This window comes from Coregonus lavaretus, assembly GCF_964263955.1.
Source record: "Coregonus lavaretus genome assembly, chromosome: 18".
Classification (NCBI taxonomy): Eukaryota; Metazoa; Chordata; class Actinopteri; order Salmoniformes; family Salmonidae; genus Coregonus; species Coregonus lavaretus.
Window position 1 is genome coordinate 41401550 of NC_140005.1, and position 62108 is coordinate 41463657.

The 62108-nt window shown below is 44.6% G+C and overlaps 1 protein-coding gene and 1 pseudogene across 3 annotated transcripts; one reads left to right on the top strand and one right to left on the bottom strand.

Moving 5' to 3' along the window:
- Positions 1-3757: 3757 nt before the first annotated feature.
- Positions 3758-16132, bottom strand: LOC311145728 (intron Large complex component GCFC2-like; annotated as a pseudogene). The gene is made up of 18 exons (XR_014615601.1): positions 15847-16132; positions 10915-11010; positions 10532-10720; positions 10063-10302; positions 9074-9177; positions 8823-8939; positions 8491-8674; positions 6848-6971; positions 6616-6679; positions 6416-6501; positions 5985-6184; positions 5621-5765; positions 5379-5500; positions 4993-5069; positions 4788-4854; positions 4371-4518; positions 4057-4190; positions 3758-3944 (listed from the first exon to the last, which is right to left on the bottom strand). The product of XR_014615601.1 is annotated as an intron Large complex component GCFC2-like (transcript).
- Positions 16133-17153: 1021 nt separating this feature from the next.
- Positions 17154-60733, top strand: LOC311145238 (intersectin-2-like). 2 transcript variants are annotated; one of them, XM_084181472.1, is made up of 39 exons: positions 17154-17333; positions 33342-33416; positions 35616-35708; positions 35809-35872; positions 35993-36177; positions 36269-36541; positions 36753-36846; positions 37064-37206; positions 38039-38102; positions 38233-38370; positions 38446-38534; positions 38868-39130; positions 39239-39388; positions 45863-46003; positions 46137-46224; positions 46500-46639; positions 47407-47546; positions 47862-48721; positions 48945-49069; positions 49183-49415; positions 49585-49678; positions 50920-51116; positions 51358-51413; positions 51503-51669; positions 51744-51789; positions 51908-52029; positions 52128-52224; positions 52366-52560; positions 56694-56815; positions 56895-57001; positions 57180-57363; positions 57629-57727; positions 57924-58091; positions 58210-58422; positions 58640-58758; positions 58869-58951; positions 59086-59169; positions 59379-59552; positions 59767-60733. In XM_084181472.1, the coding sequence occupies exons 2-39, from the start codon at positions 33410-33412 to the stop codon at positions 59922-59924; spliced, it is 5775 nt and encodes a 1924-aa protein (XP_084037598.1). In that variant the 5' UTR covers positions 17154-17333; positions 33342-33409; the 3' UTR covers positions 59925-60733. The 2 variants fall into 2 exon arrangements, with proteins under 2 accessions (XP_084037598.1, XP_084037597.1); XM_084181471.1 differs by having other exon boundaries at positions 38233-38534.
- The last annotated feature ends 1375 nt before the right edge of the window (positions 60734-62108 follow it).

A 62108-nucleotide genomic window follows, 5' to 3' on the forward strand; every position in this document is an offset into this window, starting at 1 on the left:
ATGATTTAAGTCACATACAGTGGGGGGGGAAAGTATTTAGTCAGCCACCAATTGTGCAAGTTCTCCCACTTAAAAAGATGAGAGAGGCCTGTAATTTTCATCATAGGTACACGTCAACTATGACAGACAAATTGAGAAAATTTTTTTCCAGAAAATCACATTGTAGGATTTTTAATGAATTTATTTACAAATTATGGTGGAAAATAAGTATTTGGTCACCTACAAACAAGCAAGATTTCTGGCTCTCACAGACCTGTAACTTCTTCTTTAAGAGGCTCCTCTGTCCTCCACTCATTACCTGTATTAATGGCACCTGTTTGAACTTGTTATCAGTATAAAAGACACCTGTCCACAACCTCAAACAGTCACACTCCAAACTCCACTATGGCCAAGACCAAAGAGCTGTCAAAGGACACCAGAAACAAAATTGTAGACCTACACCAGGCTGGGAAGACTGAATCTGCAATAGGTAAGCAGCTTGGTTTGAAGAAATCAACTGTGGGAGCAATTATTAGGAAATGGAAGACATACAAGACCACTGATAATCTCCCTCGATCTGGGGCTCCACGCAAGATCTCACCCCGTGGGGTCAAAATGATCACAAGAACGGTGAGCAAAAATCCCAGAATCACACAGTGAATGATCTGCAGAGAGCTGGGAACAAAGTAACAAAGCCTCCCATCAGTAACACACTACGCCGCCAGGGACTCAAATCCTGCAGTGCCAGACGTGTCCCCCTGCTTAAGCCAGTACATGTCCAGGCCCGTCTGAAGTTTGCTAGAGAAATACCAGCAACAGTGTGTGAAAACCTTGTGAAGACTTACAGAAAACGTTTGACCTGTGTCATTGCCAACAAAGGGTATATAACAAAGTATTGAGAAACTTTTGTTATTGACCAAATACTTATTTTCCACCATAATTTGCAAATAAATTCATAAAAAATCCTACAATGTGATTTTCTGGATTTTTTTCCCCTCATTTTGTCTGTCATAGTTGAAGTGTACCTATGATGAAAATTACAGGCCTCTCTCATCTTTTTAAGTGGGAGAACTTGCACAATTGGTGGCTGACTAAATAAAAAAATTTCCCACAGTTGACAGTGCATGTCAGATCAAAAACCAAGCTAACAGTTCGAAGGAATTGTCCGTAGAACTCAGAGACAGGATTGTGTCGAAGCACAGATCTGGGGAAGGGTACCAAAACATTTCTGCAGTATTGAAGGTCCCCAAGAACACAGTGGCCTCCATCATTCTTAAATGGAGGAAGTTTGGAACCACCAAGACTCTTCCTAGAGCTGGCCGCCCAGCCAAACTGAGCAATCGGGGGAGAAGGGCCTTGGTCAGGGAGGTGACCAAAAACCACAGTCACTCTGACAGAGCTCCAGAGTTCCTCTGTGGAGATGGGAGAACCTTCCAGGAGGACAACCATCTCAGCAGCACTCCACCAATCAGGCCTTTATGGTAGAGTGGCCATAAAAGGCACATGAAAGCCCGCTTGGAGTTTGCCAAAAGGCACATAAAGGACTCTCAGGCCATGAGAAACAAGATTCTCTGGTCTGATGAAACCAAGATTGAACTCTTTGGCCTGAATGCCAAGCGTCACGTCTGGAGGAAACCTGGCACCATCCCTACGGTGAAGCATGGTGGTGGCAGCATCATGCTGTGGAGATGTTTTTCAGCGGCAGGGTCTGGGAGACTAGTCAGGATCGAGGGAAAGATGAACGGAGCAAAGTACAGAGAGATCCTTGATAAAAACCTGCTCCAGAGCACTCAGGACCTCAGGCTGGGGCGAAGGTTCATCTTCCAACAGAACAACGACTCTAAGCACACAGCCAAGACAACAAAGGTGTGGCTTCAGGACAAGTCTATGAATGTCCTTGAGTGGCCCAGCCAGAGCCCGGACTTGAACCCGATCGAACATCTCTGGAGAGACCTGAAAATATCTGTGCAGCGACACTCCCCATCCAACCTGACAGAGCTTGAGAGGATCTGCAGAGAAAAATGGGTGAAACTCCCCAAATACAGCTGTGCCGAGCTTGTAGCGTCATACCCAAGAAGACTCAAGGCTGTAATCACTGCCTAAGGTGTTTCAACAAAGTACTGAGTAAAGGGTCTGAATACTTATGTAAATGTGATATTTCAGTTTTTCTTTTGTTGCTAAAATAAATTTAAAAAACTGTTTTTGCTTTGTCATTATGGGGTATTGTGTGTAGAAACAAAACAATTTGTACGTTCATCTCTAGGAGACAGAACGCATCTCCTTCCTGAGCGGTATGACAGCTGCATTGCCCCATGGTGTTTATACTTGCATCATTCTTAAATGGAAGAAGTTTGGAACCACCAAGACTCTTCCTAAAGCTGGCCGCCCGGCCAAACAGCAATTGGAGTAGAAGGGCCTTGGTCAAGGAGGTGACCAAGAACCCGATGGTAACTCTGACAGAGCTCCAGAGTTGCTCTGTGGAGATGGGAGAACATTCCAGAAGGACAACCATCTCTGCAGCACTCCCCAATCAGGCCTTTATGGTAGAGTGGCCAGACAGAAGCCACTTCTCAGTAAAAGGCACATGAATGCCCGCTTGGAGTTTGCCAAAATGCACCTAAAGGACTCAGACCATGAGAAACAAGATTCTCTTTTCTGATGAAACCAAGATTGAACTCTTTGGCCTGAATGCCAAGCGTCACATCTAGGGGTCTGAATACTTTCCGAATGCACTATACCTGTATCATAAGGCCTTTCTTTGAGAATAACACCCTAACACATTGGTTTCAAATTGGTTTAGACCATTAAGCCTGCAAGCCACATTATGCTGGCTTGCAAAGTGATGTGTAATTCCTATTGGAATCCAGCCAGTGAGGATGTCGAACAATTGGAACTTTTAAATCACCACAACCTGCTTTCAGAATGACTTACGGGGTAGGGATTGATTGAGACTACCTAAATCATATAAACTGGAACAGCCATCTCAGTAACAGGTACAAGTCCAACTACTAAAAGATTGGATTCATTTAGAAAAATGTATGGCTAATGCTACTTCCTGATGTTCAGCCAATCAGGTTGCAGCAGTCTGTTGTTTCCCCGTTTGAACGCAGTGTGCAACATCGTGGTCCTCTGTAGCTCAGCTGGTAGAGCACGGCGCTTGTAACGCCAAGATAGTGGGTTCGATCCCCGGGACCACCCATACAAAAAAAAAATTAAACATGTATGCACGCATGACTGTAAGTCGCTTTGGATAAAAGCGTCTGCTAAATGGCATATTATTATTATTATTGGGAAGTAGCATTAGCCACTCTAGCATGGTGGAGGAAAAATTGTGTTTTATTAAGACCGTATGCGTTTTTCCAGTTTTCTGACCCCAGTGGCTCGCCATTAAAGCTAGTTAAGAAGGAAATTGATGCCCTTGCAGCCTGAATGGAGGATGTTTTATGTACGAGCCGGTTGCTGAGGGACATGAGTGTATAGCCGGCTGCATAGATTCCAGTTGGACGCAGACAAACGACTTAAAAGGAAAAATTGTGCCATCTGCCTGCCATCCGTGATACATTTTGCACGTCAATAAATAAACTCCACGGCCATTACATACTGTAAAATAAGTTGTTTTCTCCTCATATACACACTAAGGGTATACATATTTTTTGAAGGAAGAATGAAGCATACTCAGCCCTGGGGATGAAGCTACAAGCCCTCTAACTTTTTCTTAAAGAGGTAAGACAGAAACAAAAATAAAAACAGTTTGGAGGGGAACTGGACCAAACATCTGTTAGAATTATAATATTTATTTATTCAAAAAATACAGGTTTTGTAATGTACAAAATTACAACAAATATGACATGATGTATGGTTGACACAATAGGCCACACTAGGACAGGTATTTGTCTGATATCGTCGACACCTTGTCCCAGGCCTTGATGCTTCCCAGAACAGTCAGCACATCGCTCACCACGGCCCTACAGGAAATAGAAACCACATTACATACATTAACATCAAAACACTATCCTGACCCTGTCACATGATTATACCTATCGTAAAAGTATATTTGAGGTAGGTAGGCAGTGCTACCGTGTGTTGGGGTGGTCAGGCTGCTGTTTGTAGACTGAATGGGCAGCCTGGAGGAGGTGATCACTGAAGGACTTCAGCTGAGAGGGACAGGAGCTCACGTCTTTAAACCAGGACTGAGGAAAACACGCCGCAACCTGCTCAGCGAGAAAGATGAGAGAGAGAGATAAATCTCAGTTAATTTGAGAAAAACTTGAAGATGACACCACTAAACTGAGCCATATTGAAGACAGCAGAGCAATTATTCCCCTAGCAAACACCTTGAAACCCCCATAGACAATACATTAACATTAGACACATGCAATTCACCTACACACCTTTTTACATTTATTGACAGAGTCCTGAGATTGGGTCTCGTTGAGTAGCGTCGTCATAAGGTAGCGGGTTCAGGAGTTTGTCCAACATCAGCTCCTTTAGAGCGTGTTCAGGTATCAAACCATCCCACTGGCCCATGTTACCTAGGAGCTAATATACAAGATAGAAACACCACTAAAGCAATGCATTGGATGTTACAGAAATGGCTAGAGAGACCACGCAGTAAAGGCAGGGGATAGCTGCACATGCCAGCACACAAGGAGCTGTGACGAAAGCACTATCTCTTGACTGGACTTGATTATTGGTAGAAGTGGTAATGGGCTAACTGAGCCACATGGTCACTCACTACAGTCCACTATACCCCTCTCTTAGAAAACGCATCGTTGAAAATCATCTTTAAACTGAGTGTTGTTACGTACCTTCATAGCTGTCCAGAACTGCTGGTCTCCGAACCTCCTCTGTGGAGAAGACTTGTCGTCTAAAAACCTGCCAAAGCACCAGGCAGTTATGGTAAAGTACTGTGAGCTACGGTATGACAAGCTTGGTATAAACACATGAATTCCAGTAACTACTTAAAGAATCACATATCCTCTAAGTGTTGAGATAACTGGTGAATTCACTCACTTCTTAGGGTAGTGAGGAATGAAGATGTCATCATCCACTGAACTCCCCAATCTGCCACTCTCTGCTTCTACAAAAGCCTGGCAGGGGACAGGACAGGGACAGAGAGTGAACAGGACTTATTTAAATTCTGACACACTCACAGGTAATAGTTAGGTTTCAAAAAGGTGTTCTCCCATTTTGTGACTACAGCCAGTCAACTTTCTGGTTGGCAATCTTTGTGACTAGAACCATGAATAGAGTATGGTCCGAATGTTGGATTGTCTGTGGACGCAATTTTTTATTAGTAGTATATATTTTTTACATTTGGGGAGTAGTAAATGTGACTGGCTGGGGGCATTACTGCTAGAGTGCGGGCTCTGCACTGTGGAAGCAGTTTTAACTGTTACCTTGACTGGTTTGCTCTGCTCTCCCTCAAACAGAGAGTAGTCGTCCTGCAGCCTGCGACACAGCTCAGACAGACACACCGACTGACGGCTGGACAGAGGGTCCCACACTAACTCCACAAAACCTGGGAGGAGGACACATTAAAGTGAGACACACCTCAGTAAAATCACAGGGACACCCATGACAACTTTGAAAGGGGAGTGATATACACATCAATAGGTTGTGTGTGTGTCTATGTGTTGACCTTGTATCTTGGGCAGCAGGGTCTTCTCTATGATAGCAGGCAGTGTTTTCCGGTCTGTGTGCTCTGCCTCCTGGTAACCCAGTCCGTGGCAGACGGTCTCCACGGCAGAGTACCACGGCAGAGCCTCAAAGTCCTCCCCTGCAGCCTGATACACAGAGAGAAAATGACAATGAGGTAGTCGCTCAAATTACACACATTTGAAATTCAAATGAGCCCTCAGTCAACAGATATAAACCTGAAAACACAGACTTCCAGTACTAATTTTCATTACTGATTTTGGTTAATACAATTAGCGTTACTGCCAGTGCTAAGATTTACCATTGCGTTAGGTTTGTGTGCGTGTGTATATATATATATACCATACATGTAGGGGGTTCCAGCCTAAGAGCTGGTGTCTGATGAGTGGGTTGAGTAGTTTGGGCAGACAGAGGCTGATGTAGGCTGAGTGGTAGGACTTGGAGAAGGCTCCTCTCCACTCGTCGAAGCGAGACAGAACCTTCTTCACCTCCCAGAAGTCCTCCTGCACGTCACAGAACACACCCTGGGACCTGCTCAGGATCTCCGCTGGATTAGACATGATGGAAAACGCTGTCTGTAATTGTGTGCTTTAGAGAGCTAGCACTAACTAACTCTGTAAGGAACAGAATGGCAAATTGTTCGATAAAAAAAGTATTCTGTATTTTTCTTTACACAAACCCATTTGGAAATAAAATACTGGGCTGAAATCAAGGTGTCACCAACACGTTTGGTAAGTGGAGGACATTTGTCCTCGCCCAGGACAGCTACAATCCTCACCTCTCCCCTTCTGCAGTTCTGCCTCTTCCTTAGGTGAAAGCTCGCTGTCGGCCGGCAGGCTACCATAGTCTTTCTCACCTGGCTCACTGGATGGAGAGACAATCATATCATAGAGTACATCAGGATGCAGTGAGGAATTAATCTAAAAGCTAAAGCGATGTGATGTGTCAGGAAGTACTAAAGGGAATATTCCCACTCACATTTTATTCTGTTTTTCATTCACGCTTTCCCCTGAATCTCCTTCACAGTGTGGATCAGTGGCATCTAGAGAGAGAATTAGTCTATAAATGCACCCAACTACAGCTAATAAAAAATAAACAGATCAACTGTGTGAGGAGGTGAACTATGGTAGAAAGTTCACATTCCGCCTTTTCACTGACTGGGACCACACAATCAGAGTATATGCACACAGACACACAAAGAATGACTCACAGCTGAGCTGCTGCAGGCGAGATGACTCCTGTTGTACGGCCTCTCGTCTCCTTGACAACAGAGCCTCCGCCTGTTCAGACAGCAGAGTGTGCATGTCCACCTCCACACTATTGATCTCCACAATCTAGGGATGATCAATCCATATTTGTTTATTTCATTTAAAATGTGACCCCCCCACACCTCAATAACATTGTCTGATTACCACAAGGTTTACATTATTACATTTTAGCCATTTAGCATACACAACCATTTATCTCAGAGTAAGTACATTTTTCCTCAAAGTAGCTATCAGCAAAGTCAGTGCTAGTAGGGGGGGAAAGAGTCAAGTGCGAGTGTTAGTTCACAAAAAGGGGGGGGGGGGGGGGGGATTATTATTATTTAAGACACTCTTTAAGATACAGAGAATAGCTTTGACTGGGCTGAGGGGGAGGGAGGACAAAGAGAGGAGTACTCGGGTTGAGCATAGCCTGAAGGTAGGGAGGGGCAGTTCCTCTTGCTGATCCGTAGGCAAGTACCATGGTCTTGTAGTGGATGCGAGAGCTTCGACTGGAAGTCAGTGGAGTGTGCGGAGGAGCGGGTTGACATGGGAGAACTTGGGAAGGTTGAACACCAGGCGGGCTGCAGCGTTCTGGATAAGTTGCAGGGGTTTGATGGCACAAGCAGGGAGCCCAGCCAACAGCGAATTGCAGTAGTCCAGATGGGAGATGACAAGTGCTTAGACTAGGACCTGCGCCGCTTCCCGTGTGAGGTAGCGTCATACTCTATGGAATTGTTGTAGAGCATGAACGATTCACTGCTTTGATGTTTGCAGAGAACGACAGGGTGTTGTCCAAGGTCACTCCAAAGTTATTTGCACTCCGGGAGGGGGACACCGTGGAGTTGTCAACCGTGATGGATCGGTCTCGGAGCAGGTCTTTCCCGGGAGGAAGAGCAGCTCTGTCTTGTCAAAGTTGAGCTTGAGGTGGTGGGCCGACATCCAAGCTAAGCTGTCTGCCAGGCACGCAGAGATGCGTGTTGCCACGTGGATGTCAGAAAAGAAAGAAATAAGGGATACCGGTCTGTAGTTTGATGTCAGAGGGGTTGAGTGTTGTTTTCTTGAGGAGGGGAGCAACTCTGCCCATTTTGAAGACATAGGGGACGCAGTCAGTGGCCAGGGATGAGGGAAGGTCTCCAGAGATGGTCTGGAGGGGATGGGGTCGAGCGAGCAGGTTGTCGGGCGGCCGGACCTCACTAGTCAAAGGATTTCATCTGGAGAGAGAAAAAAAGAGGTCAAGGTGTAGGGTAGTTCTGTTTGAGTGGGACCAGTGGACTCAATAGGCTGACTGAATGAGGAGCGGATGTCGTCAACCTTCTTTTCAAAGTGGTTGACAAAGGGAGGAGGTGGAGGATTGAGGAGGGAGGAGAAGGTGGAAAAGAGGCAGAAGCTTGAAATTTAGAGTGATAGAAAGTGGCTTTAGCAGCAGATACAGAGGAAGAGAAGGTAGAGGGAGTGAAAGGATGATAGGTCCTCCGGAAGTTTAGTTTTCCTCAATTTTCGCTCATTATATCTCAAGGTCCTTCTTCTTGTCATTTTAAAGACTTATAAAACACCAGAGCATCCCAACAGACTCTTCCTGTTACCCAGAAGCCCTCTGTTATCTGACCTTCTCTCTCAGACATTCCACCAGGTTCTGAACGTAGGCGTTGGTGGCGCGGTAGAACCGCAGTTGGCGGTCGGCGGAACCACTCTCCAGGTTCTCCAGAGAGGTTCTAGAGCTGTCCATGTCCACCTCCATCCTCCTCAGGTCTGCCTCATGAGCCCTGTGGACCTCCCTCAGATCACACAGTCTGGTGAGGGGGAGGAGAGGAGGGGGAGAGGTATGGAGGGAGGATGATTTACTAGACAAACATCCTATTTTGCAGCTAGAGTACATGAGGTATATAGTATTGAGAGGCCAATGTAAAGACAGATGAATGGATAAATGAATGAACTCACTTCCCAGTGATCCTCTTCTTGACCATGTGGAGGCAGAGACTCTGGGATGTTGACTCTCTGTTTCCGTCTGCTGCTGCTTATCCTCACAGAGCCACTGCTGCCACTGCCTGATGGACTCTGGAGGGACAGACAGACAGAGACAGAGAGGTGGTAAGGTGATTGAGGTAGAGGCGGTGAGGTGATGGCGTGAGAGAGAGATGAGTGATGTGTGTTTGTATGTGACTTAGAAAGTAGAGGGGTCAGTATCTTACCTGTTCTCCAGGGTGTCACTTGACTCCCTTCCCAATCTGTTGCTCCTCCCACAGGTTATTAGCCTCTCTTTCCTGGTCAGAGTCACTATCATCACCATCACTCCCTCCAGTATTAACACAAGCAGGGAGTGAGCGACAGAGCCATATACAGAAATACAGCGAGAAAGACACTCACTACCTCCTGTACCAACACAACAAGGACTAAAAACATGGTGCTGAAATCAGTTGTTTTGCACTCAGTCAAAGTAGCTGTGATATACACCGAGTATACAAAACATTTTGAACACCTGCCCTTTCCATGACATAGACTGACCAGGTGAAAGCTATGATCACTTATTGATGTCACTTGTTAAATCCACTTCAAATCAGTGTAGATGAAGGGGAGGAGACATGTTAAAGATGGATTTTTAAGGTTTGACACAATTGAGACATGGATTGTGTATGTGCCATTCAGAGGGTGAATAGGCAAGACAAAATATTTAACTGCCTTTGAACGGGGTATGGTAGTAGGTGCCAGGCACACCGGTTTGTGTCAAGAACTGCAATGCTGCTGGGTTTTTCACGCTCAACAGTTTCCCGTGTGCATCAACAATGGTCCACCACCCAAAGGACATCCAGCTAACTTGACACAACTGTGGGAAGCATTGGAGTCAACATGGGCCAGCATCCCAGTGGAACGCTTTCGACACCATGTAGAGTCCATGCCCTGATGAATTGAGGCTGTTCTGAGGGCAAAAGGGGGGGGGGGGGGGGTGCAACTCAATATTAGGAAGGTGTTCCTAATGTTTGGTATACTCAGTGTTAGTTCAGCTACAACTCTCACGCCACTTTCTATAACCGACGCATATATCATTCTGGGGTTTGATTAAAGATTGTCTGTTTATTATCCATGCATTAGCCTAATGGTTAGAAAAAAGGAAGTAAAAAAAAGCTACAACTGTCATCCGAGAGAACAAAACCATAGACCATTCTGTCCCCTCCTCTCGTACCCATCTTCTCTGCTATCCTCTCCCTGATGGTTTTGGACCGCGGGGCAAACTTGATCCTTCTCTCATGGTCATCTGGCTTATCCTCATCACCTTCATTGCTGCGTTCCTCCAGGTCCTCGTGGTCTGGGTTCCGGGGGGAGCTCTCCCCATCCCTGCCCAGGGAGATGTAGTCTTTCTGGGCTCTGGCCTTCTGACGCTGCCTCCTAGCTGCCTGGATCCTCCTCGAGTCCGGGATCACCACTACACACAACGACACAAGGGACATCGTTCAGAACGCTGTCCATCTGCCTGTCTCTGTGTAGACCACAGGTGGACCATCCTATCTTGCAAAGACAGGTGTGGATGCAAAAAACTGGTGACAAACTCACTCTTGATAATACTGTGCATGGAATTATTCTTGCACTTAGATTTTGTTTACTTAATTAATTGCAGCCTTTGCTTTGGAGAGCGAGCTATCTGCGTGACTGACCTGGTTTATGTTTCTGAGTGGAGGACTTGGAGGATCTGGAAGACTTTGAGAATCTGGATGACATGGAGGAGGCAGAGCTGGATGTGGTTGACTTGGCGTCTCCGTCGCTCTCTGGGGACAGTTCTTCCCCGGACACGTCGCTACCGGTCCTCTCTTTCGGGGATGCAACCACAGTCACATCTCTCCTGGCTGGGGTCAACACCGAGACATGGTTAGAGAGATCAATCATGTAGCCTAAACAGTGGTGTGTTTTTACAACAATATAGATAGGTGATCATAAAGAAATTGTGTTTTTATGTCTGTGACTATGGTGTCTCTCGTCTAAGATTATTTGTGGTTGTAGTAGTAGACGATTTGACAATAAATGCCAATGTTGTGCTTACCATTAGGACGGGAAGTCTTTGCAGGGGAAGCCTCCTTCCTCCTGGCTTGGAAGACCACAGCTTTATCTGACCATTTCTTCAGTTTGATCCCAGATCCTTCAAATGGGAAGAGGAAGAAAAGAAGAGTTGGGTCGTTCCACGAAAAGAGTGCCTTTTGCGTCCCTTTGAAATGTCAGTAGAAATTGTGCACCAATATTGCATTTTGAAAAGCCTGTTATATTAAATGAAGTGCCCTTTAACATAGACCACATGGAGAATTCAATAAAACAGATTTTTTATATAAAAATACTTGCTAAAAGGCCAAAATGCAGTATTTTGACGTCCCTCCGTGCACCCTCTGTGACTTGATTTGAACCCATTTAACCCCAACATTTCTCCAAGTTTTCATCATCATTGTAAAGCCCTAGTTAGTTTGTTGCTTTGACAAAGTCATTTCTAAAGATTATTATTTATTTCATGTGATTAGTGATTTATTTACACCTGTCCCTCATTTTAAGGTCAACCTTGTTGCGTGAACTGAACTCTCGTTTTAATATGGGCAAATTAATCCTTTTCAAATATTTTTTTCCAGAGAAACATCTTCAACATGTAAATGGTCAAATCAGTGTAAAAGCAGGTGAGCTGGTTCTACTCTTTTTGGCAATTTTCTGGTGTTTTGTGGTAGAAAACTGAGCATAACACATCAACCCAGTTTTTTGTAAAGCTTGAATTCAATTGCCCCTCCCTGTTGCACACAACAAGCTTCCATTCCCTGTGTCACAAGGGGATTCATGGATGACTTAAGATGAAATCATCAACCCTGATACAGTCAACGCGGTTACTTTATTTGGCACTTAATATAGTAATATTTTTATTTAACCTCGAGATAGGAAAATCGATCTCAATTGTATTTTCTATTTTTAGATACACATATATTCTTTATTATATAATTTCTTGTTTCAGGTCAACGTCATAAACAAATTGTACATACACTACCGATCAAAAGTTTCGGGTCACTTAGAAATGTCCTTGTAATTTATTTTTTATTTTTTTAAAGGCCATTAAAATAACATAGTATTGATCAGAAATACAGTGTAGACATTGTTAATGTTGTAAATGGCTATTGTAGCTGGAAACGGCTGATTTTTACATTTACATTTTTGTCATTTAGCAGACACTTATCCAGAGCGACTTACAGTTAGTGAGTACATACATAATTTTTTATAGATTTTTTTATTTATTTTTTCCCCCCATTCTGGCCCCCCGTGGGAATCGAACCCACAACCCTGGCGCTGCAAACGCCATGCTCTACCAACTGAGCTACATCCCTGCCGGCCATTCCCTCCCCTACCCTGGACGACGCTGGGCCAATTGTGCGCCGCCCCATGGGTCTCTGTAGGGGTACAGAGGCCCATTTTCAGCAACCATCAGTCCTGTGTTCCAATGGCACGTTGTGTTTGCTAATCCAAGTTTATCATTAAAAAAAAAGACTAATTGATAATTAGAAAACCCTTTTGCAATTATGTTAGCACAGCTGAAAATGGTTGTGCTGATTAAAGAAGCAATAAAACTGGCCTTCTTGAGACTAGTTGAGTATCTGGAGCATCAGCAATTGTGGGTTCGATTGCAGGCTCAAAATGGCCAGAAACAAATAACTTTCTTCTGAAACTCGTCAGTCTATTCTTGTTCTGAGAAATGAAGGCTATTCCATGCGAGAAATTGCCAAGAAACTGAAGATCTCGTACAAAGCTGTGTACTACTCCCTTCACAGAACAGCGCAAACTGGCTCTAACCAGAATAGAAAGAGGAGTGGGAGGCCCCAGTGCACAACTGAGCAAGAGGACAAATACATTAGAGTGTCTAGTTTGAGAAACAGGCGCTTCACAGGTCCTCACCTGGCAGCTTCATTAAATAGTACCCGCAAAACACCAGTGTCAGACGCGACTCCGGGATGCTCACCTTCTAGGCAGAGTTGCAAAGAAAAAGCCATATCTTAGACTGCCCATCTTAATCTTTTCTTTTTATTGGCCAGTCTGAGATATGGCTTTTTCTTTGCAACTCTGCCTAGAAAGTCAGCATCCCGGAGTCGCCTCTTCACTGTTGACGTTGAGACTGCTGTTTTGCGGGAAAATGTCAAAATGGAGATGGAGGGCATGTTCATATATCCTATAAGAATGGACCCATGGCTATTTGTACTGGTTAAAGTCCAAAACAGATGGCCATGAGTGCCTTTTTCCTTACACTTACAACAGGTATCAGAGAATTCTGCTTTCATTTTAATCTACACGACCAGTCAAAAGTTTGGACACACCTACTCATTCAAGGGTTTTTATTTTTACATTGGATTTATAGGTATTTGAGTTAATTTAAAGTATTTTTCGTTATATATAATGGAGAGGATAGTCTGGGGAAAACAATTTTTAAATCATATTAACTCTACCCAACCATGATAAATGGCATGTCCATCCACCTATCTAGGTCTTCCTTAACTGCCCTAATAAGAACAGGTGCAAAGTAGCCGTTAAACAGGTTGTAAAGTTCCTTCAAAATGTTTAAACCAAGATAAACAAAACCATTTTTTGTCCAATTGAACGGGAAGTCATTCAAATTGTTGTTGTCACTCAAGCTCCGTAGAGGCATAGCTTCTGATTTATTAAAATGTATTATGTGGCCAGAAAAATAGCTACATCTCTTAATTAAGTCAATAAGAATGGGAATAGAGGTTTCTGGGTTAGAAATCAATAGTAAAATGTTATCTGCATTTAGAGATATAATGTGGGTTTGTTTTCCAATCTTGACACCTGTAAGACCTTCCTTGGTATGTATAGTGCATTTGGAAAGTATTCAGACCCCTTCACTTTTTCCACTTTGTTACGTTATAGCCTTATTCTAAAATTGATTAAATATTTATTTCCCCTCATCAATCTACACACAATACCCCATAATGACAAAGTGAAAAAAACTGGTTTAGAAATGTTTGCACATTTATAAAAAAAAAAAAAAAAAAAAACCTTATTTACATAAGTATTCAGACCCTTTGCTATGAGACTTGCAATTTAGCTCAGGTGCATGCTGTTTCCATTGATCATCCTTGAGATGTTTTTACAACTTGATTGGAGTCCACCTGTGGTACATTCAATTGATTGGACATGATTTGGAAAGGCACACACCTGTCTATATATGGTCCCTCAGTTGACAGTGCATGTCAAAGCAAAAACCAACCCATGAGGTCAAAGGAATTGTCCATAGAGCTCTGAAACAGGATTGTGTCGAGGCACAGATCTGGGGAAGGGTACCAAGAATACAGTGGCCTCCATCATTCTTACATGGAAGAAGTTTGGAACCACCAAGACTCTTCCTAGAGCTGGCCGCCCAGCAAAACTGAGCAAACAGGGGAGAAGGGCCTTGGTCAGGGAGGTGACCAAGAACCTGATGGTCACTCTGACAGAGCTCCAGAGTTCCTCTGTGGAGATTGGAGAATCTTCCAGAAGGACAACCATCTCTGCAGCACTCCACCAATCAGGCCTTTATGGTAGTGGCCAGACGGAAGCCACTCCTCAGTAAAAGGCACATGACAGCCCGCTTGGAGTTTGCCAAAGTCACCTAAAGACTCTCAGACCATGAGAAACAAGATTCTCTGGTCTGATGAAACCAAGATTGAACTCTTTGGCCTGGAAGCCAAGCGTCACATCTGGAGGAAACCTGGCACCATGCCTACAGTACGGTGAAGAATGGTGGTGGTGGCAGCATCATGCTGTGGGGATGTTTTTCAGCGGCAAGGACTGGGAGACTAGTCCGGATCGAGGGAAAGATGAACAGAGCAAAGTACAGAGAGATCCTTGATGAAAACCTGCTCCAGAGCGCTCAGGACCTCAGACTGGGGCGAAGGTTCACCTTCCAACAGGACAACGACCCTAAGCACACAGCCAAGACAATGCAGGAGTGGCTTCGGGACAAGTCTCTGAATGTGCTTGAGTGGCCCAGCCAGAGCCCGGACTTGAACCCGATCCAACATCTCTGGAGAGACCTGAAAATAGCTGTGCAGCGATGCTCCCCATCCAACCTGACAGAGCTTGAGAGGATCTGCAGAGAAGAATGGGAGAAACTCCCCAAATACAGCTGTGCCGAGCTAGAAGCATCATACCCAAGAAGACTCGAGGCTGTAATCGCTGCCAAAGGTGCTTCAACAAAGTACTGAGTACAGGGTCTGAATACTTATGTAAAATGTGATATTTCCATTTTTTATTTATAAATTTGCAAGATATTGTAAACCTGTTTTTGCTTTGTCATTATGGGGTATTGTGTGTAGATTGTGGAGAGAAAAAAACCATTGAATCAATTTTAGAATAAGGCTGTGACGTAACAAAATGTGGAAAAAGTCAAGGTGTCTGAATACTTTCCGAATGCACCGTATGGCTAAGGAGAGGGGTGAATCTCAAATGTATTCTCTTGATTCCTCATATCCTCCCTCCTCGTCTCCGTGTCAAAACATTAGGAGCAGAAGATCTGAGGTCCCTCTGATCTTCTCTTCCAATGTGTTTTGAGGAGGCAAAGACAGACGATGTGAGGAATCAAGGAAATACAATTGATTCACCCCTCTCCTTGTTCCTCTCCTTTCCTCCACCTGCGCTATGGAACTGGATAGCTGAAAATAAAATCCTGGAAGATATTATACATATATATCCTGGTAGATATTTTACATAATGCTGCCATCTGTCCTGTGTTTTCAGATCAATACAAAGTAAGAAGGCACAAGGAGGGAAGCCATATAAGAATGTAGATGCACCGCCCACCGTACAGTAAAGTTAGTGACATTTGAAATGTCTGGGGCCTGTACTTACCTTCTTTTTACAGTCTATGTGAACCAGTACCTTGGCTTGAGGAGCCCAGGTACTGGGTGACAGTCTATGGTGCTTACATTTATTAAAAAAAAAAAAAAAAGTAAAAGCATACCTTCTTTGTCGTCAGAGAAGCTGAGCACGTTTTCTTTATTCTTTCGTCCATCCTTGTTCTCTTTGCTGTGATGCGGTCTAGTAACAGCGAACGGTCCACTATCTTCCACTACGTCTTCAGCACCACTCGAGTCCGACTTGTTCTGCGGCAACTTGGAGGGCTTTATGCTATCAGCGGTAACTTGTGTTTTACTTATGTCATCACCCTCTCCGTTCTTCTGTTCATCTTCATCGCTCGATTCTCCTTTCCTTTACCTAAAGTTTCTTCGTGGTTTCTTGTTGAACATATTTTCAGGACAAGGGGATCGCCATGTAAATAAAGCACAATACGGTAAGTCGTAAATAGGGAGCAAATCAAGTACATCTGTTGCAATCCTCTCGCAATGCATTCCGGCTCTTGTAGTTAGTCAGTGTCGAGGACTCGGGGTCGTGCTTAGTGCTTGGTTGGGGTGCGTTCCAATGATTGGGTTTTAATGAAGTTTCAATACGATTATTTTACCAATCTTTGACATGATGATAGCTTAATGAAAAAACACAATGGAAGTCTGGAAAAACACTGATACTAAATAAGATAGTTTTCTTAGCATTGTTTCCTAGTCCTCCTTTTTAGCTGATCCAACAAGAGGAATAGAGTACCACAGTAGGAGTCATAATACCCATAAAACCTAGCGGTCAATCAGGGAAATGGTTCCAAGAGTTTTTCCACCATTCATTTTTCCCATAGGGGATTTTAGAAAAAGTTAAAATAAGGGCTGTGTTTCGTGTAGGCTTACCCTGGCGTGATGTTTTGATAACTGTGTAAATCTCTCTTGGACAAGGTGACTTTTATCAATTTATTCCCCCCTCAGAAATGAAATGCTAATTAGCTGCTAATGTGGCTGTCATAAAGAACTGCACATGCCATGATGATCTGGAAGAGACTGCTGAATCAAGGCAAAAGTAAGAATCTCTGGATTAACTATCTAATGTTAACTAAATGTAGAAATTAATAAAGTGGCTACATTTCTTTAAATTGACAATTCTGTGAACTGTCATGTGGAAGTTTTAAATTGACACAATACCTGTTAGCAAAGGTGTCAGCTAGAGATGACGTGCAGGAGCTTGCAGGGATTTGTAGTTTTGCATGATGTCTATGTAACAGTTTTACTTCCGTCCCTCTCCTCGCCCCTACCGCACAATAACTGACCGCTGAAACTGACCTTAGATCAGCGTTTAGGGCAACTCCATGCGCGCGCCCCCGGCGCTCTCTCTCTCCACCTCCTAGTCAAACGTAGGCGTTCTCGCGCACAGTCCACCCTCACCCGCCTGTCAGCCATGTTGTTCGTGTGACCCAGCTGTCAGCAACAGGTCCAGTTTACTAAACTAGACATTCTTCTCGGAATTACATAATTTTGCCAATACGAGACGACTGCATAACGCCAGGGAGACATTCACTGGGGACAGAAAAGAGGAGAAAGTAGATGTTTTTTTGCCCCATGATGGTGAGAGGTAAGCGACGTAACGTTAGCCACCCGAAACAGCCTTGCTCTGCTTTCCCAGAGAGTCCATGTTATTTTTGTTTGGATGATATTGCTAGAACATTGAGCTACTGCTAGGCGTAAAATAAAATATTGATTGAATGTAGCTAACTACTTAACTAATCATGTTATTATGCTTAGGAATTTTGATACACTGAAATATGTCACTTTTATCAACCATTGGAAGTGTGCCCTCACACGAACTTGTTTGAAGTTGGTATAAGGAAAACTACCTTACGTTAGTTAACGTAGCTAGCTACTGTTGTTAAAGGAAAAATTGGACATGGCTTCCCTAGAGCCAATATTTTGTCTTGTGTTTAAAACCGTATTTCATGCACAAAGCTCCCTCAGATTCCTCAAACCAAACTTGTTGAACAGGTTACAAACTTGTCTCTTTCTTTAGACAAGTGAAGGGAACGCACCAGTACTGTTTGAACTTTACATGAGATAGCAAGAGTACTGTACAATGAAACGTTAGCACTCTGCGAAGTGGCTCTGATTCTATTGCTACTCATATTAATGAATTAAACTAGCCTCCACTTGAACTAAGGGACTCCACAGCAATGTCAATCATTATTATACCAGGTCATACCAAACAGGCTATGCCTATACATAGTTTTTGTTTTCTGGCAGCAAACCTTGGTGTTGTGATACACTTACATAAAATCCCATCCCCCAGGCAGTCTGCTGTCATTAATAGTGGACGTGGTATTATATTTGTTAGCCTGTACTGTCCTGCCTGTATTCATTTCCCACGGGGGCCAGTATGAAAAAAATTAAAATAATGTATGTAAGTAACTCTGGATAAGAGCGTCTGCTAAAATGTAAATGTAAATGTAAAATGTGGGTAGTGCTGAATGGTCCAGACTCACCTGATGTCAGTATACAGATGATGAAGGTTGATTATTTAACACTGTCAAACAGACTGCAGACAAACTACTTTCCATAACTTTAGGGCCATCGAATAGGGATCAACAACAGAGCGAGTGAGGGACAGGGATAAACAGAGCTGTGTCAGGGCACAGGGGCTGGTTGGCTGTGGTCCAAGGAGCCTTGTGTAAAGTGCTGATTACAGTGGTGGTCGCCCCATTGTCATCTCTCTCTCCACTGTCACAATCGATGTGGGACGTGTGCTCCGGCACAAAATGGCTGCTGTGGCATGCATCAATCCAGGTGGGTACTAGGCCTACAGTGCTCGCCATAATGTATACATATAATAACAGTAAGTACAGTTATTTTAACAGTAACATTCTGTCTACCATTGGAGAGGCATGCAATATATTTGCTGACCTGTACCTGTGCCTGTTTGGCAATGCTTTTCCCAAGTCTGAGAGTATATCCGTAGTTCGTGGACGGGGCTGATAAGGAATGTGTTTTTTACATCGTCGAGCAGTGCCCAGGAAGTAATTAAATCCAATCGTTAGATGCTACCACCCTCCTCCAAATCAAAACCAAACATGGATGTCAATGTTGCACGTACACGCGTCGTTCTACTTCTTGTGCGGCACCATGATGCCAGTATTGCAAGGCTGATTTAGTTAGACAAACCGGTGTGAAACACTGACAGGTGTGCGCGCTAAGCGAGACAGCATGGAGTCCATGTTTGGTTTTCATTTGGAAGGGGGTGGTAGCATCTAACAACTGGATTTAATACTTTTTTGAACACTGCTTGGCGACGCAAACAATGAGTTTTCAATCAGAACCGTCTACCGATTACGGATTTACCTTTGGTCGTGGGAAAAGTGTCGCCAAACAGGCACAGTCACGGGCTAGCAAATAACTCACAAGGTGGGTGAATGTTATACAGCTAGACCAGAGTTCCACTCTGGTCAAGGAAATGGGCTAGCCTACACATTGGTGGTATATTGGATGGTTGCCTGGTGAAAAGCACTGTTTCAGTCATCATTGGTGATGGAAGTGACCCTCAGTGTCGTGGCCGCTAGCCTACCTTTTACACAGATATCGCAGTCAAATCCATCTGCCTTTTAACACACAGCACAGTAGCTCACAGAAACCACTGTTCTGCTAAAAATGTCACTTTCCCATTCAGGCAGCAACAAAGCACATTCCACCAAATAGTTTTACAGTATCCGAAAAAAATTGGGTCTCTGGTTAAAGATCGAGCTTTTGATGTCCGTTTCGAGTACTCATGCCCATCCCTACTAGCAAGCCGATCTCCAGCTGTGATCTTGGCTATGATCAGGGAAAGTTTTTAGTAGCTCCACATCTGTTAATCCAGATTAGCCTTAATCCAGACAGTCAATTCAGTTTAGAAGAGTTCAATTGAGCCAATCTTCTCTAGATCTTCTCTCTCTGAACCGAGGACTTGATCTCCATCTTGTCTCTGTGGCTCGCTGGGGAGACCCGGGCGCGAGGGTCCATTCCAGATACATTCTATGTAGGTCCAAACATATAGTCAGATCTTTACAATGCCTGGAGAGGTGTTCAACATGTCAGGGACCACATCAATATGCTATAACGATCAACTGCGCTGGCCTGTGTAGAGTTAGTGCATGTGGATGGAATCCACCCAAAGGCTCAAGGGTGACGCAATGTAGGGAGAGCTAGGGAGCGGCATGCTTCGAAATAAAGAAAAGTAAACATTAATCTAAGCCAGTCCGAGGTGTCGCAATATGGACGCTGCAGGGCTTAGAGAGTTGAAAGTGAATTTGTCTGTCTGTCCGTCTTCATTAGAGCTAGTGAGACAGTCAACTTCCATCACCATGGTCTGTCAGGTGAAAGAGCACAGTGGTTGAAGTGGTGAACCATTAAATTCAAGTACAGGCCATGTTGCAGTGATTCTTTCCAAAGCCCCTATTACCATTCAAACTCATATCACCATGGTATATCAATCAGCTTTAGGCCACGTCATTTTATGGACACAGTCAATTTTTACAAAAGTTCTATTTTGTTTGTTTTTACTCCTGAACCTCCTCTACCCTCAACCTCTCCAATCATTTTCATGATGTCCATCCGATTTGCTTCTATATGCCATATCTTTCAAACTGTGCTCTTTCACAAAATGTCTCAACCTATAACCTATATACTTATTATGGACACAGTATGTTTTACATTAGTTATCTTGTTATTAGTTGTTATTTGTCCCAACCTTCAACTCCATTCAACCCCTCCCATCTATCTCTTAACACCATATTAGATTTCTATTTGCCATATATTTTTCAACTGTACTGTAATGTTTCACAAAAGTTCTGAACCCTTGTATTCTCATTGTTTCTACAGATTGAAAATATTTTTTTTTGCTAAAAGTATTATTATATTATTTATCGATTGACTGTGACTTTTCATATCACCCAGTAGTGCTATCTGCAGGGTTAGCTCCAGGTAAATATTGTAATCTCCAGGTAAATATTGCACTCACTAACTGTAAGTTGCTCTGGATAAGAGCGTCTGCTAAATGACTAAAATGTAAATTCCTGGACCTGTGACCAAAAACAAGCTACAAATGGACAGTACCAAAACAAATGATCTAATGTTTCTTCGCAGAAAAATCTGCAGAGCTGGGAAGATTGTTTCCCCCATATAAATAACATTCTATTGGTAGCAAGAATTTAGTATAATAATTTTTTCTAGAAAAATTATAAGTTTTGAATCCGGCGTCGTTTTGCGTATCAGTTTGCCATGGAATCGGTATGTCAATAATCTCTTCCCAACTATTTTGCAATCTATATGGGACGGCTGTCAATCCTTTGGTCCTTAAATGAAACTGGTATACTTTTTTATTTATCACAATTTTCTTTAACCAATTATGGTCTTTAATGCAAGGCCGACAGACAAGTTCCTTACTTTTCCCCCTTTCACTTTCCTCTTCCATTATTTTGGTAATGCTGCAATTATTTGGTTGTAATTTTGGGTAGAGCAGACATTTCCATATGTTTTTGTTAGCTGCATGTGATATATACAGTGGGGAGAACAAGTATTTGATACACTTCTGATTTTGCAGGTTTTCCTACTTACAAAGCATGTAGAGGTCTGCAATTTTTATCATAGGTACACTTCAACTGTGAGAGACGGAATCTAAAACAAAAATCCAGAAAATCACATTGTATGATTTTAAAGTAATTAATTTGCATTTTATTGCATGACATAAGTATTTGATACATCAGAAAAGCAGAACTTAATATTTGGTACAGAAACCTTTGTTTGCAATTACAGAGATCATAAGTTTCCTGTAGGTCTTGACCACGTTTGCACACACTGCAGCAGGGATTTTGGCCCACTCCTCCATACAGACCTTCTCCAGATCCTTCAGGTTTCGGGGCTGTCGCTGGGCAATACGGACTTTCAGCTCCCTCCAAATGTTTTCTATTGGGTTCAGGTCTGGAGACTGACTAGGCCACTCCAGGACCTTGAGATGCTTCTTACGGAGCCACTCCTTAGTTGCCCTTACTGTGTGTTTCGGGTCGTTGTCATGCTGGAAGACCCAGCCACGACCCATCTTCAATGCTCTTACTGAGGGAAGGAGGTTGTTGGCCAAGATCTCGTGATACATGGCCCCATCCATCCTCCCCTCAATACGGTGCAGTCGTCCTGTCCCCTTTGCAGAAAAGCATCCCCAAAGAATGATGTTTCCACCTCCATGCTTCACGGTTGGGATGGTGTTCTTGGGGTTGTACTCATCCTTCTTCTTCCTCCAAACACGACGAGTGGAGTTTAGACCAAAAAGCTATATTTTTGTCCCATCAGACCACATGACCTTCTCCCATTCCTCCTCTGGATCATCCAGATGGTCATTGGCAAACTTCAGACGGGTCTGGACATGCGCTGGCTTGAGCAGGGGGACCTTGCGTACGCTGCAGGATTTTAATCCATGACGGCGTAGTGTGTTACTAATGGTTTTCTTTGAGACCGTGGTCCCAGCTCTCTTCAGGTCATTGAACAGGTCCTGCCGTGTAGTTCTGGGCTGATCCCTCACCTTCCTCATGATCATTGATGCCCCACGAGGTGAGATCTTGCATGGAGCCCCAGACCGAGGATGATTGACCGTCATCTTGAACTTCTTCCATTTTCTAATAATTGCGCCAACAGTTGTTGCCTTCTCACCAAGCTGCTTGTCTATTGTCCTGTAGCCCATCCCAGCCTTGTGCGGGTCTACAATTTTATCCCTGATGTCCTTACACAGCTCTCTGGTCTTGGCCATTATGGAGAGGTTGGAGTCTGTTTGATTGAGTGTGTGGACAGGTGTCTTTTATACAGGTAACGAGTTCAAACATGTGCAGTTAATACAGGTAATGAGTGGAGAACATGAGGGCATCTTAAAGAAAAACTAACAGGTCTGTGAGAGCCAGAATTCTTACTAGTTGGTAGGTGATCAAATACTTATGTCATGCAATAAAATGCAAATGAATTACTTAAAAATCATACAATGTGATTTTCTGGATTTTTGTTTTAGATTCCGTCTCTCACAGTTGAAGTGTACCTATGATAAAAAAATACAGACCTCTACATGCTTTGTAAGTAGGAAAACCTGCAAAATCGGCAGTGTATCAAATACTTGTTCTCCCCACTGTATATACAGTCATGGCCAAAATTGTTGGCACCCCTGAAATTTTTCCAGAAAATGAAGTATTTCTCACAGAAAAGTATTGAAATTACACATGTTTTGCTATGCACATGTTTATTTCCTTTGTGTGTATTGGAATAACACAAAAAAAAACAGGAAAAAAGCAAATTTGACATAATTTCACACAAAACTAAAAAAATGGGCCGGACAAAATGATTGGCACCCTTAACTTAATATTTAGTTGCACACCCTTTGGAAAAAATAACTGAAATCAGTCGCTTCCTATAACCATCAATAAGCTTCTTACACCTCTCACCCGGAATTTTGGACCACTCTTCTTTTGCAAACTGCTCCAGGTCTCTCATATTGGATGGGTGCCTTTTCCCAACAGCAATTTTAAGATCTCTCCACAGGTGTTCAATGGGATTAAGATCTGGACTCATTGCTGGCCACTTCAGAACTCTCCAGCGCTTTGTTGCCATCCATTTCTGGGTGCTTTTTGAAGTATGTTTGGGGTCATTGTCCTGCTGGAAGACCCATGATCTCGGACGCAAACCCAGCTTTCTGACACTGGGCCCTACATTGCGACCCAAAATCTTTTGGTAATCCTCAGATTTCATGATGCCTTGCACACAGTCAAGGCACCCAGTGCCAGAGGCAGCAAAACAACCCCAAAACATCTTTGAACCTCCACCATATTTGACTGTAGGTACTGTGTTCTTTTCTTTGAAGGCTTCATTACATTTTCGGTAAACAGTAGAACGATGTGCTTTACCAAAAAGCTCTATCTTGGTCTCATCTGTCCATAAGACGTTCTCCCAGAAGGAATTTGGCTTACTCATGTACATTTTGGCAAACTGTAGTCTTGCTTTTTTATGTCTCTGTGTCAGCAGTGGGGTCCTCCTGGGTCTCCTGCCATAGCGTTTCATTTCATTCAAATTTCGACGTATAGTTCGCGCTGACACTGATGCACCCTGAGCCTGCAGGACAGCTTGAATTTCTTTGGAACTTGTTTGGGGCTGCTTATCCACCATCCGGACTATCCTGCGTTGCAACCTTTCATCAATTTTTCTCTTCCGTCCACGTCCAGGGAGATTAGCTACAGTGCCATGGGTTGCAAACTTCTTGATCATGTTGCGCACTGTGGACAAAGGAACATCTAGATCTCTGGAGATGGACTTGTAACCTTGAGATTGTTGATATTTTTCCACAATTTTGGTTCTCAAGTCCTCAGACAGTTCTCTTTTCCTCTTTCTGTTCTCCATGCTTAGTGTGGCACACACAGAAACACAATGCAAAGACTGAGTCAACTTCTCTCCTTTTTATCTGCTTTCAGGTGTGATTTTTAGATTGCCCACACCTGTTACTTGCCCCAGGTGAGTTTAAAGGAGCATCACATGCTTGGAACAAACTTATTTATCCACAATTTTGAAAGGGTGCCAATAACTTTGTCCGGCCCATTTTTTTAGTTTTGTGTGAAATTATGTCAAATTTGCTTTTTTCCTGTTTTTTTTTGTGTTATTCCAATACACACAAAGGAAATAAACATGTGCATAGCAAAACATGTGTAATTTCAATACTTTTCTGTGAGAAATACTTCATTTTCTGGAAAGATTTCAGGGGTGCCAACAATTTTGGCCATGACTGTATATATATATCTTTTTAAAAACATTTTTTCAAAAACGAATGTTTTTTAAATCAATTAGTATATTTGAGTTTAACCACAGTATTTGTTGCATTATTTGTTCTGTCGTTTCTGGAGGCTTAAATTGAAATTGCAACCAACTTTCTATGGCTTATTTTAGAAATAGTGATATTTGGGAGATTATTTCCTTTTCAAATAACTGAAAGTGTGAGGTTGTAATCTGAATAAAGGGAAAAAGGCTATTCTCTAACATGGGGTGAGACAATCTTACTAATTTGCTAGAGAACCAGTTCGGATTTAAGTATAACTTTTGTATGGCTGAAGCTTTTAGTGATAGGTCTAATGCTTTAATATTTAATAATTTCTGTCCTCCGAATTCATATTAATTATATAAATAGGCCAGTTTAATTTTGTCTGGCTTGCTGTTCCAAATAAAATTGAATATGTTTTTCTCATGTAATTTAAGAAACTGTTCGCTAGGCGTAGGCAAGACCATAAGCAAATAGGTAAACTGGGATAATACTAAAGAGTTAATCAGGGTGATTTTTCCACAAATGGACAGGTATTTACCTTTCCATGGTAGCAAGATCTTATCTATTTTTGCCTACTTTCTATTAAAATGTATTGGAGTAAGATCATTTATTTATTTTGGGATATGTATACCGAGTATATCCACATTACCATCAAACCATTTTATCGGTAAACTACACGGTAATCTAAAAGTTGTATTTTTTAGTTTATCATAATTTGGTTGTAATCCAGAGAAGTTAGAAAATGTATCTAGATCCTCTGAGGCTATGGAGGGATTCAAGTTTTTAAAAGAAAACATGAATCATCAGCGTACAATGACACCTTTGTTTTTAAGCCCTGGATTTCTAATCCCTTGATATTATTGTTGGATCTGATTTTAATAGCTAACATTTCGATGGCCATAATAAATAGATATGCCGATAGTGGATAACCTTGTTTTACTCCTCTTGACAGTTTAAAACCTTCTGAGAAATAGCCATTATTTACTGTTTTACACCTAGGGTTACTATACATGATTTTAACCCATTTTTATAAGAGATTCTCCAAAATCAAAATGCTCCAGGCGTTTATATATAAACCTCAGTCATACTTTATCAAAAGCCTTTTCAAAGTCAGCTATGAATAGCAGGCCTGGTTTCCCAGATTTTTCTTAGTGTTCTATTGTTTCCAGTACTTGCCTTATATTATCTCCAATGTATCGTCCATGTAAAAAACCTGTCTGATTAGAATGAGTAATGTCCGACAATACCTTTTTTTATTCTATGCGCTATAGATTTTGCTAGAATTTTTGCATCACAACACTGAAGTGTAAGGGGCCTCCAATTTTTTTAATGGACTGGATCTTTATATATCCCACTTGTATCCTGTTTCAGTAATAATGAAATCAGACCTTCTTGAGTCAAAAGGTTTGGTATACCTCAACTGGTATGCCATCCAACCCTGGAGTTTTCCCGGATTGAAAGTCTTTAATTGCATCCAGAAGTTCCTCCTCTGTAATTTCGCCTTCGCATGAGTCTTTCTGTATGGCGGTTAATTTTACATTATCAATAGAAGAAAATCCCTACAATTAGCTTCAGTTAGAGGAGATGGAGGCGACTGAAACAAAAACATATGCTTAAAGTACTTTGCTTCCTCCTTCAAAATATAATTAGGTGAATCATGGGTTGTAACCAATTTCAGTAAATTATTTTTGGTAGCATTTTTATGTTGAAGATTAAAAAATAATTTTGTGCATTTCTCTCCATATTCCATCCAGTTTGCTTTATTTTAATAATATATTACTCTTGATCTTCCTTGAATAAATTCCTCCATTTCTTTTTGTTTTTCCTCTAACTTATTCTGAACCTCTGTTACCGTTTTTATTGCTATCTATCTGTTCTGTTAGACCTTCTATTTCCTTTGTTAGTATGGACTCTTGGGATGGTGTTGTTAATGTTTTGTACACTCAGTGTAGATAAATGTTCTAATTATTTATTTATTAGAGTACTCTAAATAAAATCATGCATGTATTCAAGTCAAATGCCCATACATAGTCAAATCAAAAACAAATTTTATTGTTCTCATACACATGTTTAGCAGAAGTTGTTGCGCTCTGGATAAGAGCGTCTGCTAAATGACGTAAATGTAAATGTTGCGGGTGTAGGGAAATGCTTGTGTTTCTAGCTCCAACAGTGCAGTAATATCTAACAAGTATTTTCTAACAATTTCACAACAATACACACAAATCTAAAGTAAAGGGATGGAATTAAGAATATATAAATATTTGGACGAGCAATGTCGGAGCGGCGTAGACTAACATACAGTAGAATAGAATACAGTATATACGTGTGAGATGAATAATGCAAAATATTTAAAGTGGTCAGTGATTTCAAGTCTATGTATATAGGGCAGCCTCTAAGGTGCTAGTGATGGCTATTTAACAGTTTGATGGCCTTGAAATAGGTGTTTTTCAGTTTCTTGGTCCCAGCTTTGATGCACCTGTACTGACCTCGCCTTCTGGATAATAGCGGGGTGAACAGGCTCGGGTAGTTGTTGGCCTTGGTTATCTTTTTGACCTTCCTGTGACATCGGGTTCTGTAGGTGTCCTGGAGGGCAGGTAGTTTGCCCCCAGTGATACGTTGGGCAGACCGCACCACCCTCTGGAGAGCCCTGCGGTTGTGGGCGGAGCAGTTGCCGTACCAGGCGGTGATACAGCCCGACAGGATGTTCTCAATTTTCCGTCTGTAAAAGTTTGAGGGTTTTAGGTCCCAAGCCAAATTTCTTCAGCCTCCTGAGGTTGAAGAGGTAATGTTGCGCCTTCTTCATCACACTGTCTGTGTGGGTGGACCATTTCAGTTTGTCAGTGATGTGTACGCCGAGGAACTTGAAGCTTTCCACCTTCTCCACTGCAGTCTCGTCGATGTGGATGGGTGCGTGCTCCCTCTGCAGTTTCCTGAAGTCCAATATCAGCTCCTTTGTTTTGTTGACGTTGAGTGAGAGGTTATTTTCCTGGCACCACACTCCCAGAGCACTCACCTCCTCCCTGTAGGCTGTCTCGTCATTGTTGGTAATCAAGCCTACTACCGTTGTGTCATCTGCAAACTTGATGATTGAGTTGGAGGCGTGCGTGGCCATGCAGTCGTGGGTGAACAGGGAGTACAGGAGGGGGCTGAGCATGCATCCTTGTGGGGCCCCTGTGATGAGGATCAGCGAAGTGGAGGTGTTGTTTCCTACCTTCACCACCTGGGGGCGGCCCGTCAGGAAGTCCTGGACCCAGTTGCACAGGGCGGGGTTCAGACCCAGGGCCCCGAGCTTAATGATGAGCTTGGAGGGTACTATGGTGTTGAATGCTGAGCTATAGTCAATGAACAGCTTTCTTACATAGGTATTCTTCTTGTCCAGATGGGATAGGGCAGTGTGCAGTGCGATGGCGATTGCATCGTCTGTGGATCTTTTGGGGCGTTAAGCAAATTGAAGTGGGTCTAGGGTGGCAGGTAAAGTAGAAGTGATATGATCCTTGACTAGTCTCTCAAAGCACTTCATGATGACAGAAGTGAGTGCTACGGGGCGATAGTCATTTTGTTCAGTTACCTTTGCTTTCTAATGGTGGACATCTTGAAGCATGTGGGGACAGCAGACTGGGATATGGAGAGATTTAATATGTCCGTAAACACTCCAGCCAGCTGGTCTGCGCATGCTCTGAGGACGCGGCTAGGGATGCCGTCTGGGCCGGCAGCCTTGCAAGGGTTAATACGCTTAAATGTCTTACTCACATCGGCCACAGAGAAGGAGAGCCCACAGTCCTTGGTAACTGGCTGCGTCGGTGGCACTGTTATCCTCAAAGCGGGCGAAAAAGGTGTTTAGCATATCCAGAAGCAAGACGTCGGTGTCTGCGACGTGGCTGGTTATCCTTTTGTAGTCCGTGATTGTCTGTAGACCCTGCCACATATGTCTCGTGTCTGAGCCGTTGAATTGCTACTCCACTTTGTACTGACATATTGCCTTACGTAGGGAAAACTGCACTGTTTGTATTCGGCCATATTCCCAGTCACCTTGCCATGGTTAAATGCGGTGGTTTGCACATTCAGTTTTGCGCGAATGCTGCTATCTATCCACGGTTTCTGGTTTGGGTAGGTTTTAATTGTCACAGTGGGTATAACATCTCCTATACTTTTCCTGATAAACTCAGTCACCGTATTCGTCAATATTATTCTCAGAGGCTACCCGGAACATATCCCAGTCGGCGTGATCAAAACAATCTTGAAGCTTGGATTCCGATTGGTCAGACCAGCGTTGAATAGTCCGTAGCACGTGTACTTCCTGTTTTGAGTTTCTGCCTATAGGAAGGGAGGAGCAAAATGGAGTCGTGATCAGATTTGCCGAAGGGAGGGCCTTGTAGGCATTTCGAAAAGTTGAGTAGCAGTGGTCCAGTGTTTTCTCAGGGTGAGTGCTACAGTCAATGTGTTGGTAGAACTTCGGTAGCGTTTTCCTCAGATTAGCTTTGCTAAAATCCCCGGCTACAATAAATGCGGCCTCAGGATATGTGGTTTCCAGTTTGCATAGAGTCCAGTGTAGTTCTTTGAGGGCTGTCGTGGTATCGGCTTGAGGGGGAATATACACGGCTGTGACTATAACCGAAGAGAATTCTCTTGGGAGGTAATACAGTCGGCATTTGATTTTGAGATATTTTAGGTGAACAAAAGGACTTGAGTTTCTGTATGTTATCACACCATGAGTAGTTAATCATCATGAAACATACCCCCCTGCCCTACTTCTTCCCGGAGAGCTCTGTTTCAGGGAGGGAGAATCTTAATGCTCAGATGGAAATAGGCCAGTGATAGGTATAGACAGTGACTCTGCACTGTTCCTACTCTCTCTCCTTCTTGTTAACTCTCTGGATCTCAGCCCTGATTGGGTGTTGTGTAACACTTGTGTCCGACAGAGAGGGAAGAATAATGACAGGGTTAACTTGTATGATGATGATGCCAACTCTACTGGCCCAGAGTTCCCACACTTCTCGCTGTAGCTGTATTTTATGGTCAGTGTAGTCAGTGTAGAATCATCTGATCTGATGCTTACTGGGTTGGGTCTCTTCTCCTCTTTGTTTATTTTGAACACGGTGTTGCCTGTGTTGTCTGACCTGTCAAAACTCCAGTCTCTCCTGTTGTGCTGCTCAGTGTTCACCTTTTTCAGCTTGACCCGCTCCTTATTTTACCACAAGATGCAAAACACATTCAAATGACAGCAAGGCAGGGGGCTTGTGTATGTTAGTACAGACAGAGCAGACTGCTGTATGTGTCAGCAGGCTCCACAGAGACAGAGGGGATCCCTGGGTGTTAGTTGACTAGAACCAATTTGCATCCTGTATTTCCTTTCCAGACAGGCGAGTACATGGACCCCTCTCTCACTGATACATACAGTACCAGTCAAAAGTTTGGACACACCTACTCATTCCAGGGTTTTTCTTAATTTTTTACTATTTTCTAAGTTGTAGAATAGTAGTGAAGACATCCAAACTATGAAATAACACTTATGAAATCATGTAGTAACCAAAAAAGTGTTAAACAAATCAAAATATATTTTATATATGAGATTCTTCAAATAGCCACTCTTTGCCTTGATGACAGCTTTGCACACTGTTGGCATTCTCTCAACCAGCTTCACCTTGAATGCTTTTCCACCAGTCTTGAAGGAGTTCCCACATATGCTGAGCACTTGTTGGCAGCTTTTCCATCACTCTGCTGTCTGACTCATCTCAAACCATCTCAATTGGGTTGAGGTCGGGGGATTGTGGAGGCCAGGTCATCTGATGCAGCACTCCATCACTCTCCTTCTTGGTAAAATAGCCCTTACACAGCCTGGAGGTGTGTTGGGTCATTGTCCTGTTGGAAAAACAAATGATAGTTCCACTAAGCACAAACCAGATGGGATGGCGTATCACTGCAGAATGGTAGCCATGCTGATTAAGTGTGCCTTGAATTCTAAATATATCTCAGACAGTGTCACCAGCAAAGCACCCCCACACCATAACACCACCACCTCCATGCTTTACGGTGGGAAATACACATGCGGAGATCATCCGTTCACCCACACTGCGTCTCACAAAGACACGGCAGTTGGAACCAAATATCTCCAATTTGGACTCCAGACCAAAGGACAAATTTCCACCGGTCTAATGTCCATTGCTCGTGTTTCTTGACCCAAGCAAGTCTCTTCTTCTTATTGGTGTCCTTTAGTAGTTCAACCATGAAGGCCTGATTCACACAGTCTCCTCTGAACAGTTGATGTTGAGATGTGTCTGTGACATGAACTCTGTGAACCATTTATTTGGGCTGTAATTTCTGCGGCTGGTAATTCTAATGAACTTTCCCTCTGCAGCAGAGGTAACTCTGGGTCTTCCATTACTGTGGCGGTCCTCATGAGAGCCAGTTTCATCATAGCACTTGATGGTTTTTGCGACTGCACTTGAAGAAACGTGTTCCGTGTTGATTGACCTTCATGTCTTAAAGTAATGATGGACTGTTGTTTCTCTTTGCTTATTTGAGCTGTTCTTGCCATAATATGGACTTGGTCTTTTACCAAATAGGGCTATCTTCTGTATACCCCCCCTACCTTGTCACAACACAACTAATTTGCTCAAACGCATTAACCTTTAACAAGGCACACCTGTTAATTGAAATGTATTCCAGGTGACTACCTCATGAAGCTGGTTGAGAGAATGCCAGGAGTGTGCAAGCTGTCAAGGCAAAGGGTGGCAATTTGAAGAATCTCAAATACAAAATATATTTTGATTTGTTTAACACTTTTTTTGGTTACTACATGATTCCATAGTTTTGATGTCTTCACTATTATTCTACAATGTAAAAAAAATAGTAAAAATAAATAAAAAACGTTGAATGAGTAGGTGTGTCCAAACTTTTGACTGGTAGTGTACATATGCAGAAACAACCACTATCCTCTTCCCCTTAGATCCTAAGTAATTTGGGAGGGCAAAGGAGAGAGATACATGGGCTCAGAGGGAAAGTGATATATGAGCAGGGACTAGGAGGACAGAAGAGGGATAAAGACCCACAGGAAGAGGGGAATAGAAGGAGAGAAGGAGCAGATGGTTAGCACGCTCCCCATTGTGAGGCCATCTTGCTTGACCACATTCTCCTGTACTCCCCCCCCCCCCCCCCCACCACCACCTCCTTCCGTCTTCCTCCATCCCTCTCTCTGTCTCTTCTCCCTACACTAATACCACACAAGTGTGCCACTAGTACCCCCGTCCAACCCTTCACATCGGTGTTTGAAATTCACTGCTCGACAGAGGGACCTTACAATTATCTGTATGTGTGGGGTACAGAGATGAGGTAGTCATTCAAAAATCATGTTAAACACTTTTATTGCCATGCAGTCCATGCAACTGAATATTTTTACTCCTGAACTTATTTAGGCGTTAGGGGTTGAATACTTCAAGACATTTTAGCTTTTCATTTTTGATAAATGTTTAAACATTTTGAGAAGCATAATTCCACTTTGACATTATGGGGTATTGTATGTGGGCTCAATTTAACCCATTTTAAATTCAGGCTGTAACACAACAATGTGTAAAAAGTCAGTGTGTGAATACTTTCTGAAGGCACCTTAGAAGGTTCTAGGGTTATGGGCTAAGGGTTGATTTGGGACTGGACAGGTCAACTCTAAAGCCTGGACTTCCATCATCATGTAGGGCTTCCGTAGAGTTAAGTTTTTACTATTTTATGGCTGGGTCATATAACTGCCACAGGAAGAACCTCTGAGAGCTGCCAGAGACTTCCTGTCAGCTGTCTGCCTCCACTGGCTGGACAGGAAATGCTGGTATCTGTGTGTGACTGGACAGGAACAGGAAGGGTAGAGTCATTGGAATTCTCCCTTCTTTTCCTTGTATGGCCTCACTGACATGCCCTGTCCCTTTCTCCATACTTTTCTGGTACTTTTCCTTGTGAGCTCTCCTCAGTGTTGTTGCATTGACCACTGTCAGCGAGTTGTGAAGGGGCCTTTGTTGTTTGTACATACCTTCCTTCATACACCTCTACCTGCCCTTTACCTGTGGGGACAGACAGACAGACAGACGTTGTCATTCAGGGTGACAATAAGGGTTTCTTCTAAGAAATATAAAGAAAGAGAATGTCCACATTATTAGAACACACAAACAAATCATGGTTGATGTGTATGTATACAGTTTACCATGCTCTCCTTCTGAGCAGTGTAATCACTATTACAGCTCTTCGGTTGTTAATGTTGTGTTTATGAGTTGGCTGCAGTTGTTCTCTTTTATAGCTTTGGTGTATGGTCTCATGCTTCTGATGTAGCCTAGCTGGGATGTGTGTTTGCAAGCAGGAGAAAATGGGAATTGATGGAAGTTTAGGGAACAGGGAGAGGAAGCTATGTAGCAGTAGAGTTGGGACGTGGCCCTGGTGTCTCTGTGTAGCAGTAGAGTTGGGACGTGGCCCTGGTGTCTCTGTGTAGCAGTAGAGTTGGGACGTGGCCCTGGTGTCTCTGTGTAGCAGTAGAGTTGGGACGTGGCCCTGGTGTCTCAGTGTAGCAGTAGAGTTGGGACGTGGCCCTGGTGTCTCTGTGTTTGACTCCCTGACTGAGGAACAGGAGAAACCCTGTTGAAACCTGCTGACCAATGAGAAACTGTGCAGCTGCTTCTCTGTCTCTCTCTCTCTCTCTCTCTCAGAGTTGGTGTGAGCAGCGCTCTACCCTCCCTACATTATTAATGAGCGGAAGTTTAGCTCGTTTTGTGTGTGTGCAGACACTAATGTGTGTGTGTTTTGCAGATGACTGCGAGCTAGCCGGCTGAGTAGAAGAACGGGAGTCCCCCCTGCCCCCTCTGCCACCTGCAGCCATGAATGGTAAGACCACGGCTTTATTACTCTGTGTGTGCTATGACGTTCTCCTCCTCTCTCAAGGGCACATTTAGCTGTTTTTTTCCCCTTTTCTTTTTCTGCTGAGTCTCCATTCTTGTCCTCTGGTGCAGCAGCAGTGTGTAGTGTGTCGCTCACTGGGCTGTTCACTGCAGCACGACTCTGTGTCTGTCTCTGTCCAGCTCCTATATCTGCTGTACCAGTGTTGTATCTAACTCTACGCCCCTGTTCATAGATCCTATCTAAGTCAACGCCCCTGTTCATAGATCCTATCAAACTCTACGCCCCTGTTCATAGATCCTATCAAACTCTACGCCCCTGTTCATAGATCCTATCTAGCTCTACGCCCCTGTTCATAGATCCTATCTAGCTCTACGCCCCTGTTCATAGATCCTATCTAGCTCTACGCCCCTGTTCATAGATCCTATCTAGCTCTACGCCCCTGTTCATAGATCCTATCTAGCTCTACGCCCCTGTTCATAGATCCTATCTAGCTCTACGCCCCTGTTCATAGATCCTATCTAAGTCTACGCCCCTGTTCATAGATCCTATCTAAGTCAACGCCCCTGTTCATAGATCCTTTCTAGCTCTACGCCCCTGTTCATAGATCCTAAGTCAACGCCCCTGTTCATAGATCCTATCTAGCTCTACGCCCCTGTTCATAGATCCTATCTAGCTCTACGCCCCTGTTCAGTCCTGTTCAATGTAATTTAAATTAATTTCAAATAATTAACATTTTATAAACATTTTGCTCTACTCTATGCTCTGATGAAACAGGGAAAAACGCCACTGAGATGACAGATCTAGTTTTAAGTCAGTCACATCACAACAGTGTTTCCCTTCGGATTTTCTTCAGCAGTGGTGGCAGAGTTATATGTTTCATTTTTTTGCGGTGGGGGCCACGATATAGCAACAGCAGTGCGCCGCTGCTAAATTCATATAGGGGAAACACTGCACAAACACAGTCTACCTACTGGGCAAAAATCAATAGACTGAAACAAAATTGCCCTGTACTGTACTGTAAGACCATGGTCCAATTACAGTGAGCCTCCTGTGTTCCATGGTGCAGTGCTGGAATTGATTGTGTCAGGGACAGAACCACACAACACTAAACCAGTTCACTCTTATCTCAATCTCTGTCTTATCTTTCTTTATTACTACCGTATAATCAGTGGTTTAAACACACAGACACTAGAAGTGATCTGAATATGAATGATGTGGACAATTAAACAATAAAGAAGCGATAGCAATGGTAAGCATGTTCTCCCCCACAAATGATGCAGCACCCCCCTTGGGCCAATTAGTGACAACAATTCAAACTCAAACGGGACAGGAGATATGCTTGTTCAATGTTTGGTATTTCTGTTGATTACTATGGCTCCTCCTCAGGCCTATAAGTGTAATTGTACAAATGCCGGATCTCTATGGCAAGACAACTTTCGTCAAAATCGGGCCTGTAGTGTCTGAGATATTGCGTGTAACGTACGAATGGACGGAGACTGATTCATACTCCCCCCTCCGATTTCATTGTGGGGGACAATAACAATGTTTTAGCCCTCCAACGTAAAAATAGAAATAAGAAAGAAGCTAAAGAAAAAGGACAGAGCCCTCCACACAAACTGAGTGAGGTGGGTGGGTGAGTGAGAGAAAGGTTCTGTCTTGTATGACTGCTGGGTCTTTCACTAACCATGATCAAAAAAGGCAACAGTAAACGTAGTCCTCCACGAATGATGCAGCCCCCCCCCCCCCCCCCTTGGGACAATCAGTGTAATTTTGTAAATGACGGATTTCTATGGCAAGACTCATCATTCACCCAAGTTTCGTCAAAATTGGGCCAGTGCTGTCAGAGATTGCGTGTGCCTAACGGACGGAGACAGCTACAGTCCCCTCCCCGATTTCATCATGAGGGACAATTAATGTCTGAATTCCATCCTTGTTCTGTCGCTCTGATTCGGTAATGGTAGAGGCTTTGCCTGGAGGTGTGTCTGTGTATAGCGTGTGTTTTAGGTTGTCTAGTGAAACCTCAGCCGTTTCCTGTGTTGGGAGTTGTTGCTCAACCTTTCTGTGTGTGTGTGTCACTACCCCACACCTCTGTTTTCCTTGTCCTGATAGACTTGTAGGCCTTTTCCCTCAGAGATGGCTGAGATTGGTAGCTGAAAATGATTTCTCTTTCCTCTCTTTCTCCAGGCGGCCGCAGTGTGTGGGCGATCTCTCCAGAAGAGCGGGACAAACATGACAAACAGTTTGACACCCTCTCTCCCGTCATGGGCTACGTCTCAGGTACCAAGACAATGCATGCTTGCACACCATCTCTCCATGCTGTAATGTCTCTTCTCTGTTTGCACCTTTTCACTCACTCCTTCTCTTGTTCTCACTCCAGGGGAGCAGGCCAGAAAGTTCTTCCTGCAGTCGGGTCTGCCCTCCTCAGTGCTGGCAGAGATATGGTGAGCACACACACACACGGCCTCCCTTCTCTGTGCTGTGAGAAATATTGTAGGCGGCTGCTCTCCAGTCTCACACACTTGATTGTCCAAAGGAAGTAATGACCCTCTCTCTCCCCCCAGGGCCCTGGCTGACATGAATAAGGATGGGAAGATGGACAGGTTGGAGTTCTCCATCGCTATGAAGCTCATTAAGCTCAAACTTCAGGGCACACCCCTTCCCTCATCTCTACCAATCATCATGAAGCAGCCACCAGTGCCCGCCCCTAACCCTGCCTCAACAGGCGTCATGTCCTCCTCACGCTATGGTACGTTAACACTTCTATTCTATTTTTATTTCAATGGATGATGTTTTGTCTTATCTTTCTAATATTGTGTGTTTCTCCTCTGTATCTCCAGGAATGGGCTCCATGCCAAACCTGTCTATAATGCCCGGAGCCATCGGCATGCTCACCCCCATTCCCATGACATCTAACTTCTCAACCATGACCCCTAACTTCTCACCCATGACCCCTGTGACTGGCCTCACTCCTATGGTCCCAATGACAGCAGGCATGGTCCCCCTGGTTTCCACGTCAACAATGCCCCTGCTGCCATCCCTGGGCAGCCCCTCTCTCCCCAATGGCACTATGGGTATCCTACAGCACCTCCCAACAGGACACATGGGGACAGGTAAGAGGAGGACAGGCTCTCTCTCTTTCTCTCTATCGCTCCTTCCACCCCCTCTCTTTCAATCTGTATGGAAGTGAATGGAGAGTAGAAACTGCTGAGTCACCATTCGAAATAACTAATAATACACTATCATGGTGTATTTGTAATGTAACCATACAATAATTAAAATGTATAAGGACCGTTTATAATGCACGTGTGTGTGTGTGTCAAGGCATGCCTCTCTCTGCGCCCTACGCCTCCTCTCCTCTGGGTTTCTCTCCTGGGATGAACAAAGCTACGTCACTGCTGGACCTAGGCTCAAGCAGGTAACACACACACACACACACTTGATCGGATCTGACCTACATAGGATCTGACCTACATAGGATCTGATCTACATAGGATCTGATCTACATCTCTACCAATTTGGATGCCAATGGACTGTTTCTACATTGACTAACTCTATAATGCTCTCTCACCATCCATCTCTTTCTCTCCTCTCTCCTCTCTCTCCATCCACCCCCTTCTCTCTCTCCTCTCCAGCTCCAACTCTTCGTCCACCACCTCCCTGGCAGGTAGTTCTCCTAAGACGGCTCCGTCTGACTGGGCCGTGCCTCAGGCCTCGCGCCTCAAATACAGACAGCAGTTCAACAGCCTCGACAAAAACATGACGGGATACCTTACAGGTGGGTGCTGCTGGGAAATATAGGCAAACAGATGGCAGCCGTCCGACAGGAGGGTGTCTATAGGTAATGTAGTTTACCTAAGGGACCACAATGGAATTAAGTCATTGACTTTACTGTGTTATCCCTGTCAGTTTTTTAAATGTATGTACTGTGTGTATATGTGTTTTTTATTTTTTACTGTCAATTAAAACCAATCAACCTCACAGGCAGGTGGGTAACTGTGGATAATGCAGTTATATGAGAGATGACTGTAAGTCGCTTTGGATAAAAGCGTCTGCTAAATGGCATATTATATTATTATTATATTATTATATTAGATGGTTCTAATGTTAATGTAGTAGTTAGGAAGGGAAGACACTCTAGAGTAGACTGTTAAAATGCACCTTGTGATGGGTAGAATGACTGGCATACCTGTGTGTGTCACCTGAGCCAAAGCATTTGTGGTATGCGGGGTGTGGTTGTCGGCCTTTGTGTCCACTGGGTTGATGACTTTACCTTTCACTTTCATAACGTATGCTTCCCTAATTCCTTCCCTTGTAGGCTTGTTGTGGTAGACTGCTGCTCCACTAGCCGTTCGTGTGTATGTGCGTGATTGTTCTACACCTTACCTTCTCCTTTCCTCTCTCAGCTACCTCTTGACAGACCTGTTCTGGGGAAACGGCCATTGTATCTAAGACACACTGTAGGAAACCACTGTAGGATCACTTGGCAACTGTTTTCCTTCTAATTTGGAGGTTGTGCAAAAAGGCTGCAAGGGAAGTAGAAGTTATAAACCAAAACTTTACATAATCGACTGAGATTGCTTTATTCTGTGTGTGTGTGTGTATTTCAGGTCAGCAGGTGAGGAATGCTATGGCAACCACTCTGCTCACTCAGACACAGCTGGCAACCATCTGGTGAGTACACCTTCATCATTATCATCATCAACTTAGAGTTGTACCTGTATAAGAACGTTTGACCTTTGCAGTAACGTGTTTCAAAGGAGAAACCTGTGTGTGTGTGCGCTAATCTCTCTCTCTCTGTCAGGACCCTGGCCGATGTGGATAAGGATGGGAAGCTAAGGGGAGAGGAGTTTATTCTGGCCATGCATTTAGTGGACATGGCCAAGACCGGCCAACCCTTACCTCTCACACTACCCACAGAACTAATACCACCATCACAGAGGTACACACACACAAACACACACAAACACACACACAAACACACACACCTAACCCTTCCCCTCTCTTTTTCTGGTAGGGGTGCTGTGAATGGGACCGGTTTATCTCTCTATGCTGGCATCACTGAAGAACTGGAGGCTGAGCCACCACAGAAAACCAAAAGCAACTGTATGTACACACACAGACACACACACACACGACTCTCACTCTTCTTCTGTATGACTACAACACATACATTTACATTTTACATTTTAGTCATTTAGCAGACGCTCTTATCCAGAGCGACTTACAGTTAGTGAGTGCATACATTTTTCATACTGGCCCCCCGTGGGAAGCGAACCCACAACTCTGGCGTTGCAAGCGCCATGCTCTACCAACTGAGCTACAGGGGACTACATACATAATGCATCTGTACACATCTAATGACTATTGACACTCTCTCACTACTCTCTCTCTCGTCTCCCTATCCTCTCTCTCCCCATCCATCCCTCCCCCCCTCAGTATCGTTTGAGGATAGGTTCAAGGCCAACCTGGAGCGAGGGAACGCGGAGCTGGAGAAAAGAAGACAGGCTCTGCAGGACGCACAGAGGAGAGAGGAGGAGAGACGCCAGCAGAAGGAGAGAGAGGAGCGAGAGAGGAGAGAGAGGGAGGCCAGGGAGCAGGAGGAGAGGAGGAGGAAGGAGGAGGAGAGGAGGCTGGAGCGGCAGAGGGAGCTGGAGAGACAGAAAGAGGAGGAGAGGCTAAAGGAGATGGAGAGAAAAGAGGTAAAGAGGCATGTTCTATAATGGGCAAGGGCTCTCAGTGTGTGAGTCATTGTGTGTCCGTGTGTATGTGATGGCGTGTATGTGTTTGACTGCGTGTGTGTTCCCCAGGCGGTGCAGCGTGAGTTGGAGCGCCAGAGGAAGGAGGAGTGGGAGAGGAGGAGGAGAGGAGAGCTGCAGAGCCAGAAAAGTCAGGAGCAGGAGGACATCGGCAGACTAAAGGCCAGGAAGAGCAACCTGGAGATGGAGCTGGAGGCTGTGGTGAGGCTACACTAGGGCTGTTACGGTGACCCACACACCGGCAGTCACGAGTCATGACCGCAGTCAAGTTCCACGTGATCGTTTAGTCACGGTAACTAGGCTTCTCCATGCTCGGATGCTGCTGATGGTCATTAGTAGCCTACCAAACTTGCTAACTGCCTGGTACTCAGCACTCTACTGTCCCTCTAATCACTCTGCCATCAATGCACATTTAACATTTACATTTTGGTCATTTAGCAGACGCTCTTATCCAGAACGACTTACAGTTAGTGAGTGCATACAAATGTAATCGAAAATCAAATCAAACACTTCATGAGAGCCCATGAGCTCATGTTGCACAACATTTCTATAGGCTATGCAATTGCGTGAGAAAACAGAGTTTTGAGGGCCAATATTAAAAAGAGGAGGAGCCCATCAGCTTTCTATAGGCTAGGCCTACTATATTTATTTCTCACATTAAGCACATTGCTTCGCTTTACAACAGGAGTATAGCCTACCTGGCTGGCATGAAAATTAACCACGGGAAAAGCGGCCTCCATTTGCTATTTAAATGCATAGATTACATGTATTTTTCCCCCCTTGTTCCGAGACGGGTGCATGATAATGGTCCATTCTAAATCAAAACTAATTTCACACTTATTTTATTTAGTGTACAGTGTGTTCGGAAAGTATTCAGACCCCTTGACTCTTTCCACATTTTATACAGCCTTATTCTAAAATTGATTAAATAAAAACAATTCCTCATCAATCTACAAACAATACCCCATAATCACAAAGCAAAAACAGGTTTTTAGACATTTTTGCAAGTGTATTAAAAATAAAAAACGGAAACACCTTATTTACATAAGTATTCAGACCCTTTGCTATGTGACTCGAAATTGCGCTCCAGTGCATCCTGTTTCCATTGATCATCCTTGATATGTTTCTGCAACTTGATTTGAGTCCACCTGTGGTAAATTCAATTGATTGGAAAGGCACACAACTGTCTATATAAGGTCCCACAGTTCACAGTGCATGTCATAGCAAAAACCAAGCCATGAGGTCGAAGGAATTGTCCGTAGAGCTCCGAGACAGGATTGTGTCAAGGCACAGATCTGGGGAAGGGTAGCAAAACATTTCTGCAGCATTGAAGGTCCCCAAGAACACAGTGGTCTCCATCATTCTTAAATGGAAGCAGTTTGGAACCACCAAGACTCTTCCTAGAGCTGGCCGCCCGACCAAACTGAGCAATCGGGGGAGAAGGGCCTTGGTCAGGGAGGTGACCAAGAACCCAATGGTCACTCTGATAGAGCTCCAGAGTTCCTCTGTGGAGATTGGAGAACCTCACCAGATGCAGCACTCCACCAATCAGGCCTTTATGGTAGAGTGGCCAGACGAAAGCCACTCCTCAGTAAAAGACACATGACAGCCCGCTTGGAGTTTGCCAAAAGGCACCTAAAGACTCTGACCATGAGAACCAAGATTCTCTGGTCTGATGAAACCAAGATTGAACTCTTTGGACTGATTGCCAAGCGTCACATCTGGAGGAAACCTGGCACCATCCCTACGGTGAAGCATGGTGTTGGCAGCATCATGCTGTGGGGATGTTTTTCAGCGGCAGGGACTGGGAGACTAGTCAGGATCGAGGGAAGGATGAACGGAGTAAACTACAGAGATACTTGATGAAAACCTGCTCCAGAGCGCTCAGGAACTCAGACTGGGGCGAAGGTTCACCTTCCAACAGGACAACAACCCTAAGCACACAGCCAAGACAATGCAGGAGTGGCTTCAGGACAAGTCTCTGTCCTTGAGTGGCCCAGCCAGAGCCCGGACTTGAACCCGATCGAACATCTCTGGAGAGACCTGAAAATAGATGTGCAGTGACACTCCCCATCCAACCTGACAGAGCTTAAAATCTGAAGAAATAGCCTAATACATTTTAATCTAAACGTTCTGATCTGTTGCATCAGCCTCATTGCTTTTGAAAGGTTTTTTGATGCGAGTGGTTGTATTAATTTGGGATCCATCGCATCCCACAACTGTCCCAGACTATGTTTGGAATATTTATTTCTCACACAGAATAGAATAGGTCAACTTTTGTACTATTGGGGGATAGTAGATTGACAGGCAATTGCTTTTGCTGTTCATTAAGCCTACTCATCTTGTTGGCTGCCGAAAAAGTAAATGTGGACAGTTCTTCTAACATCTTCAATATGTACAGTGGCTTGCGAAAGTATTCACCCCCCTTGGCATTTTTCCTATTTTGTTGCCATAAAACCTGGAATTAAAATGGATTTTGGGGGGGGGTTTGTATAATTTGATTTACACAACATGCCTACCACTTTGAAGATGCAAAATATGTTTTATTGTGAAACAAATAACAAATAAGACAAAAACAGAACTTGAGGTCTTGGGGTAGGTCTCTATAAGCTTGGCACATCTAGTCACTGAGATTTTTGCCCATTCTTTAAGGCAGAACTGCTCCAGCTACTTCAAGTTGGATGGGTTCCGCTGGTGTACAGCAATCTTTAAGTCATACCACAGATTCTCAATTGGATTGAGGTCTGGGCTTTGACATTTAAATGTTTCCCCTTAAACCACTCAAGTGTTGCTTTAGCAGTATGCTTAGGGTCATTGTCCTGCTGGAAGGTGAACCTCCGTCCCAGTCTCAAATCTCTGGAAGACTGAAACAGGTTTCCCTCAAGAATTTCCCTGTATTTAGCGCCATCCATCATTCCTTCAATTCTGACCAGTTTCTCAGACCCTGCAGAGTAAAAACATCCCCACAGCATGATGCTGCCACCACCATGCTTCACTGTGATGGGGATGGTGTTCTCGGGTTGATGAGAGGTGTTGGGTTTGCGCCAGACATAGCGTTTTCCTTGATGGTCAAAAAGCTCAATTTTAGTCTCATCTGACCAGAGTACCTTCTTCCATATGTTTGGGGAGTCTCCCACATAGCTTTTGGGTAACACCAAACGTGTTTGCTTATTTTTTTCTTAAAGCAATGGCTTTTTTCTGGCCACTCTTCCGTAAAGCCCAGCTCTGTGGCGTGTACGGCTTAAAGTGGTCCTATGGACAGATACTCCAATCTCCGCTGTGGAGCTTTGCACTCTTTTGTCTCTTTGTTGCCTCTCCGATTAATGCCCTCCTTGCTTGGTCTGTGAGTTTTGGTGGGCGGCCCTCTCTTGGCAGGTTTGTTGTGGTGCCATATTCTTTCAATTTTTTAATAATGGATTTAATGGTGCTCCGTGGGATGTTCAAAGTTTCGGATATTTCTTTATAACCTAACCTTGATCTGTACTTCTCCACAACTTTGTCCCTGACCTGTTTGGAGAGCTCCTTGGTCTTCATGGTGCCGCTTGCTTGGTGGTGCCCCTTGCTTAGTGGTGTTGTAGACTCTGGGGCCTTTCAGTACAGGTGTATATACAGTGGGGAGAACAAGTATTTGATACACTGCCGATTTTGCAGGTTTTCCTACTTACAAAGCATGTAGAGGTCTGTCATTTTTATCATAGGTACACTTCAACTGTGAGAGACGGAATCTAAAACAAAAATCCAGAAAATCACATTGTATGATTTTTAAGTAATTAATTTGCATTTTATTGCATGACATAAGTATTTGATCACCTACCAACCAGTAAGAATTCCGGCTCTCACAGACCTGTTAGTTTTTCTTTAAGAAGCCCTCCTGTTCTCCACTCATTACCTGTATTAACTGCACCTGTTTGAACTCGTTACCTGTATAAAAGACACCTGTCCACACACTCAATCAAACAGACTCCAACCTCTCCACAATGGCCAAGACCAGAGAGCTGTGTAAGGACATCAGGGATAAAATTGTAGACCTGCAAAAGGCTGGGATGAGCTACAGGACAATAGGCAAGCAGCTTGGTGAGAAGGCAACAACTGTTGGCACAATTATTAGTAAATGGAAGAAGTTCAAGATGACGGTCAATCACCCTCGGTCTGGGGCTCCATGCAAGATCTCACCTTGTGGGGCATCAATGATCATGAGGAAGGTGAGGGATCAGCCCAGAACTACACGGCAGGACCTGGTCAATGACCTGAAGAGAGCTGGGACCACAGTCTCAAAGAAAACCATTAGTAACACACTACGCCGTCATGGATTAAAATCCTGCAGCACACGCAAGGTCCCCCTGCTCAAGCCAGCGCATGTCCAGGCCCGTCTGAAGTTTGCCAATGACCATCTGGATGATCCAGAGGAGGAATGGGAGAAGGTCATATGGTCTGATGAGACAAATATAGAGCTTTTTGGTCTAAACTCCACTCGCCGTGTTTGGAGGAAGAAGAAGGATGAGTAAAACCCCAAGAACACCATCCCAACCATGAAGCATGGAGGTGGAAACATCATTATTTGGGGATGCTTTTCTGCAAAGGGGACAGGACGACTGCACCGTATTGAGGGGAGGATGGATGGGGCCATGTATCACGAGATCTTGGCCAACAACCTCCTTCCCTCAGTAAGAGCATTGAAGATGGGTCGTGGCTGGGTCTTCCAGCATGACAACGACCTGAAACACACAGCCAGGGCAACTAAGGAGTGGCTCCATAAGAAACATCTCAAGGTCCTGGAGTGGCCTAGCCAGTCTCCAGACCTGAACCCAATAGAAAATCTTTGGAGGGAGCTGACAGTCCGTATTGCCCAGCGACAGCCCCGAAACCTGAAGGATCTGGAGAAGGTCTGTATGGAGGAGTGGGCCAAAATCCCTGCTGCAGTGTGTGCAAACCTGGTCAAGACCTACAGGAAACGTATGATCTCTGTAATTGCAAACAAAGGTTTCTGTACCAAATAATAAGTTCTGCTTTTCTGATGTATCAAATACTTATGTCATGCAATAAAATGCAAATTAATTACTTAAAAATCATACAATGTGATTTTCTGGATATTTGTTTTAGATTCCGTCTCTCACAGTTGTAGTGTACCTATGATAAAAATTACAGACCCCTACATGCTTTGTAAGTATGAAAACCTGCAAAATCGGCAGTGTATCAAATACTTGTTCTCCCCACTGTGTATATATATATATATATATACTGAGATCATGTGACACAGATTGCACACAGGTGGACTTTATTTAACTAATTATGTGACTTCTGAAGGTAATTGGTTGCACCAGTTCTTATTTAGGGGCTTCATAGCAAATGGGGTGAATACATATGCACGCACCACTTTTCTGTTATTCATTTTTTAGAATTTTTTGAAACAAGTTATTTTTTTCATTTCACTTCACCAATTTGGACTATATTGTGTATGTCCATTACATGAAATCCAAATAAAAATCCATTCAAATTACAGGTTGTAATGCAACAAAATAGGAAAAACGCCAAGGGGGATGAATACTTTTGCAAGGCACTGTACTTCGGAATTCGATAAGAAGGACGCGTGCAACTGCATACCCGATGTGTCTGTCTTCACTTGTAGCCTACTTCAGAGCTGAGATAGATGCCTAAGAGAAGAACCCGATCACGGGACGGGCATTGGCTAATACGAATTTAAATATCTGAGAGAGCCATGTGAGTGAGAGGTGCTTCGGAACACGCAGCCTGTGTTCCAAAGGATTTCATTATTATATTCAGCCCAAGGGCACAACGGCCACTGGCCGCAAAAGGCATGGATTTTTTTAGGGGGCATTATAGCCACACTAGGGGGATGCCGCCGGGAAATTCAAGGCATTATCAAGTGCTTGTCAAATTGTGAATGCGAGACTGATGACGCCTGTGCAAAAAACAAAGCAGAGTTCATGCCTTTCATGAGACTTTTTTCAAATCATCATTAGTCAGCCTTAGAATTGATAGAAAATCTAAACATATAGCCCAACGTTTGTATCACTACTGTTGCATAAATAACTCAAAATTAAGCATATAGGAGGACCTGTTTCTTTGTTAACCGCTCAACACAGAATAGCCACGTGCGCACTCCCTCTGAAATCGTTTGGAGAAAATATCCTTTCTATTTTATTCAGCTATGTTCAATTGTATTCTTCATACTATAAAATAATAGCACGGAATTCTAAGCAAATCTCGTCTGCAGGATGAACTAGTGTAGGCCGTATGGCATAGCCAGATCAGGGCCTAACATAAGGACAACTCAGAGTGATGGTGTTGGCTATATTAAATGGATTTATTAAATGGATTTATTAGACTTTTTAAAATATAGATGTTCCCAAGGTTTGCACCACTAGCTTGTAGGCTATGCGTGGAAGCCAGGATATGCTAAATGTGTTTGTTAAATAACGGTCAATTAGTGAGACCGGCAGTTATTTGCTTGACAATCAACGACCTCCATAGCCCTAGGCTACACGCGTGCTATACTCAGTCAGTCACTCACACTCTTTCTCTCTTTCACTCTCTCCCATTTTCACTCACTTAAATTCAAATGAGCTTCATACTCAATCACTCTGTTTCTCCGTTGGTATCATAGTTCCTAATCCACTAGAATCCCAACAGTACCTGACCACATCTCTCTCCCAGGGTAACAAACACAGGCAGATCTCCGAGCGGCTGCATGATGCTCAGAGCAAGAGGAAGGTGCAGCGGAGCGAGCTGGAGCTGACCAACCAGAGAAGAGACACAAGCAGACAGGACATCAACTCCCTGCAGAGACAACTAGAGGTGTCTGTCTGTCTCAGTATTAACTGTATTCTCAGTTACTGTTTGCCTCATTACTTCCTTTGTGTGTGTGTGTGTGTGGTGTGTGTGTCCCCCCCCCCCGCTCCCTGATGATCCGATTGTTCCTGTGCTTTAGGAGTACCAGAGGAAGCTGTCCCAGCTGACTCCAGAACAGCAGAGGCTCAGTGACAAACTTAGGAACATGGCCCTCAACAACCTGCCAGGTATGGGCTGGGGTTAGGCTGGGACTGGGGTTAGGTTAGGCTGGGACTAGGGCTAATTTAGGCTTTTATGCTGGGGTGGAGTGCTAGACTAGTGTTTATGGATTGTTTATACAGTAGGACTCAGATATAAGACTAGACCATTTTTCCCATTCAATCAAACATGACAATCTAACATGACTGAACAGGACCCTATGTTGGAAGACCATAGTGAGTTGTACGAAACATTTTCCTCCTGTCATTCCCTGGGTTGTAACTCTTCTTCCTGCTGTGCCCAGTCTCCACCATGTCCACGCTGAAGCAAAGTGCCAGCGAGAAGGACGGAGTGTGTCGTAAACTGAAGCAGCAGCTGGATGCTCTGGAGAAAGAGACGGCCGCTAAACTGGCCGACATGGACCAGTACCAGAACGACATACAGGTACATTTTAAGTTAGCTGGTTGTCTAACACCCACGTCTCAGTGAATATTAACACGCACTCTACTCACTCGCTCAAATATTATGGTAATATGTTGAACTATAACGTTCGACCTGAAGTGAATATAAGATATTAACGTGATTGATTTGAGACCGGGCTGGAATGATTCAGTATTTGTTTGGCTAATATGATTGATAACCAGTGTGATCTGCTGCTTCTCTCTGTGTTTCTAACCTACCACTACAACTCTGGCCTTTTCTCTCCACCCTTTCCTATCCCCCTTCCCTCTATCTCCTCCTCAACTCTCTCTGTCTGCCCCATACATTTTCTCTCCTCCCTCTCTCCTGGCCTGTCTTGCTACAGTATGGGGATGCAGATGACTGTCTGCTACATGGTCTCCTCTCACTGCTCAACTGCCTTAGTAACCTCTTCTACCTCCTAAAGGTGCTCTCTCACTCTTTCTTTTCTTCTCTCCCTCTGTCCTTCTCTCTTTTCTTCTTCTCTCTCTCCCTCTCCCTCTCTGTCTTTGTGTCTAGACTCTAAACCACTCTTCCCTGAGTTCTCCAACCCCTCTCACCCCTGTGCTTGCTGTGCCATCTGTGGGTTTGTAGTTTGTGCTTCATGTCAAATACTATGCCGTTACCTCTCCCTCGTCACAGTTCATTGTCAGTCATAGATCATGTTGTGCCTTTCTTATTCTGAATATGTCCCTCCCAGTTAGTATGTGAAATGTGCCCTCTTATTGATGTTGTGCATATGGTAACATCAGGATCTGAGAGAGAGCCAGTGGAAGCAGCAGTCGGCTCTGGATAAACTACGAAGCATCAAAGAGGACAAACGGAGAGAACTGGAGAGACAGAGGGCGCAGGAGGAGGAGAGGAAGAGGAGGGAGGAGGAGGAGGCCCAAAGGTGACCTGGTCTCTCCTCTACCTAACACACGCACACCTGTACACGAACACACACACCTATGTACATACACACACATATCTCTATATATATATATATATATATATATATCTCTCTATATATATATATATATATATATATATATATATATATATATATATATATATATATATATATATATATATATATATATATATATATATATATATATATATATATATATCTCTATATATATATATATATATATATATATACACACACACACACGCTCAAGCATGATCTGTTCTGACATAGACCTCTCCCTCCCTGTCTACCCAGGCGTATTAAGCTGGAGAAGGAGCGTCAGTGGCAGAAGAAGCTGCAGAGAGAGGAGGAGGAGAGAGAGAGGAGGTTGCAGGAAGAGAGGGAGGCCAAACTGAGAGAGGAGGAGGAGAAGGAGACACAGGCCCGCCTCTTAGCTGCTAAAGAACAGGCAGAACGAGAACGCAGAGCGGAGGAGAGGAGAGAGCAGGAGAGGAGAATGCAGGAGGAGAGGAGAAGACTGGAGGAAGAGGAGAGGAAGATGGAGGAGGAGAGAAGGAAACAGGAGGAGGAGAGGAAGAGAAAGGATGAGGAGAGGCGAGAGGAAGAGAGGAGGCGGCAGGAGGAGCGGAAGAAGCAAGAAGAGGAGGATCGGCGCAGAAGAGAGGAGGAGAGGAAGAGGTTAGAGGAGGAGATGATGGAGAGAGAGAAGGAGGAAGAGGAGAGGAGGCGGCAGCGGGCTGCAGAAGCAGCGATCCGAGACGCAGAGGAGAGGAAGAGAGTGGAGGAGGAGAGGAAGAGGAAGGAGGAGGAGAGGAGAAGGCAGGAAGAGGTGGAGAGGAATAGGCGTGAGGAGGACAGGAAGAGAGTGGAGGAGGAGAGGAAGAGGAAGGAGGAGGAGAGGAGGAGGCAGGAAGAGGTGGAGAGGAAGAGGCGCGAGGAGGACAGGAAGAGAGTGGAGGAGGAGAGGAAGGAGGAAGAGAGGAGGAGGCGGCAGGAGGAGGAGGAGGAGAGGAAGCTGAAGGAAGAAGCAAAGAGGAAGCTGGAGGAGGAGAAGAGGAGAAGAGAGGAAGAGGCGTTGCGGCAGCATAGTGCAGGGAAGACCAACATCCATGACAAACTGTCAGCCCTTCTCAGAGGACTAGAGGAGAGGAAAGGTAATGAGGAACAACTAGACATTCAACTGTTCTTTCATTCCCCTGCATTCTATTCATTCATTCATTACCTCTTTATTAAACCTTTATTACGATATCGAAAACCAAAAGGCACATGGTTGCTCTGGTCAAAAGTAGTTCACTACATAGCAGGGTAGGGTGTAATTAGAGATTAATATATTTTCAAATGTGAACTGAGGTGCTGTTATGTGAATGGCTGTTCCAGGCGGTCTGCAGCCCCAGGCCATGGAGCACAGGAAGTCTGCGGCGCTCACTTCCTTCCGGGCGCTCTACCCCTTCACCGCTCGCAACCAGGACGAACTCAGCTTTGAGGCCGATGAACTCATCGAGGTTAGAACCATAGAGATTACGATTTAACTATAAATGTAATTTACACTATGACATTTCTGAATACAGGTTTGTGCTTCTTTGTTGTGTGCCCATTCGTGTGTGTGTGTGTCTAGGTGGATGAGAGTATGGAGCGGGAGCAGGGTTGGCTGTATGGCAGTCGGCAGGGGAAGATGGGCTGGTTCCCAGAGAGCTATGTGGAGAGACAGGCCAAACCAGAGACACCTGCTACTGCTGTTATTAATACAACTCTAGCTGCCACTACCACTGCTGTTGCTACCACTGCTGTTTATGCTACTGTTGCTAAACAGGCCCCCAGACCACAACTCTCCACCCCCAAACACACAGGGTAGGATGGTTAGCACTCACACACACAATTGCTACCCATAGGTCCTTTGCCTAGGAATGGACCGTGTTACCTTTCCTCAAACCTGATGAGACATTCATATGGTGATTTCATGTAAATACTGTACTACTGACAGAAAAGTTAATGACCTTTGACCCTTGATGTCTTCTAGGAAACCCGGGGGAGACGCTGCCATGCCAACGGGACAGAACTCCGCCTTCACACCTACACACGCCCCTCACCACGCCCCCTTGGATCAGATACAGGTATAGGAGAGGGGTGGAACGAGCCAATTGGAAGCAAGGGATGAGTAGGTGGCCAAGATGGCCAATATCGTGATTGGTGATGGATGGCTCCACCTTTTCTAGAGCACGGCACACTGGCACACCTCATTCAATTAGTCAAAGGCTTTATGATTAGTTGACTAATTGAATCAGGTGTGCCATTTTAGGGTTAAAACATAATCTGAAACGTCTGGGGGGGCCCGAGGAGAGGGTTGGGAAACCCTGGTCTAGAGGGTCCTTCTTAAATATGTTAACACTGAATGGATAGGGGCTACGGCTGGTTATTGCACCAGGGATTCCACAGGACTGTGCTGCCATAGCTGTCCTCACCATCGCCTGTACACAATACAACCAGGAAGCTGGAGTGGAGGAGCAGGAAGTGTCGGGTGATATTTACACTGTAACACCCCACACAGATCCCGTTGCTCCATAGAGTTAATTAGAGGACTCATCTTTGTATCTGTCCCACAGGCAGATCCATTGAGGCCATCTCCATTTAGAAATGGTCAATTATCTTATATGTTGAAAAAATGCATAATGCTTATATTGGTGATTTACCACCACCTGCAGCTGGAGTCCTGAACCATTTATTGTGTCATTCATTTGCTGTGGCCACTAAATAGCGGGGATATAGCGTGAGCCCTTGATGAGTTGAATGAGGTGTGTTTGTCCGGGGCTACAACGAAAATGTGTTCTGTTGGGGGTACTTGAGGACCACAGTTGGGAAACACTGCTCTGACTAGACAGATAATTCCTTATGCCTACTCTGATTTATACACACAGATTCAGACAGCACTGGTTAAAAGGAAGGGACTGGTGTAAGGAATATGACGGAAACTCCCTCCAGCCTGCTTACACCAGTCTAGAACATTTAAATTCATGAGGAATGAAAAAGGGGAGCTACCGTCCAGTAGGTTTTCGCTCAAACCCTAATCTAGCGCACCTGATTCTAATAATTAGCTGGTTGATAAACTGAATCGGGTTAGTTACTACTGGGGTGGGATTGAAAACCTATAGGAGGGTAGCTCTCCAGGAACAGGGTTGGAGAACCCTGAACTACAATCTCCCAATTTGACTTTGACCCCATGTCCTTCTCCCCTCTCTCCCCCTCAATCTTATATCTCACTCCATCACCCCTTTTCTCTCTACCTCCTTGCTCTGTCTCTTCCTCCCTCCATCACCCTCGTCCTCGCTATCTGCCACACTATCTTTAACTGCTCTAGGTGGTGGGTAGCCTGCAGGCCCAGGCTCTGTGTTCGTGGACCGCTAAGACAGAGAGCCATCTGAACTTCAGTAAGGATGATGTGATCTGGGTGCTGGAGCAGCAGGAGAGCTGGTGGCTGGGGGAGCTCAACGGGGTGCAAGGCTGGTTCCCCAAAACATATGTCAAACTCCTGGGAGACAATGAAGACACCACCAAGTAAATACACCACACAGTTTTTTTTCCCCCACACACATCTTTTTGTCTGACAGGCCCTTTTGTTATCAGTGAAGGAATTCAGTCCTGTGTTTTTTGTTTAGAATTCAGTCATGTGTACCTGAAGATATGTGTGCAAGGCTGCCTGTGTGGTGTGCCAAAGGGAACCGCCTGCAGTAGAACTAGATAACTGTGTTTGCTTATGTATTAATCGTTTTAATAATGTCTATTTGTCTTGTTCCAGCTCGATCAACTCCCCTCCTGATGGATCTGAAGCCACAGATGCTGCTCAACAGGAAGGTAGTTTGATGTTTGTCTCTCTGAGAGCTCAAGTTTTGTGTCATCCAATCAGAATGTCTCTGAGGTCATGTTTTGTGTCGTACAACCAGAGTACGTGGCGCTGTACACCTATGAGAGCCCAGAGCCTGGTGACCTGACATTTAGGGAGGGTGATGTCATCCTGGTGACCCAGAGAGAGGGAGAGTGGTGGAGCGGAGGCATCGGAGACCGCACCGGGGTGTTCCCTTCTAACTACGTCAAACCCAAAGAGACAGACGTAAGACACGCACAGTACTGTAACTTGTACCTGGCTTGTACTTAAGACCTAAGTACTGTAACTTGTTCTTTCAGACATCCAGCAACTCTGGGAAATCAGGTCAGCCTGGGAAGAAACCAGGTAAGGACATCACACTAAATTATTCCCATGCTGGGAAAGTACAGTATGGCTGCTTCTTCTTCCTTTCAAAATGTCCTCTAAATCTGATATAACTCCCTACTTGTGTGTGCGTGTGCAGAGATAGCCCAGGTGAGCACAGCCTACACGGCCACGGGGACAGAACAGCTCAGCCTGGCGCCAGGACAGCTTATCCTCATCCTCAGCAAGAACGCCACCGGCTGGTGGCTCGGAGAACTGCAGGTTGGCTGACTGGTTGTTTTAGACTAGAATTAAATGAGGCAATATGATTTTGATCGATACATTTGCGTAAATTGTTATTTGATTGATTGATCTCTAAGGCGCGGGGAAAGAAGCGTCAGAAGGGTTGGTTTCCTGCCTCGCACGTCAAAATGCTGGGATCCAACAGCGGCAAGTCCACGCCAGCACCTCTACCAGGTGAAACACACACCCCTATCTCATCAAACACATCTTTAGTAGACAGTGAGTGAAGAAGAGCGACTACAGTTTATTTGGAACTTCTAAGCCATCTCACACCTTAACTCCTGTCTCCCACTCCTCTCTACCCATCTCCCCCAGTGTGTCAGGTCATTGCCATGTACGACTATAAGGCAGCTAACGAGGACGAGATGAGCTTCTCCAAGGGTCAACTGATCAGTGTGTTCGACAAGAACGACCCCGATTGGTGGAAAGGGGAGGTCAACGGGGTCACCGGTCTGTTCCCAACCAATTACGTCAAGATGACCACCGCCGACACCGACCCCAGCCAGCAATGTGAGTACATCACTTTTTTGATGTGCTTTTCCAAAGTCGTCATTTCTCAAATTATAATTTCTCAATTTAAGTGTTCACATGACAGGGTGGGCAGATAGATGCATCCTAGTACACATGACAGGTATATGGAAGATGTTAGTAGAGCCAGTCAGCAAGGTGAGTCAAACTAGTCTAAAGAGGTTACAGGTTAGGGCAGGGCTTCCCAAAGTCGGTCCTGCCCCCATCCCCCCCCACCGGGGTGCACGTTTTGGATTTGCCCTAGCACTACACAGCTGATTCAAATAATCAACGCTTGATAATGAGTTGGTTATTTGAATTAGCTGTAGTGCTAGGGCAAAAATCAAAACGTTCACCGACTTTGGGAAACCCTAGCAACGTTATTATTTATACTCTTGGGGCGAACAAACAAATTGGAAATATTTCCCTGCTCTTGATTCCTTTCTACCATTCTTCTAATTTTCACCTGTTCGTCAATCAATCCATTCTTCTCACTCACGTTTTCCTTTCACTTCTCCCCTCCCCTCCCCTTCCCTTCCCTTCCCTTCCCTTCCCTTCCCTTCCCTTCCCTTCCCTTCCCTTCCCTTCCCTTCCCTTCCCTTCCCTTCCCTTCCCTTCCCTTCCCTTCCCTTCCCTTCCCTTCCCTTCCCTTCCCTTCCCTTCCCTTCCCTTCCCTTCCCTCCCCTCCCCTCCCCTCCCCTCCCCTCCCCTCCCCTCCCCTTCCCTTCCCTTCCCTTCCCTTCCCTTCCCTTCCCTTCCCTTCCCTCCCCTTACCTCCTTCCTTCCTTCATTCCTTCCTGCCTTCCTGCCTTCCTGCCTTCCTTCCTTCCTTCCCTTCACTTCCCTTGCTTCCCCCCTCCATTCCCTTCCTTCCCCCCTCCCGTCCCATCCTTCCCCCCTCCCGTCCCATTCTTCCCTTCCTTCCTCCCTTCCTACCCTTCCTTCCTTCCCTTCCTTCCTCCCTTCCTTCCCTTCCCTTCCTCCCCTCCCCTCCCTTCCTCCCCTCCCCTCCCCTTCTCTCTCTCCTCCTTCCTCTTCTCTCTCTCCCTTCCTCTTCTCTCTTACCTTCATCTCTTTCTCTCTGTAGGGTGGTAGTGTCTCCTCCTCCTCTCCGTCTCAGAGACCTACTATCACGCTCACATGAGCTGGACTGTTGGAGGCCCCGCCCCTTTACTAACCTCTGACCCCTGTCTGGCCACACCTCTGACTTCTAACCTCTGACCTGCTGCCTGTGTCTGTTTTGGAGTAGGTAGACGTTATCCTTAAACACAAATCTAGGGTCAGATTACCCAACCCATAATGCTAACTTTAAAGGGATAGTGCGAAATTCTGGAAATTAAGCCATTTTTCTACATACCCAGAGTCGGATACCGTGGATAACATTTTTATGTCTGCATGCAGTTTGAAGTTGCAATCATCCATGACTTAATCTGTCTTTGGGTAAGTAGAAAATCGGCGTAATTGCCAGTCTCGCACTATCACTTCAACCACGAGGGGAATGAAATAACATCTGTCCCTGTGCCAGTGGTTAGGGTTTAACTTCTACCTACTCTACCACTGATACAGGGTCTGATAGGTTGTCATCCCTTAGTGCAGCGTTTCCCAAACTCTGTCCTGGTGACCCAAGGGGTGCACGTTTTAGATTTTTGTCCTAATATTACACAGCCGACTCAAACAATCAAAGCTTGATGATAATTTGAATCAGCTTTGTAGTGCTAACGCAAAAACCCAAATGACCACCCCTAGTGGTCCCCAGGACTGAGTTTGGGCAACGCCGCCTTAATGGTCAGAGTTAGCATTAGCGTTAGGTAACCTGATCCTAGATCTGTGGGTAGGGGAAGCTACCTGGAGCATCTGTCCCTTTTCTTCCTGCTTTTTCAACTCAACTCCCACCAACTGGCTTTTTTAACCTGGGACTGAACCAAGAGCTGAGATTTGACCCCTGTCTGTCTGTATCCCTGCTGTCGTTAATGCATCCAATGACGTTTCTGACCTGATGTTGATTAGTCTGTTAATTGGGTACAAACTCAAAACAGGGCTTTTTCACATGGTGTTCTATACTATAGGACCACTGGCTGAATCTAAAGAAAAAAATGTATGCTGGGTGAAGCGAACAGGTTTAAACAAACATGCACACTCTTAAAACTGTTTTCTATATTAGGACAAGTGTTTGGTGACCCTGAAGTGCAATGACGCTAACGTTGATCTAGTGGGTGTCTCTGTGGCTGTCCCCCTTCACCTGTCCCCTCCGCTCTCCTTTCCTCCCATTTTCTCTTTCTCTTAGAAGGAGCGACAGATAATTTTATTAGCCCTATTTTATTTCATTTATCATTAAAGTTCAGCTCGCAAAGAACCCACCATCTCGCTCGGATTCCTAACTGATTCAATAATGATGAGTCGTTTGCTTTGGCCACACTGTATTTGTTAGAGGATCCGTGACAATCAAAAGGAGTCCTCTCTGATTCAACTGGAACGATTCATCATTAATTGAATTCTGACAACTAATTTGCTGGGGCCACTGTGTGTTTAGAAGCCAAACCTGATTGTGATGATTCATAGCTCTTTGAATCAACTCTTTGAGCTTTGCAGTGTCGAGAGCAGAACAAACACCTAGTTACAATTGCACCTTCATTCTCTGGCATTGACTATATTATTATGATTACTGATGATGTTTTAGTGCATGATCAAGCTAGAGTGAAGTAGCTAGCTGCTGTAACACTGAAAAGGAAACTAAACTATGCAAACTAGTGGAGGTTGTTGGACAACCAAGCACTGTCCAGGGGTTGGACTGCTCTTTCTCCGCATCCTACTACAGCTCCTCCTACTCTCTATTCTACTATGGGCTAGTCCCCGTTCCACATACCACAGTGAGACTATTTTTGAAAATGTGCCTCTGTCTTGGTTTCTATCTGAGTCTAGCCCAACCGGTAGTGTGTAGCCGGCTGCATAGAGTCCAGTTGGACGCAGATGACAAACGACGTAAACGGAATAATGGCGCCATCTGCCGCCCGGTTGGGCTAATCTAAATCCATAGTGAAAGGAGAAATTAAAGGCTGGTTTTGAAATGTGTGTTGTCGTCATCCCTGGGTGAATGTTAGGACAGCATTAACGGTATGACAGTTTGTCTGTGGAAGAGATCAGGAGGACAGTGTGTGTTTAAAGTCAACACAACACCATTGCTATCTGAAATAAACACCCACAGTTTCAGAATGGGAACACAGTATCTAGATATTCTGATCTCTCGCTACCATTTATTTACCCTGTAGCTTCATTCCTATGTCTTCCCAAGGCAGGGTAGAAGGTATCTTGATCCTCTGGAAGCACACACAGTCCCTCTCCTATTTTGGTACAAACAGATTTAGCTGCTTGTCTTGCTATGGGCTTAGTGTATGTGGATGAGAGGGCAGGGGGGGTATAGAGGAGAGGGGGAGAGAGGAGAACACAGGTTAGAGGGTTGGATAAAGCGAGAGCGTCTCATAGCCTACCTGGGTAGAAAGAGACAGAAGAGAGAGGATGAGTTTACACAGTGAAGACAAGCTGCAGTTTCTAAGGCTCTGGGATGAGAGGGAAGAGGGGGGTGATACTGAGAAAGAGAAGGAGACCACCTGTATGGGACTCCACGGCTGTCAGAATGGGCACTCTGCACAAGGTAAGAGTGCCCTTGCTTTGGGTGAATGTGTGTGGTTGGTTCTGAGACGGACTATAGATTGATGGGTTTAGGTGTGTGTGTGTGTTTTCAGAGTATATATAAATGTGAATGTGTGTTTGTCTGTTCTGATTATATACAGATGTAGGATCCTAATTTGACCAGTATTGTTGCAGCAAAATAATCCTGCAGCAACAGGATTTTAACGTTTAGTCCATAATGTTGCTTGATCGGTGGTTAGGCTATTAGCTGGCCACAATTAAGCTACATGGAAGTGCAATACTGTTAATATAATTGTGTTAAGGCAGGTTTTCAGTGAATTTATGTAAATTATTAAGGTCATCTGCATTTCCTGCAGTGCAGGAAAATTCTCAGCAACAAAAGTGATCAAATTAAGATCCTACATTTGTATGATTCCCTCACTCACTCGCTCGCTCTCTCCCTCTATCTCCTTCCCTCTCCCTCTCTCCTCCCTTCCTCTCTCTCTCAGGGTGTGCTGACCTGAACAGTCTAGACTCTATGACTCCCCAGGAGAGGAAGAGACAGGGTTACATCCACGAGCTCCTCCAGACAGAAGAGAGATATGTAGAGGACCTACAGATAGTCATGGAGGTAACACACAAACACAGACGCTTGCATGTGCGCACACACTTAAACACACTTATGTACTGTACTCTGTGTGTGTATTCAGGTGTTCCATAAACCCATGTCTGAGTCGGGCCGTCTGACAGAGGCAGAGATGGCCATGATCTTTGTCAACTGGAAGGAGCTCATCGCCTGTAACACCAAACTGCTAAAGTACGTATTGACATGGTGTGGGTTTAGGTGTGTGAGAGTTCACGAGTTTGATCATATGTATGGGTGTCTCGGGCCAGACGGTAAGAACATGTGGTGTGAGCGTGCATTTGTTTGTGTGTGTATGCATGCAGTTATTTATGTGTCTGTTTTAAATGTGTGTGTGTGTGTGTGCGCGTAGGGCTCTGCATGTGCGTAAGAAGACTGGGGGTGAGAAGATGCCTGTCCAGGTGATCGGGGACATCTTGGCGTCAGAGCTGGCTCACCTCCAGCCATACATCCGGTTCTGCTCCTGTCAACTAAACGGAGCTGCTCTGCTGCAGAGCAGGACTGACAACCAACAGGACTTTAAAGACTTCCTCAAGGTGAGAGGGGGAGCTAGTGAGAAGAGAGGGAGACTGGGAGAGAGGGAGCATGAAAGAACATGCAGTGAGTGAAGGAAAACAAGAGAAGAGACAAGCGGGAGTACAGAGGAGAGAGGGAGAGGGGAAATGAATGAGAAGAGGGGAGGGAGGTAGAATACAACAGGAGAACATGTTCATGAACCTTTCTGATACATACCAACCTGAGAGTGCTGATTATACATGGAAGGTTGTGTGTTCATATTAAATATTGCTTTTCCGCCATCAGAAAATCGCCACAGACTACCGCTGTAAAGGCATGCCCTTATCCAGCTTCCTGCTGAAGCCCATGCAGAGGATCACACGCTACCCTCTACACATCAAAAACGTAAGTGTGTGCGTGTCTGTTTGTACATGTATGCGTGTGTTGTACCCGTGTGTGTATTAGTCATGTGAGAGTGTGTATTCTGCGTCTGCATTGCTTGCTCTTTGGAAAGCACTTTGTGACAACTGCTGATGTAAAAAGATTGGTTGGTTGTGTATGTGTGTGTGTATATTTAACCCTTGTCTATTGATTGTCTCAGATCCTGGAGAGTACCCAGGAGGGCCATGTGGACCGCGGCCCCCTGAGAGAGGCTTTGGAGCGGGCTGAGGAGCTGTGTTCTCAGGTCAACGAGGGAGTCAGGGAGAAGGAGAATTCTGACAGGCTGGAGTGGATGCAGTCACACGTACAGTGTGAGGGAGTCACAGAGGTATACACAGACACCGACGCAAGCGCGCACATCATACACACATCATGCACACATCATATACACAGATAATACCTCACACACATAAACCTCTGTAACCCTCCCTCTCTCTCCCGTGCAGAACTTGGTGTTTAACTCTCTGACTAACTGCCTGGGGCCCCGTAAACTGCTCCACAGTGGTAAGGTGTACAAGATTAAGAGCAATAAGGAGCTGTGGGCCTTCCTCTTTAACGACTTCCTACTGCTCACCCACGCTGCCAAACAGTTCAGCTCCTCGGGACCAGACAGACTCTTCAGCAACAAGAACAACACACAGCTCAAGATGTATAAACCGGTGAGAAACAAATGCAGTGGACGTGCTCGCACACACAAGCATTAGTTCCAAATGGATCATTTTGGCAAGGTACAGAAACGACACTTCCTATTCGAAAAGCGTCACCCATCTGAGCCCATTCAAATTGAGAACATCCCCGTATCCAGTTGTTTTGTTCCTCAGTGGTTATGACATGTATTATGGCCCGGTTGTGACAGCCTTATGTTTCCTCCTGTAGCCGGTGTTCCTCAACGAGGTTCTAGTGAAGTTGCCTGACCCCTCCAGTGAAGAGCCCTTCTTCCACATCTCCCACATCGACCGAGTCTACAGCCTCAAGACCGAGAACATCAACGAGAGGTACGTGCAGGCACAAACCCAAATGCGGGGACACATGCACACACACTAATATGCAGGCACTCACATTCCATTACCCTTGCTCATGTCATGTGTGTATTTTGGTTCTGCAGGACGGCCTGGGTGCAGAAGATCAAAGCTGCCTCGGAGGACTTCTTAGAGACAGATAAGAAGAAGAGGGAGAAGGCCTACCAAGGTCTGTTTTTTTCTCTTTTTCTCTCTCTTACACACACACACACACGCGCGCGCGCACACACACACACACACACACACTGCAATAGTTAAAGCAGTAGTCCTAGTAGTGGTGTGACTATTCTCGTGTGTGCGCAGCTCGTTCCCTGAAGGCCAGTGGAATCGGCCGGCTGTTAGTCACCATCCTGGAGGCCACTGAACTCAAGTCCTGCAAACCCAACGGTGAGGTTTATACACATCATACGTAGTTTACCTACACAGCGGACATGAACTAGTACCACTTATTACAATGAGGAAGGTTTACATGTAAACAGAACACAGGTACAGACTGTATTCGTATCTTGAGCACTGGTATGTATTAACACCTTTCTCCTCCTCTTCCTCTCTCCTCCTTGTCCTCCCCCTCCTTCTCTCTCCTCTTCCTCTCCCAGGTAAGAGTAACCCTTACTGCGAGGTAACCATGGGAGCTCAGATCTACACCTCTAGGACCCTCAGTGACACGGTCAACCCCAAGTGGAACTTCAACTGTCAGTTCAACATCAGAGATTTGTACCAGGACGTCCTCTGCATCACCATCTTCGAGAAGGACCAGTTCTCCCCTGACGGTCAGCACGCACACACGAATCAAGACATTCTAAAATAGTTGTTTAACATATCAGCTCACCACATCAAATGATATAGCAATCTGATGCCCGACTGCACAGTTGGTGTAGTACAGTTGATGCATTGCAACGTCTGCAATGTAGTCGGCCTGGAACGCAACCTCTATGTATAATGTGTCGTACTGCTAACTAGTCTCTCCTCTCTGCCGTTTCCCAGACTTCCTGGGTCGTACGGAGGTTCCCGTGGCGACCATAAAGAAGGAGTTGGAGAACAAGGGTCCAGCGACGCGCCGGCTGCTCCTGCACGAGGTCCCCACTGGAGAGGTTTGGGTCCGCCTCGACCTGCAGCTCTTTCAAAACAGAGCGTCCAAATAAGGACCTCTGGGCCAACACTGGACGTCCAAATAAAAAACGTCCTGCAGCACTTCCAAACAAAGGACGCCCAAATAAGGACATCCTGTTCTGCAGCCACACTGGAGGGCCTTGGTAGAAATTGTACGTAACTGCTGGTCCAGGGTCTGATATTGTTAATCTTCCTAATGGTTAAGTTTGGGGTTGCCTGATCCTAGATCTGTGGTTAGGCCAGGGCTAACTTTTACCTGGAGCTGCCAATTTACCACCCGATGAGCTAATGGGAACCCTCCCTCCTCGTCTGATGTCAGACGGTCGGTCCTAAGCACTGATCTGAAGACAGTTTAGCCTTTTAGGCATGACTGGGGGAGGGCAGGGTTGGGTTAGTGTAAAGCTGATCTGTGTGTTTAGGAGCAGCTTCTAGCAGTAGTGGTTCTACTTGAACCAGCACAAACACTTATGGCCTATACACTCCTCTGCTACTGACTCTCACTCTGCCAAGGATGCTTGTTGTGAACTCAACCCAGGCCAATGTTTGTTGAAACTATTTATTTCATTACAGATCATCTTAACTCTTCAGTAAATATTTGTTAAAGCTAAGATTTTGTTTGGGAAAGTAATATGAGGTAAAATGGAGAGAGGTTAGAAAGGTGTGGTGCTTTTTGCCATGATAGTTTACCACTGGACATGAGACTTATCTCAGGACTTAAGTGTTTTTCCTTTTGCTGTCAAAGTCTATATTACTGTATCAAAACCTGCGTCTTTTATTTTATCTCAATCTGTTTCTTTTTCTCTCTTATGAGTGTAGTAACATTAAAGATACATGTGCAGAGGATCTGTAAGAAACTGTGGCGACACTGAGATCTGACTAACGTTTGAGTTTTAAAACAACCTGTCTTTCTGACTACCTTTTATACTTGCTATACTACACAACATACTTCTGCCATGTGCTCCCTCTCCAATCTATGGGTGTTTCAATGGAATAGTTTATTTTGTCTTTTAAATTTGATCTCTTATAAATGTTGGGGAGGTCTTGTTCTTTAGTTGTGGTTTAGTTACCTCAAATACTAAAAGGGAAAAACGTCTTTAGTTTCTTCCACTCCTGGGGCCATATTCACAAAGAGGTTCAGAGTAGGTGCAGACATAGGATCAGTTTAGCCTTTTAGATCATAATGAATAAAATGATATGGATAGAGGGGATCTGATCCTAGATCAGCACTAACCTGGTCCCAGATCTGTTTGTGCTTTTGCCTACTCCGTTGTTATGGTCAAGCTAAACATGTTCTGCATGACAATTCCGTAAGGAGTTGGCAAGAGAGCAGAAACAGACTGTCACCCCGGCTAGATCAGCACTCCTACTCTGAGATACTCAGTGTGCCCAGATGCCTCCATGGGCTCTATAAACATTAGTGGTGTGGCTCTTATTGATTTTAATTTATGCAACTATTAACTATCCATAGATTTTGATCAGCCTATCATCAAGGCAGTGTAATCAGTGTTTGAAATGTCTTTCAGTAGCCTTTCATATTTTCCAATATTAACAAAGGATCGCGAGAAAAGTCTGAAGGATAACAGCCCATTTGAGCTACTTTCTGTTAGTCAAAATTTGTAAGACAGGACTGGACAGGACTGGACAGGAAGTGATTAGCTGGACAACCAAGTAAAATACTGATCTATCAGACTCTCGCTGCCTTTTCTCCTAAATCATTGATTTATACTCAACAAAAATATAAACAAACAATTTCAATGATTTTACTGAGTTACAGTTCATATAAGGAAATTAGTTAGTTGAAATAAATTATTTAGGCCCTAATCTATGGTTTTCACATGACTGGGCAGGGGCGCAGCCATGGGTGGGCCTGGGAGGGAATAGGCCCACCCACTAGGGAGCCAGGCCCAGCCAATAAGAATGAGTTTTTCCCCACAAAAGGGCTTTATTACAGACATAAAAACTCATTTTTTCATCAGCTGTCCGGGTGGCTGGTCTCAGACGATCCCGCAGGTGAAGAAGCCGGATTTGGAGGTCCTGGGCTGGCGTGGTTACACGTGGTCTGCGGTTGTGAGGTCAGTTGGACCTACTGCAAAATTCTCTAAAACGATGGCTTATGGTAGAGAAAAGAACATTCAATTATTTGGCAACAGCTCTGGTGGACATTCCTGCAGTCAGCATGCCAATTGCACGATTCCTCAAAACTTGAGACATATGTG

Excerpts from the sequence above, each read along its gene's own strand:
- LOC311145238 (XM_084181471.1), top strand. Across the intron at positions 51,790-51,907 it reads TCAGCCTGGGAAGAAACCAG|AGATAGCCCAGGTGAGCACA; the intron begins GTAAGGACATCA and ends GTGCGTGTGCAG. Across the intron at positions 58,092-58,209 it reads AGTGTGAGGGAGTCACAGAG|AACTTGGTGTTTAACTCTCT; the intron begins GTATACACAGAC and ends TCTCCCGTGCAG.